The following is a 64,749-nucleotide window of genomic DNA, read 5'->3' on the forward strand; positions in this document are numbered from 1 at the left end:
TGAGGAATAATAAAAATGTCATCCCCCATCCCCTATCCCATAGTTACTGACCTGGAATGGGGCTTGTGTGTAAACGGAGACACTGCTTTGGTGTCCCAGCTGCCCAGACCCGAATAACCACACAGAAATTTTATTAATTACAACACAGTTTGGCCTATTAGCTCAGGCTTCTATTAACTACCTCTTACATCTTAAATTAATCCATTTTTATTGTTTTATATTTTACCAAAAGGCTCATAGTTTGTTACCTCTTGCTTCTTGGGTGGCTACATGGTGTCTGCCTGACTCTGCCTTCTTTCCTCCTCTAGCTCTGCTTAGCCAAGACATTTTTAATATAAGACTTAGACTCCTTAGGATAGGATTGAAAAACCCTCATTTTCAAGGGCGGTGTGAGAAATCCCCCAGTCTCAATAATTCAGGCCAACAGATGCAATCAGCAAGAGGTGTCTTTATTGATTACACAGGCACCTGAGGGTGCAACAGTAGCTTACGCCAACTGCCCACCCTGGGCAAATTCAAACAGCCATATTTATAGGGAAAAATGATTACACAAGAGGGTAGTATAGCACAATCATTTCATTGGCTCTCAAATTGGTGGGCTTAGCTCATCCTGGGAATGGCCCCATGTCTATTCTCGAATTTCCCCAAAAAACCATAAAGACAGATAAAACACCATGTAGCAAGTTGGCATTTTAGATAGGATGTCTTGAGGGGTGGAGTATCCCTCTCCTTAGCCTAGTCAGTAAGTCTGCAACCCATAGATATCCAGTTTTAGCATCGGCTGGACCCGGGGGCCCAGCTAAATTTTCAGCAGAATTTAACATAGTATGTGGGCATGGGGGTATTTCAAGTATGGGGGGGGTCTTTCAAATGTGGGGGTCTTTCAGGATAACTATTGAAACATTTAGCATATGTTTCTTACTTGATGTTTTCCATGCTGGTTGTAATTCTAATTTTTATTTATGTTTTTGCCTCTTCTTTTCCCTGTACAATACTTGCTATTTGTTCTTATTGTATATAGTTTTGTATTAGGCTTTGAACCCTCTTATTTAGACCAAAGGGGGAAGTGTTGTGGAAACTCCTTCAGCCAATAGCCTTTTATACCGGGCCACTTTAGGCGTAGCCCCAGGTACTATACATGCATGTGCAGCCTCTTTTTCTGCTGGATTTCCTGCCTTGCTATATTCTTCCCTGCCATAGCCCAAAGCAGCTTCTTTATTAGCAAATACCAATAAAACATAGTCACAGCATACAGAGGGGAAATCCCACATCACTTGTGTGTCATTGTTTCAAAAAAGAAAGTGACTCCCAGATGTAACTCCAGTGTGCATCCTGCATGGAAACCAGTAGCTTTGGGGTTTTTCTAGGTTTGGCTTTGCTTACAGCAGTTCTCATCTTGTGGGTCATGACCTTTTTGGAGTTCAAACCTTCTCTGATTTTCTTGTGGAAGATAGGACCAATTTCCCAGAGAAAATATGCCTGATTCATTTATTTCTCTATAAGTGGTCACCACTGAAAGCCTTAAATTGGCCTTATTAGGTTTATAAACCCATTATGTGGGTTTATGGTAAAATCTTAAATGGCCATCTAGTGTGTGTCTTGTGTATACTCTATATTGGCCTCCTCTTCTGGTGGGCACTGCAGGGGTAACACCTCCCCTCGTGCGTGTGCAGAAGCGGCATCACACTGGAGATTGCTTCTTAAAACTATGGCTTCATTTGGGAACTTTTATTCTCTGATCTACCGTTTTGTAGGAAATAAACTTCTTTTGAGAAATGGTGCTATATAGAGGCCTTAGCGGGGAGCTGGTGTTTGCAGCTGCAGCCATGAGGAGTGGTACTCTATTTTCCTCAGACTGTGCTGACATCAGTGGCTGCCCTGGCTGATATGAGGGCTTGCAGGCAGAGGCCTCGATAATTATAAGACAAAAGAGCTGTTGTTTACGGTTATTAAATTTTCATGTTATATGCCATAATAACTAACACATAACTGTATCCAGGCAGAGAAAAAATAATCATTGTTCATATAACAATACAGGCTTTCAGGAAGCCTGTGATTGTAGCTGGAAATAGGACCATGTCAGCCAGGAAGCAAGCGGGAAACCAAGAGATACCTTCTCATGAGAGTAATTGCCTAGCTCCTTGAGAGATGGTTCTTTAAAAAGAAATCACAAACATGGTAAGATAGTAGGATTTTGTTATTCCTCACTTCCTGTTAAGTCTCAATTCAAGAGAAAATAAATCTTTTTGATAAATTCTTCAAAATTGGAGAGCAGAAGGGAGCCTCTGGGAGTCCAATAGAATACATCGCTGTCACCGAAGATCAAAGCTTTATTGAATGTGGTAGAATGAGCAAAAACTAACCTGCCAATATCACTGAAAGAGTTATATGTGAGGCTTTAATGAGATATTTCATAGCAAGAACATTCTAAGAACCCTAATCATCTGCTTCAAGGGTATCTTAGAAATGGTCACACATGATAATCATCTGATAGTCACACGGGCCCATGTTCATTCTGATGGATTATGGTTGACACACACACACACTCACAGATGCCCCCACATGTACACACACACACACACACTCACAGATGAAGGTCTCACAGACTTCCAACACTCTAGATTCTAAATGTGTTTGACTAAAGTAGATTTTATTTTCTGGAATTTACATGCTAAGATTTTTTTTAAGTAGAGCAAAACCTGTACTTAAACATAAGTGCTGGGGCCGGCGAGAGGGATCGGCTAAGAGCACACGCTGCTCTTGCGAAGGAGCCGCGTTCAGTTCTAGCACCCGCTCTGAACTCAAAGAGGACCCGCGTTCATGTGTACGTACCAATACAGACACACACATAGGGACAGAGTTTTAAAATAACAACAATAAATCTTTTTAAAGTAAATGTTTCTGTGCAGGTTTTCTTGTACATGACATATCAGTAATAGTTTGACCACTCAGTCCTGGCTCATCTGATTTGATATTCTAATTTAATGGTAGCTATAGCCACCTTCTATGCTTACTCACGGCTTCTGTTTACGCTTTTGCGTGATCATGCTTCAGTCTGAGGTTTTACGTTTTCAATAAGAATAATCGCATCCCGCCTTTTCCTTGGAAACTGTTAGTTGAATGGATCCGTGTGTATATAAGCTGATTGTGGCCCAGCACTCAGCTAGGCACTGATGGAACAGCTATGAAGTGTGCTTCTACCCTTGGTACGCTCCTAAGACCCAGGCCCAGGAGCCTGGGCCAGGAAGCTAGACTAACAATGGCCTTGAGTCCCTGAATAGAGTTGCTAGTCCAGACTATTCCCTCAGGGCTTCTCCTATGGGGTGTGTGTGTGTGTGTGTGTGTGTGTGTGTGTGTGTGTGTGTGTGTGTGTGAAGGATGGCAACACTTCCTACCTTCTCGTAGCCTGGACACTTGGGAAACCACAAGCAAGTCAAGTAATTCTGTTGTTTTGTTGACAGGGACTTTAATCTTATAACCTTCACTCATAAGCATATTACCAAATAGTATTTTATGTAACATAAAGAAACTTCAGTAAAAAGTACTTTGAAGTTGATATCACAATAATTGATATACCAACAGTTTAAGTAACTTGGTGAGCATGCATACAGTTCCATCAGCACCTGCTGGTGGCAGAACTATGGAGTGAATCTTGTCTGTTAGGCCTGTTGTCTGTGACCTGACCTGAAGCCTCAAGGTGTCTGGGGCCTTGCACACTACCTACAGCCTCCAATGCGGTTGTTTTCTTTCCACTTTAGTGTTGGCAACGTCTGCTAAAGATTATCAGATTGCTGACTTTAAACGGACTTCTAAACCATGCTTTATTGCCACGTATCAAAATACATTCTGACTAAAATCCTTTCTTTCTTTTACTGATGTGATCCGAATTCATTGGCAAGAGTTATTGTGGCAAACTCTTTCCCACATATTTGTATCATTCGCTGTGAGCCATCTATTGTAAGCATGGCTGCAGGCTGTCATTTTTGTCTGGCATCCAACACTTGCTAGCCAAGTGCTGTGTGCTAGACTTGGTGTCAGTCACCAGGGGAGGAGAAGTCTGCAGTGCAGCCAGGCGTTCTATTGTTCCCTTGAAATTAAAAGCATATGAAACAGAAACAGCTTCTTACGGTTTTTTTTTATAAATAACATAAACTTAAATAACAAAACAATAAAATTCAAATACAACTTAAAGTAGAGTTTAATGCTGTAACCACGGGGAGGGGTGGAGGGAGCGTAATTATTTGTGGGAAGAACATAATTAAAAGTCGGGTTCCCAAATGTGAATTACACAAAAGATAGATATGTTACTGGAAAAAGACTTAAAGATTTCGGAATTTTATTTTTAGGGATTATAAAATGTTACTTTGTGGTGAGATGAAATACAGTATTATCATCATTATTGCTATTTTATATACAGATTTCTAAGCATCCTGTTAGCGATACCTTTCAATTTGAGTGGCATTAGGACTTTTCTCATGTTAATCAGTACAGGTATGTTCCAGTACTGTCATTTTGTAAATCCCCCTGTCGATTCCATTCTATAATAAGATGTCGAGAACACTCACTTTTCTGAGTAGAGCTGACATAGATTCTAGCTCTTACGGGAAAGCTCTCAAACACTGCTCGTCCTCTACAGTTTGCGTGGGCTTGATGATCCTCAAGCATTCCAGCAGGGTTAGGTCTGACGTACCTTATATAACATCATCTGCATCACCATCGTCATTATTATAGCAGCCATTTTATAAGCAGATAGTGATATTAAATACTCATTATCAGATAGTCAAATCTAACATACTCTGAAGGGTAAATTAATTTAAGAAAAACATCACTATTACTAACATGATTGTACAACCACTTTTACAACTTTTTACAACTTTTAGTTACTAAATCTGATTTTTGTGTATATTCTTCAACTCTTTCTTTAATGCAGTCTTTTAAAATAAACAAAAATGCGCAAGTCCAGCTTGATCAGTTTTCAGTAGTTTTCCAGCCTTTCTTGGTTACTTTAAAAGAGAGAGAGAAAGTAAGGAAAAAGAAGGAAGAAAAAAGTCCACTGGAAAGAAATCTCCCTGCTGAATGAAACTGGTTTCTCAAACACCACGTATAATTAGGTTATTGCCATAGGAAGAAAATGGGCCGTTTTTTGTTCTTTCTTCGTTTTCTTCCCTTTCACGGGAAGCCCCTTTTGGTTTAAGGCAACAAACATTTCCCCGCCACTGTGTGTCCATTTAGCTGATGCGTACGTGTTGTAATGGTTTTCCAGAATTAGTTCTTTGAAGTTGCAATCCTCATTGCATTCTTTCTGATAAAAACAAGCACAAGAAAAAACCAAACACAATTATTAAAGTTCTGTGGGGGGAGGGGGACTCAAGCTAACAGCAAGCAGGTTGTGGTCTTTGAGCTGAAGAGTGTGTGGTTTATTTTAACCCTCAGAGTGAGCAGAGCTGACACAGTTGAATGAGTTTATCTATGTCATGTATTGCCGTGGATCAAATTGCCTTAAGTTTAACAAACAATCGCATAATACACATTTAGTTATGTCCCTTTGGACAGCCAATTTCTACTCTTTATTGTTGGGATCCCTCAGTCACTCCATTCTTCGTCCACCGGAAATTTAGTATAAAGGGTGTAGCCTTCACCTCCTGCAGGTGAGAAACTGTTTGATAACCTTTATTTCACTTTCTACCATGTTGCCCTCAGTTGTAACAAAAGTAAAAAGGTAGCTAGTTTGTTGATCCAAGGAGCCAAATCTTCGTTTAAGCCTCTGTTCTGTAGTTTGCCTGCATGGGCACTATGCAGTGCTTCAAGAAGACAACGGAAATGAATTTTGCTTTATATTAGTGGATTGAACTGTCAAATATTTCACATCGTAATAAAGTGGAAACGATGTGAATGCTTACAGTTCAAAGCCCATGATTGGGAGGCTGATGTTGATAAATGAACTGAACACTTCAAATTTTTCCCCAAGAATTTTCGGTGTCAGCAATGTGCAAATCAGATGGAGTCTAACACAAAGAGTTTTAATACTCACAGATGGAAATTTTAGGCTTCAAGTATCTAAAGTGCACATGGGGGTTTAGATAGAAAGGATCCCTAGAGATCAGTCATTCCAAGTCATCTCACAGATGAAGAATCTATTATCCAGATAGCCTAAGCAATCTAAGATCATACAGAAAATAGTTTGCCTTAATGCTGGAGTAAAAAAAAAAAGTTTTAATGGAATATCCAACTTGTACAAATGGAAAAAATTAATTACAGAATGCAGAAAAGCACATATTTTTGACAAAAGTAATTTGGATAATAACTAAGTTATCAATTATTAATACCTTTGCGTAGAGTTTTCCTTCTTTATTCATTGCAAGATAGTATTCACTTTCCACCCCTTTGATTGCCACGATTCCGACTGCCACAGTCCTGATTTCCATGATGTCTGCAAGGAATCACAGAAGCGTATATCATTACCCACTGTTCTTGAGACCTTTTCCCTGAACACGCAGCCACCAACACCAGAGTACTCATTAAACATCAGCGTATAAACTGATGACATTTTGTCGCATAGCAAGGCTATCTGCATGCAGAGAAATAGTTACATTATTCCTCCAGACCCACACTTCTAATCTACTGTAGTGACAAAGCAGTTAATATTTGCTGGATTCACACCCTGAAAGAACAGCTCCCTCCCATGTATGAGTTTGTCTGGTCATCACCACACACTGTGGGCAGTCATCCTTGCCACACCCACTTCCCTGGGGAGGATGCTGAAACACAGAAAAGTAAGGAGTCCGCCTATTTTATAAAATCAATGTTATCCAGATATTTTTGGTTTTTGTATATGATATGATAGAGAATCAGTGCCTTGCTCAGCCATCATCAGAGAAACTTCTTATAGTAGATGGGAATTAACACAGAGACCCACAACTGGCCAGTGTGCAGAGGGAGACTGTGCAATCCTAAATGGGATGTCTTCATCTATCCCTCCCCACTACCCTCAAGGCTCAGGGACCTATGCAGAAGAGGAGGCAGAAAGATTGTAAGAGGCAGAGGGGATGAATGACTACAAGGAAACAGTGTCTTCAGACACAGCAGGACGGATGCACTCACGGACTCATGGAGACGGTGGCAGCATGCACAGGGCCTGCACAGGCAAACCACGTGGATTTCCAGCAACTGAGAGAGAGAAGTGAACGGGGGCTCCTACCCTTACCTGTCCGCAACTGATACACACTGCCAAAGAAAAGATTCTCCAGTGGAGTCTCACTAAGTAAACAAACCGCTCTCTAGGGCAGGCCCCATGCCCAGGAGTAACTAATTGGCCAACACAAAACTAACTCAGTGGTATTTTTGTAGACGTTTTGTCTTGTTTTGCTTGGTTTGGGTATTTTCTTTTTGTCTTATTGGTATTTTTCTTGTATATCTTTTTGTGGAGGATTGTGTGTGTGTGTGCTTCTTGGAGGTTTTGATTGTTTTTATTTGTCTGTTTCTAAAAGAGAGGAAGAACATGGAATTGGGGCAGTGGGGAAGAGCCAAGAGGAGTTGGGGGAGAAGTGTGTGATAATAAAACTAGCCTGGTCAGTACTTGTCTTCTTGTGAACAGAAGCCCCTTTCCAATATGCCGTACTCGGCAATAGCCAGATGCACCTAGATGCATGTCTGATAGCTGGAGTCTGACACAAGAGCAAAGGGATATATATTTTGTGGTTTTGTGAAGCACTGTGGAATGCACAAAATCCTGTAAATTTAGGAGAAAATTGAGAACGCGATTCTGCTTTATGAACTCAAACAGCAAACAGTCCTTACTTAATGGAGAAGACCACTTTCTGGAGAACACTGGACTGAAGAGGCTCTGGAAATTTTACACATCCCTGACAAGTGCATGACAGGTGATGATGCTGACACTGATGCTGATGCAGTCACACAGCATCCCCTCCCTGAGAGCTCCTGTCATGCCTGGCTCAGTTCAGAGACAAGCACCTGCCTCAGGCTCTTATGGTTTTCTCTAAAGAAAGCATCAAGGGAAGCAATGCAGCACCAGAAGAATCACTTGGGTTAAACTGTTACTCCTGCTGTGAAGAACACTGAAGACGGCAATGACTGCACCACGCTTGCAATACCTTCAGAGCAGCATTTAAGAATCTTTTAAAGCTGGGTTCTGAAGACCTTAGCACTGTGAAAAGTATGCACCATTTTCCTGTTTTCCAAACTCCATTAGTCCAATGTTGTATTGTCTGAGAGACGAGAGTACTGATCCAGAGCCTGGGGTTTGGCATTCATGATCAGTTAGGATTAGAAGATGCCTCTGTGATGTTTGTAGGGTGTTCCTTCATGGGACATTTGTCCGCAAAACCCAGCTGCTGAGTGATAGTTATTGGTCCTGTGGTATATGAACTCCTTGCCTTTTAGGGTCAGTCATATTGTCTTGTCCCCAAAAGCTCCTCTATCCCCTGACTATCCATCCCTTGTCCACTGTGGTTGTGGTTGATGCCTTTTGACACCAACTGGTGATAGACATTGTTGATCTTATTCTTCCCCGTATTAGGATTAAAGAGATGCAAAGAAGAATTATAAGGATTTTAGCTTCAAATGGGTGAGAATATACTTTAAATGACTATGCTGCTGTATTTTCAATTGTGTGACAGCAGAAAGAATTTTTCATCCCAGGAAATGAACACACTTAAAAGCCGTTTGCTGAGATAGCGCTAGGAATTATGGTCAGACATCAACCCTGATCGTTTGGTCTGTTCCACCCTGTCTGCTTTGCCCTTTTTTGAAATCAAGAAACCCAGGAATAAAAATATTAACGCTATCACTTTTTTGTTCACATGCAGAGTAGGAATGGTGTTCTTTTCAACATCTACAAAAATCTGTAGAATTGTTAACCATGTAAACTTACAGAATTTTGCCTCCATCCCAAAACAAGAGTGGGAAAGATTCTCAAAAATGTAAGAATATATAACTTACAGATCGTAATTTATCTACCAAAGTAACTAAATTGTTCTTGATCTTCTAATATACAATAAATTAAATATATATACACATATATACATATATATACATACATATATATATATATATATATATATATATATATATATACTGCTTCCATTAAGGCAAATACAAGATGGCATCTTTCTGTGGATCTGTTTTTGTTAAGAGTTTACTCATTTATCCCCAATTAGGTGGTGAAACATATTACATTACATAGATGCATCAAACCTTTAACATAGGAAAGAGCTCAAAAACTGAGAGAGAGAGAGAGAGAGAGAGAGAGAGAGAGAGAGAGAGAGAGAGAGAGGAAGAAGGGGAGGGAGAGGAAGAGAAGAAAGAAAGGGGGGAGAGAAAACATGAAAATTAAGATAATATAAATGCACAGCATGTCTAGCCAACACCTTCATCATCAGCATGGATTCTTCATTTAGGGTGTCTAGCTTATACACCAGGGGACATTCAGTAACGCCTTTTCTATTTCCAGAATTCAACTATTCATGGACTTATCGAGCCTTTTTTGCTCATTTAATCTTGTGTCACACTTGGAAACAGAGGTGGAGACCTTGAAATAAATTGCTATACCTAAACAAATTTCTCCCAATATCTATCTGCTTGCAGAATTATGAGTATTCTCTTAATCTTGCTCTCTCAATATTGATACTAGTTCACTGTTTCTGTTGTCAATAGCTTCATGATTAAGAGTACTTTAATTTCTCTTTTCAAAATTATTTTCAATAACCATATAAAAACCTGCCCCATTCCAGCATATTCATATTTATTTCCCAAGATTCTCTTAAGAATTATACTATTTTAAAAGTTTTGAGGGGAGAACATATAAATATGGAGGAATAATACACATTTTGAAGATAAAAAAGTGGTTTATTCGACTAATCAGAACATTTAATTTTGTCTTTGATCAAGTATACCTTCTTGCACACATTAAAACTAAGAACTAAAAAGAAAGAAACGAAAACAATTCTAATGTTAAATAATGAACTTTTAGGATATTCTGCCAAGATTGTGTTGAGTGAGGAATATCTTAATGACTGAATATTTATATGACATTTAAAGGTTTAGAATTAATTTGATAATAAATTCTATGACATAAATTCAGGTTTTCAAAATTATATCCATTATCTTTAAAAGAACCAAGAACTTTAAAAATATAATAATAAACATTAAAAGTAGATAAGCTATCTGAAGAAATAGTAGCAGATGAGCTGATGAATGGGAAAGTGCCAGATCCTGTCACTAGAGAATGAAAACAATGTTGAGGTCCCCCTCACAGCCATTAGCATGACAAAGCCTGACAGCTCAGGGCACATCAGCAAAGATGGAACACAGCCCAGACTCCTCCTAGGTATTAGGAACACAACGTGCAGTCAACTTGGAAGATGCTTTGGCCTTTTCTTAGGAACTGAAGACAGAGATGCCTTGTGCCAAGGCACTTACCCTATTGAGTAGAAGACATGTTCACACAGAAATCTGAGCATGAAGGTTTAAAGCAGCTTTACATGTAAGAGCTAGAAAGGAGAGACAACCAAGGTGTTCAAGAGAGAAATGAATAGCCAGACCGCTACATCCATTACCTGGAATGTTATTTAAGTGTCTTTAAAACTCAGTAGCAAGCCACAAAAAGCCATGGGAAAAACTTACATGAGCATGACATATGAAAGCAGGGGGTTTTTAATCAGTGGACTGTTGTACAGAGCTGTAATGGCAGATACATTTTATTTTGCATTTGTCAGAATTCCTGGCATTGCACAGGACAACAAACTAACAACATGTATCTAAATGTTGGTGGGAGGAAATATACACCATTCCAAGACATTAAAATAGTGGAACCGTGACACCTCTGCTCTCTGCTCAAGTTGTCTGCAAATCTATAATTGACTGAAAAATATATGTTTTTAAATTGCAATTTTAATTTTTTAAAGTTGTACTCAAAATTTCCATTAATTGTATACAATGACAGACTGTAAAGAGACTACTTATATGAGGATCTTAAGTATTTGTTCTTGTTCCAAATACACAGTGCATATGGGGTTTGTTATGAATATTGTCTTGGATGATAGATTAAGATCTGCTTATCAAATGAATTGTTTCTTTTGTAACACATAAACAGCTCTGAGTAGTTAGGAAGCAAATGCACATTGGCAAGTGTAGAAGGCACAAATCCTCTGTGTGTGAGAAGACCACTATTCCACTCATAAGTGTGCTTGTCTCTTAAGTGTTGGGGTGGAACATGAGAGTCAGTAATATTTTAGAAACTTGAACCATGACATTAATTATGCAGTCATTGAAATACTTTGGTATCAATAGAGTGACTATCAAATTTCAGTTCAGATTTTCTCTTTCTGCAGGCAAAGATAAGTGATACCCAGAAATATATGCCAACTGCTTAAATTCATGGAATGGAAAAATCAATTTCGTAGGAATTAAAAGCCAAGAAATGTTATCTATGGTAAAGAAGGGTCATAGGATCTGAATACTGATAGCATTTAAATCAAATCTTAACTGATGGATAAGGTTAATGTGTAGACAAGAAGAAAACAATGCAGTTGAACACTCAGTATATGCAAAGTCATGAAAGCAAAGATTCAAATGTCATTTTCATAAGATTGGAATTAGAGTTACCTAGACTAAGAAGTATAAATAATAGCATTGAATACTAACTGAAAGAATTTGAACTTGCATTTGAAAACGGTGAGAGTTCCTTCTCCTTTGATCTTCGGAAGTGTCAGTCTGGGGTGGGTGAGGTGGCTTAGGCAGGACAGATGCTGACATCCTTCCCAAGGTGGAAAGAGAGAACCAACTCCCAGCATGCCCTCTGGCCACCAGCCACAGCCTCTGCACACTTGCCCCCATGCCAAATACACAGATAAATAGGTAAATGTCATAAAATATGTGTTTAAAAAAGAATATTGTCAGGCTGGAGATCCACTGGAGGAAAACTAATTGTGTGTGAGAGGCAGGTAGGGGGCTGAAACGAGTGTGCCTTGCTGTAGTGTCTCTTGTGTCGTTTTGACAAACAAAAGTTACTGTGAACGTTTTTTTAAATTATTGAATTCTTTTCAGAATGCCTCAGCTTAAATTTCTATGCCTTAAATTTCTATAGTTATAGCCTACTCACACCGCAGTTCCTTGCTGGTCTAGATTTTAGAGTGTAAGGTGGTTATCAAAACTAAAATCCTGTTTGAAACCAGTCTTCCTAAACCCACATTTCTCCTGGAGGTTTTTGTTGCAATTTCACTGTCTGTTGTAAGTCTCAAGTATTTGTGCTATGAATATCTCTGGCGAGTTTATGACCCTAGTGAACATGGGTTTATAAATAGAAAGTTCATGCACATGTATACAGAAATAGTCAGTGTGCTTCTAAACACCCGGAGACTTTCTTAATGCATTTTAAACTCTTGAGTTTCAAATGGTAAATTACACGTCCAAAGAGTAAACTGTGTGATACAGTTTTTGTTTGATCAGGCTAACTACTTGATTAGTATTCGGTAGCTTTAATTAAAGAATACAGCTATTAATAAGCTATAGTTTTTTCTGTATCTGCTTGTTGCTTGTTTGTTTTAAGCATGGACACAATTACAAAGACAGCAAAGAATTTTTTGGAACAAGTGTCCTTTTTGACATTAGAATGCTGTGTCAGTGTGACATTTGTGCCATGTCTTGCATGCGCTTTATTTGCTGTTGTAAATTTGAAAAATAAGTTACCTTCAAAGAGCAGTTGACTCAACTCAGTCACCTCCTGCCTCCCGAGTCATCTGCAGCCCCTCTTCCCTTTGCTTTTTGGCTACAGAAATCCTCCTTTAAATGTATTCCCTTAATCAGGGATGCTTTAGGAGTCTCGTGGATTCCAGATACCATTTCCCAAGACTGTCTTACACAGTGAATCATATTAAATATGTATTACTCAATAGAAACACTTGAGAATTATTTCAAGCGTTTGTGCAATCTTTCTTTTGAAATTATTCTAAAATAAGTCTCTGAACTTGCCCTTTGCTATACATTTTACAGACATTATGCATTCTTGAGAACTCTTACAAAGTGAAAAATACCAAATTGTCTTTAAATGTTGTTAAAATTATATTTAGTAAATAATGAAGCTAGTGTGATATTTTATATGTGAAATATTTGCTAAGCACTATTTTTACATTTTAATGCTAATATGTGAATTTTAAAGTTCTAAATGTATTTCTAAGGACTTGTAATTTTTATAGACTCTGGGCTCAGTGTCCAGGGGCCAAATGAATAGTGTCCCTTCCCAGATGATGCAGCGTCCTCACCCTTCCAGAAACCCTTCACTAGAAAGTGGTTTAACTTTCTTTTCACCAGTTCCACGTTTAACTGGTCTGTTCTTGTCCAGACCACTGATAAACAGCGGTGTCAGGTCCAGGAATGCTGTGACAGTCGTAACTGCAGCGTGTCCTTTAGCGCTTCCACTCTTGTCTTAGTCTGACTGCTGCTGCTTCGCCAGCCTGGTGTCCTTCCTTGTATGAGTTCACTTGACAACTATTGCTTTCTTAGCTAAGAAAGATGACACTTGATCGTGATCCCAGTTGCTTGGAAGGCTGAGGCAGGAAAATCACAAATTTGAGGGTAACCTAGGCAACATGGCAAAGTCCTCACTTCGCTTTTTTAAAGATTAGCTTTATATAACAACATGTAACTATTGCTTTTGACAGCTTATATTGTTTTCGTTCTTGAAAGTCATTTTCATCCCACTACCTGAAATATATTTTATTCTGTTTTTTAGTGTTTATTTTTATGTTTTGAATTTCAAACAGGAATTCAAATTTTCTTAAAGTGAGCTGGAAATATTTTGAATTTGTAAGGTCAGACTTGACCCTAAGCTGATATTTTATTTTTACAAATAACTATCTCATTTCTTTAGCATTATTTGTTGGATATTTTCATTCCCTTCTTTATAGGTGAGGCTTTCTCAGTAGTTACTCTCTCTCTCTCGGGATTGTTTTGTCTCATTGATTCACTTACCATGTAGCTGAGTGCCCACACTCACTAGCTGTAAGCTACCGATTCTTATAAGCAGTTCTGGTTCCAGGTATTGTATATCTAGTGAGTCGACTTTTCCATAGAGCCTTTCCTAAAAGTGAAACCATTGGCCATGCTCACTGCTTTCCAGCATTTCCTTTGCTTTCCTCATCTAGAATGGCTTCAACACTGTGCACCCACTAGATTATTTGCTTCAAACCAACATTTTAGCAAAACTTAGATTGAGACAGAGAGCCTATTGTTTGTGGTTCTCCCAGTCATGGGCCTTTAGCTTATTTCATACTAGCACACAAACACTCTCTTTCTTTCTTCTTATTCATTAATTGCTTCATTATTTCAGAATTTAGGGTATAGTAAAAAGTGTGAGCTGGGTGGTGGTGGCACATGCCTTTAATCCCAGCACTTGGGAGGCAGAGGCAGGCGGATCTCTGTGAGTTTGAGGCCAGCCTGGTCTACAAGAGCTAGTTCCAGGACAGGTTCTAAAACTACAGTGAAACCCTGTCTCAAAAAAACAAAACAAAAGTGTGCCCTTGAAGAATGTTTTAATAAAAGTACTTCTTTCAAGGTTATATTATAAAATCTGTTTAAATATAGTAGGTTTCATTTTGTACATAAAGAAAAATTTAATTTCCTTTAACATTGTAAAACTTATGATCCCAACATACTTCCTATGGATTGAACACAAATAAAAGTTAATTATATGAATGCAAATTAAAATATAAATCTCATCATACCAAAGTTGACAAAACATATCTCTCTCATCTGAGTAACATGCTCGTGTTTTTTAAAAACTAGGTCAGGGGGCTGGAAAGATGGCTCAGCAGTTAAGAGCGTTGCCTGCTCTTCCCAAGGTCCTGAGTTCAATTCCCAGCAACCACATGGTGGCTCACAACCATCTGTAATGAGATCTGGTGCCCTCTTCAGGCCTGCAGGCATACACACAGACAGAATATTGTATACATAATAAATAAATAAATTAAAAAATAAAATAAATAAATACTAGGTCAGTTCTTCTTGCAGTTTAGTTTCAAAATGATAAGACGGCAATATGGTTTTACCCTGGACTTTGCAAGCAATGATCCCCAAATAAAACATTGAAGGTTAGAGAGCTGTTTTACTTCCCCCAAAACAATGCTGGCTGCCGTACGACAGTCATACAAAGTTATTTAAGAAATAATCATGTCTTAATTCATTTTTATTAACACATGGCCATTTCTTTTGATGGTTATCAAGAGAATACAATGAAAACTCATGGAAATTAGTATAATAAAATTACAGAATTACCTGGAAAAAAAGAAATAATCATATCATGATCATGGCCAGCCTTCATTCTAGGCAGAGACTTTACTGGCATGAAGAGTGAATCGTGCATTGTCAAATATATTGCAATACAAACTTTAAAGATGAGTCGTAAAGTTATTTTACGCCTATTAGTTTATATATAACTGAGAACACTGCTAGCCAGCGGTCTTACTAAGGTTGTAAATTTAACTGCACGTGACGGTAAAAGGACCTATTTATAAAGCAGTGAAAGTCATCATGTCTTGACTAAATGATGAAATAACGAGTAAGTCTGAAACAGATTTATCTCATCTCTCTGTTTGCCAGAAACCCATACTTGATGTTTGTGGAGACACTCAAACCATTACTTTCTAAACTAGAAAAATAGAAGATTAAGAACTGACTGGCAGGTTGAATTTTTCTTTCAACCTAAGATTATGTTGTTTTAGAATCAGAAATTCACTAGCTTATTTTGATGCTGCAAAATACGTAGAACTTCATTCACAAAGAATATTATGAAAGGGCTGGACAGTGGACTCAGCAATTAAGAGCGCTGGCTGTTCTTCCAGAGGACCTAGGTTCAATTCCCCACACCTACATGGCAGCTCACAACTGGCTGAAACTCCAGGTCTGGAATTTACAACAGCCTCCTTTGGCCTCTGAAGCATCATACATACATTTGGTACCCAAGCATATACATACAGGCAAACACCCATCCACACCTGCCCTGGTGGGTTCCTGGGTTCCTGGAAGCCCTTCTTCTCACTGTTCCCATGCCTCACTCATCCGCTAGACTGTGGTACATCCACAAGAGCATCCCCATGTGTCTAATCTAGCTGCTTTCAGCAAACAGGAGGGAGTGCACATATTCTACCAACACCTGACAGCAAGGACCCACATTGTATCATCTCATTAATTCATTCCTCTTGCTATGCCCATTCTCTCAACTTCCCATGCCCAATGGATAGCCAAGGATAAAAGCATAAGGCATTAAAACTATGAATTATTTAAGTCCTAATCATTTTGAAGATGAATGTAAGAAAAGTTAAGGGGGTGATATTTTCACTAGTGTATGAGTGATGCTGAGTTAGAGGAGTTTTCAAAATTTATTCTTGTACAGTTTCACACGTTCTGGTCATATCTCCTCCCACCCTCACCAGACCCCTCTTTCCATCAAGTCGCCATCTCAAGCTCATGTCTTTTTGTTTTATTTTGTTTATGACTCACTAGGTTCAACTTAGTTGAGGGCTGCCTGTGTGGGCATGGGTATAGAGCCACCCATAGGCTGACTGAAAACTCACTGCTTACTTCCCTGAAGACAGTGACTTATTTCCTTCCTTCCTTCCTTCCTTCCTTCCTTCCTTCCTTCCTTCCTTCCTTCCAACTGCCCTTATCTGCCGTTAGCTACCCTGGGCATGGCTGGTCCCCATGAGCACCTCCTCAGTCAGGAACTGGATGCTTTGGGGTTGAGCCTTGTCAGATCCTATGGAAGTCGCAGGGGCCGCAGGTTTCTGAGTGCCATGGCTTTGTCATGACAAGACCGTCTCCCTGTTTTCCTCCCCACCATCCAGCTTTTATGCTCTTTGTGCCCCCTCTTCTACATGTTCTCATGTGAAACATAACTTCAAATTTTTACATTGTTTGTTTGACTGAGTTGGAGATTTTATTGAAGATAATGACAGAGGTTTTTTGGATCCTGTTCCTAAATTCACTTTGTGGTCTAAGTCTACAATCAGATTTCAGCTACAACACAGTACTAAAGGAATTGTTTTGAGTAATAAAAAAGAAATATGCACAATCCAAAACCTTTCAGAGGACCATCCCACTTTTAAAAATACAATTGTGTTGCTATTTCTTATTTTAAAGGATTTAGTGTTTATTCATTCTTCCCAATTGTAAGAGAATTGTATGTGAATGTCACTTAGGAAATCCTCACACGTAATCTAATTCCATTTCTTTCTCTAACCTAGAATCATTTGCTGCCTTTGTATCATATTGCTAAGATTTTCAGAGGGGATGACATCAAATTTCCCCAGTTTTCCTGCTTCCTGTTTCCCTTTACTGTCTTCAGCTATATCTAACATGGAATTCCTAACTGCCACATTGCAAGTGAGGATCCCACGGTTCGGTGCAGACACACGCCTCTCTGTTCTCTCCTTACCATCACTGTTTATTTTGAATGAGCTGTTGTAACTCCTTAGTACCATTAAGGATGGCGCAGACAGCAATAAATTTCTGTCACATTCAGACACATCCCTCTCCCCTTCACACACTTTAAAGGGACAACTTAGTTATGACCAGTGTTTGGGTAGAGAAGATGACTTTTGGTTTTGGTTTTTTAAGACAGGGTTTCTCTGTGTAGCTTTCAGACTGTCCCTGGAACTCACCCTGTAGACCAGGCTGGCCTCAAACTCATAGAGATCCACCTGCCTCAGCCTCCCAAGTGCTAAGATTAAAGGTGTGTGCCACCACTGGCTGGCAAAGATGATTTCTTTCTAGGATGCCAAGGGTTATTGCAGATGAGGTCTCATATGCTTTGCCTTTTCACTTAAAAAAAAATCAAGGTATTTAAGTGATTTATGAGTTACTTGTGGAACCCAATAACCTGTAAGCCATTGCTATGACCTTGATAACTAAAGAAAGCCATTCTTTACTATAAAGGAAAGAAAAATGATTTCACCATGAGAAGTTTAGATTGTTTCTCACCCTAATTTTACAGTAGTGATAATGGCACACACATATAATGTATTAGACTTGACTATGAAATATTCTGATCATTTAACTGAGGTAATTCCTGTACCCTTCTCATATAAATGGCAATACCACTTTTGGGTATCTATCCAAAGGATGCTCAATCGTGCCGCAAGGACATGTGCTCAACTATGTTCATAGCAGCTTTGTTTGTCATAGCCAGAACCTGGAAACAACCTAAATGCCCCTTGACCAAAGAATGGATAAAGAAAATGTGGTACATTTACACAATGGAGTACTACACAGCAGAAAAATATAACAACATCTTGAAAATGGATGAAGCTAGAAAACATTATTTTGAGTGAGGTAACCCAGACACAAAAAGACAATTATCACATGTATTCACTCATAGGTGGTTTTTAAACATAAAACAAAGAAAGCCAGCCTACAAACCACAATATCAGAGAACTTAGACAACAATGAGGACACTAAGAGAGACTCACATAGATCTAATCTACATGGGAAGTAGAAAGTAGAAAAAGACAAGATCTCTTGAATAAATTTGGGAGCATGGGGACCTTGGAGGAGGATTGAAGGGGGGAAGGGAGAGGCAGGGAGGGGAGCAGAGAAAAATGTAGAGCTCAATAAATATCAATAAAAAAAAGGAAATGGGATTATCTTTAGCTTCGAATGTCCCTCGAAGAAGAAATATTTCATATTGACAGTATTTGGTGATTACTTATCTCTAGCCAAAAAGGAATTCTTCAAAGCAAGTGCATTTGAAATCACAGCCGCTCTCATATTTTCCACTGGAGAGAAGTTACTTATAAGGAAATAAATGCTGGAGTGCCATTTTAAATTCGTTTCAGTAATACATTTGTTCTTAAGATGGTTTGGGTCATTTCTTTTCTTAGGAACAATTTATATAAGGAAATTCTGTCACGAGCCGAGTTTTTCCTCAGTGTCACAATTATGTGCTACTTCCACTCAAGAGCAGGCCATTTTTAGGATCTTGTGGTGCGCCTACTATTTAAAGTTGATTTCCTCAAAAGTTACAGCGACAAACTCGCGATTATGAGTAAATAGATTAAAATAAGTCAGGACCTTCGACTGAACAGTGTCTGCATAACAGAGAACAAGCTCTCTGAGAGGTCCTATCAGGGCCTAACCATAGGAAGATGTGTAGCCTCCCCGGCTTTGCTGCCTGGAGAGACCTTGCCGGTGTCCACACTGGGGAAGAAGCCAGTCCACCTTCCTCAACCTCTGTTTAGAGGGGTTGATGACACAAAGGTCTCCATCAGACTAGAGAGGACACCTTCCCAATTCTTTCTTTTGCCATAGAGCCCACAGCTGTATGCTAACATATTGGATGCATGTGATGGATAATGTTAACCCTGGATCTGCATCGTTAGACTTTGAGGAACCTTGGAACACGCCAAGTGATCTATGGCATGGGACCAACTCCACACCGTCACCACTGGGAGTTGATGTTCAATCCTAGATTTATTTCAGTGATCTCAAAAAACTTCAGATAACTTGTCAGATTGGCTAAAAATAATCCCTTTATTCATTGAGAGACTTAATAAGAAAATGAGAGAAAGGTCTGGCTCTTCAAAAAGCGCGTCTGTGCGGTGCTGTGACGTCACTGCTTCTGTTGACAACAACTGGAGCTTGTTCTCAGCAGACTCCAGCTGTGCCTGAAGTAGGAAACAAATTATTTGGCTGTACGGTAAATAGGTGAGATTTATCCAGTAGCATATTCTGATGGATGGTCTGTATTTGCAGACCGGCGTTTTATGCCAGTTCCCTGGCCCTTGCTCCCTTGAAGCAAGGAAGGTAGGGGCACCTTGTTTACTCTGAAATCACAGGCAGTTCTCCCACTTCAGAAAGAATGGTTTGTCTGCCCGTGTAGATGTTCCACATCTGCTAAATACAAATCTTTGTTGTAAATCATTCCAAACAAACAATGTGGATACATAATCTCATAATCGCATTTCATGAGAATTAGAAACAACTTAAGTAATTGCTTCCCCCAACCTAGAAAGTCTCTCTGGCCTCCCTGAAGTCCAACTAACATCTTAATAGGACACGGGGTTTCCGTGGCAGAGAGATAGAGATAAGATAAACTCTGCGGTATCCGTGAAGACAGTTTCTTAAAGAGGAATTTGGTTGAATGTAAAGGGGTTGGGCAGGCACACAAGCAGCAAGAGTGAAACTGATGGGAGAAAGGAGTACAAAAGGAAAAAGGATGGGACGTTCTGCCGCTCACACAGTGAGATAATTCTAAGCAATGCGGTTTCAGCGCTGGGTGTCAGCACCGAGAAAAGAGAGAATGATTTAAAGCTATCTTCACCATTGGCTCTTAGGAAGGCTTAAGTGGATGTCTTTTTCTAATAATGTCACTCTAAATAACAAATTGTTATGTGGGGTAGTTAAGATGCTTTTACAGAAATGAAAATTTCAGCCTGGCTGTGGTGGCACACGCCTGTAATCCCACTCGGGAGGCAGAGGCGGGCAAATCTCTGTGAGTTCGAGGCCAACCTAGTCTATAAGAGCTAGTTCTGGTACAGGCTCCAAAGATACAGAGAAATCCTGTCTCAAAAAAGAAAAGAAAAGACACGAAGAAATGAAAAACTCAACGAAAGAGAAGAGAGTCAAAGCGTCTATTTACACTAAAACATATTTTTTAAGGACAGAAGGCATGGCATCTTCTGTGGGGAACTCTGGTGCTAACTCCTGCACACAGCTCTTCTCTGCCATTCCCATCGCCATCCCCAATATTGAGGGGATCATTACATTTCACCCATCGATCTGTCCCTAGCCTTTCTGACCTGACATTCAGCCTTAGTGCATACATAAAGGATTGGCATAATAGTTAGTCTAGTCTTCCAAATACCTTGGGTGTGCATTCTGTCAAAAGCAGAGGAAAACAAAACTTCCCGAAGCCCTCCGACATCTGGCCACAGCCTTCTTCTGTCACTTTCTCCCGTTGTTCCTTACAATTTGTTCTTTGGCCTCGGCACACGGGCTTACTCATTTTCTCATCAGACCATGAAAGTCCCAGCACATTCCCAGTTCCACCCAGCAGCTCCCACAATGTCCCAGGGTTCTCTGCTGCAGTGTTTCCCACATGCTGCCTCATACACTGGACTGCCTTGTGCTGGTGAAGACGAAAGTCCCAGTGCTGTATCTGAATCTCTACCTGATCAGCACTCAGCAAATTCTGAAGGACACGGGAAGATATATGGAGCCCCTGCCAGCCAATGGATTGAGTTATAAGTTAGCAATGGAAGCTATTAATTACTCCAGGACTGAAGAATTAATGCTTGCCTTAATTGGGGATCTGTATAAACTGTGAGAATTGAAGTTAAAAGATAACTAGAAATAGCAAGTTTCCTCCTGATTTTTATGATAGTCTCAGAGTTTACTTAATTAGATAAGTACAAAATCCCATTATTTACTCAAATAATATTTCATCTCAGATCACTTTGATGAAACTCAGAAAAGTTCTGAGAGAACTACAAACATCTTCAGTTTTCTCTCCAACTATAAAATTTCCCCTTTTGGCTTTGTTTCAGCCTACTTGTATTTTGCCTGCAATTCTGGTGTAGGTGATAACTTCCATATGTTTCTGTCGTGATATAGCGGAGCACACCTATCTACCTGTCTTCCTTCCGGTACATCCCACCTCAGTGCACACACAAACACTCATCTTTCATGAGTTAACCAACATGCCTTTGTTCTTACCTGTATTGTGATATTCTAAAAATACTAAATGTAATCTATCTTAATGGTCACATTAATAGATACTGTCTATTCTAGTGGAGAGCCCAAATGGTTTTGAGCCTGTGTCATACAATATATATTCTACATCATTCATTCATTCTCATTCTAGGATGTTTTCATTGTACTCTGTAGTTGTTATTACTGCCAAGCAAGAAGAACGACATCTGTGCTCCAGATGTAGACATACTATACTATTTATCCGGGGTATTATATATTTTGTGTACTAACATTTTCCCTCATTGTCCCCATTATTTTGTTGGTCATTTTATTTTACTATAACTTCATGTTAATATAATATCTTTAGGGCAACATTCAAGTGATTTTTTGATGCATTTTAATTAAGAGGTTATTATTGGTGCCTTTTATCACATAAGTACAATTTTTAATTTTACTGCGAAATTCATTACACGAGGCCTGGCAAGATGTCTCCACAGTCCATACAGGCACTCTTGGCCAAGTCCAGGGATCTGAGTTCAATCCCTGGGCCCCATGTAATGAAAGGAGAGACTGACCCTTGAAAGCTCTCTGACTGCCACATGGATGCTGTGGCACGTGTGCAAACACATGCACACAGTACCAGTAAGTGTAAACAAAGCCTTAAAATGCACCTGCTAGTTTTCTGTCTACCTGTTTATGAATGGCCCATGTTCCAAAGTTTATTATCATTAGCTTACTCCATTGATTCAAAGATGGTGGCATGATCTGATTTTTCACTGTATATTCTTACTTTAAGAGTAATTCTAAAAATGTCAACTAAGTTGGGTTGTTTTTGATACCTGAGGAATTTCACTGTTAAATATATTTATAGTTTTTATTCAAAGTCACTGGATTTCTAGGGCAAGAAACAAGAGTAGGAGGCAAGGCTAGCTCATGAAGAGACACATGTGGCTAGTTGCGTTTGGGTTTTTATGCTGAAGAGGAAGGAACTGAGATGGAAAGCCACCTCCAGCAGCAGCGGCAGGAGGGCTGACAGAAGGCAGACCCGCAAAGACATGATAACTCTGGTCTAGGCAAAAGTGCGCCTGCTCTAAGGAAGGGTGATCAGGATTTGATGTGAGGATACTTGTTTCCTAAAAATAGGTTTATTTGTGTAAGTGGGCAAACCCTAAGCTCTTCTGAGGGAGCTAAGATATATACTTTAGAAATCTCAAGGTGATGTTGATTTTAGATCCTTTGGAGCAATGCTGGTTATCTAGAGACAATGTTTAGAGACACTTTAAATTGATATTGATATTTGGAAAGAAAATTTCAGCATACCAAACTTTAATATATATGTGTGCCTATATATAGACCCAAATTAGAACCCAGAGAAGACAATATTATTTAAGTATAAAATTAATTTTACCATTTATCAGCCACCTTCCAGAGCTGTCATCTTCTTGACCTGCCATCTTCGCTGGTCTAAATTGCTTTCAGAGTTTGATTATTTAAATCTTTCCAAGTTGTGTTTTAAGGAAAGGTAAAGTTAAGCTAACTGAATGGAGAGAGGGAGGGCAGTACTGGCTTCACCGGGCGAAGGAAGCTACGTCCCTCCTACTGACCAGCCACCGTGGCCAGCCCTCTCCAGCTCTGTGCAGCCAAGAATGGATCGTCACAAGGCACTGTGACAGAAAGCTAAACTAGGCCGGGAGAGACTGTAAACTGTGTGCCCATGGAGAAAGGGGGCTGCGAGTGTGAAGCAAAGATGTTTCTGGAATAGACTGGATCTATTCAGTGTGTGGGAAGAAAGGAGCGGGAAGCGGCAGCAAACTCGGTGATGTCCACTGTCAAGACCTCAGTGTAGTAAAGATGGATACAGAGCCTCCCTTTTGTATGGGAATAAGATACAAAGAAAACCTAGGCCAGGAACTATGTGCAAATAGAAACCATTTAACCGTCTAATCTCAATATACAAATATACAAATAAATATACAATAATTAGGATAAGAAAAATCAACATGATTTTTAAGAATTATTTTAATAAAATATCAAAATTGTTCTTAAAATCTCAGTGCTGCTCCCACTACCTTTAGGAAAACTTTATTAGTTCTCTGAGAACTTCATAAAACACGTTTTGCTCATATTCAGCCCCTCCTCCAAGTCCTCCCAGATCCGCCTCTGTCTTTCCGTAACAACCCAGCTTTGTGTGCTCCTCCTGTTTGCACAGCCAGCAGGTTTAGTTTGTGCTGTCAACATATTCTTGGATGTGTAGCCTTTCATTGGAGTGTGGTCAGTTTACCAAAAGCCACATGTTAGAGAAAACTGACTCTCTCTTCCAGAAGCTAGAGAAAACTGACTCTCTCTTCCAGAAGCTATCCCTCGTCCTAAGGGTCAGACGTGGTGCTCAGCTCTCCTCTCCATGTCGGGATATGGCCTGGCTTGATTTTATGCCAGTCTGTGCATGCATGCTGTAGCAATTGCTGGGAGTTCGCATGAGCAGTTGCCTGCTGTGCCTGGAACAGGATTTCTGTAGTCATCTGCCACCTGTGGCTCTTATACTCCTCCCACCCCTCTTCCCCAGTGATTTCTAAGCCTTGGGAAGAGGTTGTGTGATACTAACGTCCTATTTCTGGTTGACTTGTTGTGCATCTCTGTGTTAATCACCATCTACTACAAGTAGAAGCGTTTCTGATGAAGCTTGAGAGATGCGGTAATTAACTAGTATAACTCGAAATCACTGAGTCAGTTTAACACCATATCCAGTTAGCAGAATGATAACAGTAGGTCATCCCCTTGGATGTAGCATCTGTCTAGCACAGGTCCTTGATCTGAAAGTTGCGCCAGGTATGGGTTTCTCTTGCGGAGCCGGCCTTAAATGCAGTCAGAAAGTGTTTGGTCACTCCCATGATGCTCATGACACCCTTTGCACCAGAGGTCATGTCTTGCCAGGTCATGTGGCTGGCAGGGTTTTCAGCCACATAAAACTGGTGATTGCTTTTCCTCTCCGGTAGCAGTCCCAGCACATTCAGCACTATGAAAGGTAGCCAGTGGAGTTGAGTCTTCCAGGTCAGTATTATGTTCTGTGACTCAAGTGCACAGCGTCTTCAGGGTCTTTCCATCTAGTTCTGGAGGATAACCAATGGCATTGCAGTGTCCTGAATGTTTCCGGGTCTAAGGGGTCTCACTGGCCAGAAGCTCCAGGAGTCTGGCACTGGGATTATGATTTGTTAACTTGTCGTGTCTAATAGAGGCATTGTTGTCCTGACATAGGGCAATTCCATTTTACTCCTATTATGTGCAAATATATATATATATATATATATATATATATATATATATATATATATTCACACATGTGTATATATGGAAGCCTCTGGAATAGTAGCTTGTTTTCCATATAACTTTCAAAATGTCTTCCTTGCTATCACCACCCTCTGCATTCCATCCTGTCTTAGTTACTTTTTTATTGATGTAATAAGAAACTGTGCTCAGGTCAGTTTATAGAAGAAAATGTCTAGTGTGGTTTACAGCTTCAGAGGGTGGGTGCCTGGCCACCGTGTCCAGGAGAATGGCAGCAGCACCGTGTCCAGGAGAATGGCGGCAGCAGGCATGGCTCTGGAGCTTGTATTTTGAGACACGTGATGAGGCAGAGAAAGTTTAGTGTGAATGGTGTGGCCTTTTGAAACTTCAAAGCCTGTCCTCAATGACACACCTCCTGCAACAAGGCCACACCTCCTAATCCTTCCCAAACAGTTCCACCAACTGGTGACCCAGTATCCAAACTTAGGAGCCTATGTGGCCATCCTCAGTCAAACCACCACACCTCCTCTATCCTGTTCTCTCATGCCACCCTAATCCAATCCATCATGTTCCCATAGTTCCCTTTAAACCATTACCCCACTCCATCCTGTCTTCCTTTCTTTGAAAGCCATATAGTATGTCACATTTTTCATAGCTTTGGTACCAACTACAGAAAAGATTGCCAACCTGTACCAACCAATGTCTAGCATTATACATGGGTCTGTCATGTATATGCAGAACACTGAAGTAAGTTGCAGGCTTCTTTGAAACTAGCTATCTTTTGGAATAGAAGACCCACGTTTACCTCAAGTGGCAAAGGAGCTAACTGACAAAACACCAAGGAAGAGTCTTTGACTCTAGAACTGTCAGTGAGAACCTCTGAAGGCCTGAAAGCCCTGAAGAAATCCATCAAGATGAACAACGCTTGAATCAGGAAAAGCAAACAAAAAGAAAGGTGACCAAGGAAAATAAAAGAGATAGGTGGCGGCATCAAGGAGAGTCTGTTCCACGGGCATGCCGGCTGTCTACACGGTGGCTCGACATGGAGTGTCTGGGCTGGGCATTGTTTGGAAAATGAAAAACTGAAAGCAAAACATCATACAACAAGTGACAAAGCTTCTTCTTAGATATTTGAATCCCACACAAATACCGCATAACTCTAACTTCTAATATATCTACTCAGGGCAAAGCATCATGTTGCCAAGACAGAGAAACTGTACAGGTTTTAGAAGTGCCAGAGGGGTTTCAGGTTGTTTAATCATTATATACTTGACTGGTTTCAAAAATCCTATTTTTCAGACTATAATGAATACAATGTGTGGGTTAAAATACGTGTTTTATGACTTGGCTATGGCTTGAACATTTCTGGAATTTTCTAGTACTCCCACCTCGCTTGTTTAGTAATGATTGCCTGGACTGAGGAAATGTCAGGCTAGAAGTAGGGAGCACAATAGAGTCACGGCGCCACAGATTTAGAGTCTGAGTTAATTTCAGTGCATGCATTCCAGAATTTGCATGGTCAGAGGTCATATTTAGACACTAGAGACACAGAACAAAGACTGCAGTCAATTATATTATATTCCACTAAAGCAGGCTTTACCTTTTATAGTGTTAGCCTCTGTGTCCTGACATATCTGTACCTGTGTGTGGACCAGGGCTGTATTAGGGAACTAGGTGTGAAATGGCCATCTAGAGGTACTGAGTTTGAGAGTTTATAAGACTTCAGTGGGGATCAGAGAAAAGATACCGCTTTTCTTCGCCTTGTCAGAGTCCAGGGCCAGCCTCACCAAGGACACATGATGCTCTGGCTGCATTTTCTTTGCACAGGAGGCCACAGCAAACACTAACAAAAACACAAAGTCATGGAGTCCGGTGTCGGGAAGAGGAGACAGCTGTGGAAATTGTATTGAGGGACTGAGAATGTGGCCCAGGGGTAGATGTTTGCTTAGCATTCCCCGGGCCTGAGGTTCAGTCTCCAAAAATAACACTATGCAGTGGATGAGCCAGTAAGGATTGAACAATGGAGTCTCCAGAATAAAAGAGGAGGCTCTGGTTTGTAGCTTTCTCTGTTTCGTGAGTGTCCACGTTTTAAATGCTCATGCCACGCATCGTTTTGTTCATGTTAAACTCCCGGCATGGTGTTAGGAGGACATGAATACGGGTCTCGAGAGGAAGGCAGCTCCGGCACATTCCCACACACATCTCCCCAGCACAGTTCGTGCTTTGCCTTTGCCCCCGATGCCCCACGAGGTGACTGCTTTGAAAACAAAGAAAAATAATGCCTGGTGTGGTACCAGGACCATTATAATGACCCCCCAGACCATAGGGTTACATATGAGCAAAATTCACAAAGAGATAGAAGAGGGCCCTAGGTTTGTTAAAGAGTTCTAATGCTGCTCGCTTTGCAGACAGGAAAGGAATCACACTTAACACACAGCTAAAGGAAGCTCATTTCTCACTTTCACTGTCTTATCTAAAAGAGGTAACTGCACGCAACACTACAAGAATGCACAGCACATGGAAGAGGAGCTCCGAAGAGGCCTGTTGCCCTTTGTGACTGCAGATGGTGGGTTGCTAAGACAGCCTTCAAGTTTGCAGGATGCAAACAGTGGTTGTGACATCACCTGAGTGCCCCTAGAAGGGGGAACCCATGCTCAGACGTGGTCCAGCATGGACAAATGCCCATCTCTTCCATGCTATTCGGAGTTTTCCAGGAAAGTCAATAGTCTACAATTTTTGTATTGTGTCATCAAAAATAGAAGAGAGAAGATTAGGTATTAACTATATGGCAGTAGTTCTTTAAAACTATGAAGAGGACCAGTAAAATGGCTGAGGAGGTAAAGGTGCTTGCCAAGGGTAGCAGCCTGAGTTCCCCCACTAGCCAGACACGGTGCGGGGGAAGAGCCATCTCCTGCCAGTTATTCTGTGATCTTCACACTCACTCAACACACACGCACAGCCACACATACATACACTCATACACACAGATACACATTCACACCTGCTCATACACAGGTACACATACACATTCTCAAACACAGATACTCACACACATACATGCACACATACTCACAATACACTCACACATTCACACATGCTCATACACATATACACACATATGCTCACACACATACACTCCTACATGCACACACACTTGCATACACAATAAATAAGGCAAAAACATTAAGTAGAAATTAAAGACAAAGTACTTGTGCAGAGGGAAGGCACTTGGACTTTGTGTGCGATTCGTAAGTTTTTCAGTAGAATAAATTGCAGAAAAACCAAGATTTTAGGGACATAAAGAGTATCCACAGCTGTAACTAATCTTGTTGCTTTTATGAAACATTATCAGAAAGTGGGTTTTATGTTTTATTTTCTCATGTATTACATTTTTATTTGTATGAAAGTCAGAAAATATGAGAACATAAAGTTCACTGTGATTTCTATAAAGACAAGGGCTTGGCAGTGGTCAAAAGCAAGATTTACTCATTGTTCTTAAAGAGCCTCTTCTAGTGAGCATTATCTTAAAATGCATGAAGTGTGTTGAGTCTTAAATTGGGAAAGAGGGAACAGGAAAATCTTGGATGAAAAATAATCCAAATAAAACTGAAGCCTTTAAATGATAATTAATTAGAAACACAAGTTTCCTGTGGCCGAAAGTGAACGCGTATGCGCTCCAATGACCTTTGAAGACGACTCAGAGCCAAGTAATAGCTTACTTGTGGATTATGACTGCTTAAATCTCCTCTGTTTTCTTGGTTCTCTTCCCCCTGAGAGTATGTAGTTTATCATGGTAATGTAAATATCTTGACTTATCCATCTCTTCACACTGAAGCCTCACCTTAACACCAAGTTTGCAAAGACTTCTTATGTGTTTTATCTCATTTGATCAGCCAGCAACAAGTAAGTTGGGGGAAAGGTACCAATTAAGAAAGTGCTACCCAGCCCAAGATAAATAACATCAGTAGAGGCTCAAAACCCCCGATTCCAACCCGAGCACAAAAGCTACACTACTTTGTTACATTTTACTGTGAACCTGTTATGAGCCTTTCCAAAGACACATCGTTTAGTGGACAGCTACAGAAACTCCTGTTTCCTTAACACAATTCATCATAGTTCTGCTAATTTTAAAATAACACCATAAATAAAACACTGATTTGTCAGCTGTTCTCTAAATACTGAATTAATAGACCCTGAATTGACTACTGTTGTTGGCACAGCGGGCTCACTTCAATGAATCTCCAAGAACTCCATCAGCATTTTCACAGACTTCTTTTCCAAATCAGTATTATATCATTTCTCTCTTCTTGATCCATAGACGTGTAAAAAAATCAGTTGCTTGAGGAATTTAATAATATATATACTCACAAAAATTATTGTGTGTATTTTTAAGAAAAAAATTACTCAAGTGGGTATATTTGCCAGAGTTTTGTTCTGTTGATTTTCCTTTTTTGTTTAATGGAATCATTATTTTCCAAACCATTAAGCTTTGAAACTGAAATCTTTTTTAAAGATATTCCTATTTCTCCTCTTCCACACTGAATTATCACTTACCACAGATTCCATCTCCTGGGCGGCACATGGGCCTTCTCTTTCCAGTGTCCGTAATCAGCACCATTCTTGCCATACTGAACTTAGTCTTTTTCACTCTCTCCCCGACTCTAATCCATCCAGCAAAGGGTTCCTGCTTTCTCCAAATCCAAAGTCTTGCCTTAAACTTTGGAGCCCTCCTAGTTTAGCACCATAGCGCCGTAATAACAATAACTGACTTCAAGATGTGACTTACAATCTAGATTGGCCCACTCCCTCACACCTCACATCGTGAAGGGATGAAGATGGCTTTTAAATCCCAGACCTCCACCTCCATGATGTGGGAATAACTGGGTTCTGTGAAAGAGGGAAATAGACTGGGAAGCAAGCTCTCCCACATTCTTGTCAATGATAGCACCTTGCTGCTAATCCTCACAACTCAGCACAGCGCCTTCTACCTAAGCTCACCTGTCCTCCTTTTACCTTTCAAACCCAGGCTCAAGCGCCCCCTCTCCTGTTTTGACCTCTTAGGGAATCCACAAAACTACATCCCACTCTCTTCAATGAAAACTGGCCTGGTACCTGCCTTCATTGTAGCTCTCACGCGGTTATGACATTCCGCTGTTTACGCCCTGATTCTTGAGTTTTTAATTTGTTTCCGTATGTCTAGTTCAGTACTTGCCCACTTATCGCTGCTGGATTTGTTTAAGCATTGGACTACATCCTTTAAGAAATGTTCCTTCCAGCAGTGTGCTTTACCTTAGCTTTCCTTAGCCCCGCCAAATGATTCTAACTGGCAGAAAGGACCTGTCATGGAAGACACTGTCCAGCTGCTTTCCTTCCCCTTATGTCTTTCAACTTCTAAATAAAGCTCTTTGCTTTCTGCTTCTTCCACAAAAGCATCTATTGTGTTCGTCAAGTATGGTTAGGGAATTGGAGTCATAATTTCAGGCTCAGAGGGAAATTGAGTAACATACAAAATTCTGAAGCGTTAGCTCCAAAACACATCATATCTGGAATAAGAACTTTTAAAAAGCAATAAAAGATGTTCAACAAAAATAGATTCTCTAATATGGAGTCTAGACTTGCTTGACGACTTTAGAGTGTCTCTTAAGAACAGTAACAAATAGGGCAGGAGTGGCATGACCATGTGAGCACATCAAGCCATGTCACAACTCCCCTGGCTCAGTTATTTATGTTAACGGAAATTTCTTCCAGAGTATTCCTGACACCCTCTTAAGAAACACAAGTAGCATTCTGGGACAATTTCTACCACATTCGGAACTCCGGAGGAAAAGTTGGGCAGAGTATATTTCTGAGTACCGGGGCTGCGGGGGAGGGGGCTGCGGTTCAACAATACGCAACTCTAAAATAGCATGCATGAATCGAGTGCAAATTTTCTCCTGTTAATTATACATCAAATAGAGGGTGCTTTATTTCCTTCCATTCTGAACAAGAAAAATAGCAGACAAAGGTATTTCAAACACCGAAAGCATTTATTTACGTGTTGCCATTTTTAAATGTCTGTTTAGAAGTAAAAGAGTTTTGATAAGATGTTATTAAAAGTTACTCAATATTATTAATATTAAAATTACCATATTTGATGAACACAACAGATGCTTTTGTGAAAGAAGCAGAAGCAGAGTTTTGTTTAGAAGTTGAAAGAAGCAGTGAGATGGGAAGCAGCTGGACAAGCGCTTTTTCCACGTTATTTTTATCAATAATAGTGAGCCCAGCCACAGATGCTGCAAAAGTTTTGAAATCTATTGGAGTGTCTATACTTTTATCATGCCCTTATTACAATTATTTTGAAAAACACTGGCTTTTCATGGTACTTGCGGTTAAATCAGGGCTCTCGGGCACACTCAGCAAGATATCACTGATCCAATTACCGGCAAAAGTTTCACTTTAGATGCATTCCTCACACACTCTTCAAGACAGAATAATATAGAATCAACTCGCTTTAGACCCACAGTCCATCTGTAACAAATGCAACATTACAAACGCTCCGTCAGTCTGCTGTCTATATGTCTGGCATTCAGCACAGCATCAGGCACAAAGCAGGGGCGCTACTGGGGCTGGTGAGACTGGGGGACTGAGCTGGTGCCTCCGAGGGCAGCTGTCCTCTGGAACCCTTATGCGAACAGATAACTTGTTTCTTCCATTTAAACTTGTTACAATCTTTTTAGAAGTAAAGAAAGGAAGGCCTCCAGGTATTAACCATTCTAACTTATAGATAGCTTGGGATGAAGCCATTGCAAGCAACATCTTTTCTGTGACTCCAGATGGCCTGCTCAGCCATCACGACTTCCTAGACAGCAGCTGGGATTGGGATGCAGGCCTGGGCTCTGAACACCAGTATGGCTGTAACAAGAGCATAGTAAGTTCAGGGCCAGCCGGGATACACAGCAGGTCCAACGCTGTTCCCAGACTGAACAGTCTCCCCTGTCCTAAGTTCATCAGTTCAAGAAACTTTCATGACTATACTAACTAGATGCTGTCTTTGTCATTATAACGAAGAAACTAAGATGAAAAAGAACACATACCTTTCCTGAAGCTAACACTATTTATAGCAAATCTTAGATTTGAGCAAAAACTAAAGTCTTTTTGTCACGCTTCCTACAAGGTCATATCCAGGAAACCTCTCTTTAAGACTGCACCTTACATCGTAGGAAAATAACAAAATAACTGAACAGCCATTTTGTATAGTGTGTTGTTGTAAGCAATACTTCTATTCTCTCAGCAGCTTTACCTATGATGTGTCTCATCATCATTATTTTTCACACAAAGTTCAGAGGTAAATTATTGGAGTGTTTATTTCAGTTTTCACAAATATGAATTAATAATATTTTAATTTCTAGTGAATAAATAAATTTGTGAATATATGTCAAATAATTAAGTTGGATATGACATTGAGAAAATTTTTCTGAATTTCTATTTCTTATCTACGTATTTAACCCAAACTCTTACATTCTGAATGGGTCTTACCTACTAGATGTTCAGTTCATGAATTATAACTGAAAAATCCACATGTAAAATACGTTACTACCTTAATGCAAAATGTATCTTAGTGTTTTTCCCCTAGGTAGAAGACTTCAAAGGACTTACTTAACCCCTACTAACTGCCATGCAAATGTGAATTTAAAAACTTAGTTAAAAACAATTCTAAATAAAACTTGGTGGTATCAGCCTTCAAGAAAGCCTTGAGAACTTTCTCTAAAAATTGGCTGACTCAGAATGAGGGTTCTCTTTTCCCCACATCCTCGCCAGCTTGTGTTCTCAGTTGTTTTATTCATCTTATCCGTTCTAACTAGGGTAAGATGAAATCTCAAAGCAGTTTTAATTGGCATTTCTTTAATTGCTGAGAATGTCAAACACTTGTGAAGATCTTTCTTCTATTGCTATAGCTCTGTGATATACCTTGAAATCTGGTATGGAAATTTCTCCAGCATTCTTCTTTTGTGTGGGATTGATCTGGAGCTTTCTAGGGCCTTTTGTATTTCCATATGGATCTTAGGATGGTTTCTTTGGTTTCTGTAAAGAGTTACATGGAGATTTTTATAGGGACTGCTTTGGGTCTGTAAATTTCCTTAGGTGGATGGTCATTTCCACAATGTTAATTCTGCTGTGAACTTAGGAGGTCTTCTCATCTCCTAGTGTCTTCTACAATCTCTTTCCTCGGGGTATGAAAGCTCTCATTTCATGGGTCTTCCCCTGTCTTGGTGATGTTACTCCTGGATGTTCTTTGAGGCTACTGTGAGTGGGAGTGTTGCCATGATCTCGTTCTCAGCGCATCTGCGACTGGTACGTACAAAGGCTGCAGGCTTTCCTGCACACCATCTGCACATAGGGCTCATCTGACTTCCTTTCCTAGTTATAGCCCTTTTCATTTCCTTCCCTAGGCTTGTTGCTCTAGCTAGTGGTCCAAGCGCTTTATTGAAGAGGAGTGGGATAATGAACAGCCATTTCTTACTCCAGGTCATAACTGGCCACAGAGAAATTAGTATGATGAGTTCTCAGAAAGGTAAAAGTAGATCCACCGTATAACCCGGCTCTAGCACTCCTCAGCATAACCCCAAGGGCTTGAAATTCTCCTCCACAGATGCCTGCTCAGCCGTGCTCATTGCCACACTATTTACAACAGCCAGGGAAAAGACACAACCTAAATGTTGTTCAACTGGTAAATGGGTAATAAAAAATATGGTTCATATTCAAAATGGAATTCTACTCATCTTTAAAGAAAAATGAAATCATGAAATTTATAGGTAAATGAATGGACAAAAACTATTATACTGAGTGAGATAACCCAGACCCAGAAAAACAAACACACATATTCTCTCACATCTGTGGTTCCTAACTCCAAATCTTCAGATGTGAGTGCAGAGCCTCGAATAACTGCAGAAACCAGGAAAGTAAAAGGGGACCATGATATAAGGGAGAAGGATCTCTAGAGAGGAACAGAGCTGGGCACAGGCGCTGCAGAGGGGGAGATGGAAAAGGTGAGGGGGACTTTAACTGGGGAGGGAGGAGGGAGAGCAATACAGAGTTAGAGGAAAGAAAGGGGGATACATAATAGTAAGCATGTTTGAGAAGGAGAGAGAGCACGAGCAAGAAACTCAGGACCGCGAGGGGGGCACCCACACACTGAGACAATGGGGATGTTCTATCGGGAACTCACCAAGGCCAGCTGGCCTGGGTCTAAAAAAGCATGGGATAAAACCGGACTCGCTGAACATAGCGGACAATGAGGACTACTGAGAACTCAAGAACAATGGCAATGGGTTTTTGATCCTACTGCACGTACTGGCTTTGTGGGAGCCTAGGCAGTTTGGATGCTCACCTTACTAGACCGGGATGGAGGTGGGTGGTCCTTGGACTTCCCACAGGGCAGGGAACACTGATTGCTCTTTGGGCTGACGAGGGAGGGGGACTTGATTGGGGGAGGTGGAGGGAAATGGGAGGTGGTGGTGGGGAGGAGGCAGAAATCTTAAATAAATAAATAAATAAATAAATAAATAAATAAATAGAATGTTTGAAAAAGTCATAGGGAAATATTAAAAATACGTATATACCATAAATAAGCATACACACATATGTGAATATATTATATATAATCTATAATATAATTTAAATTAAGTTATATCATTGTAGTGATAATGGTCCCGCCGAGAGCCATTGACTATCTAACCAAACCTCTAGTGCAGGCATGGGAAACCTCCCTTCCAATTGTTGGTCAGAATAGCCCGAGAGACCCCAAGAACAATAGGGGCCATTGCCATTGCCTCTAGTTTCCTCCCCAAAATTGAGAGATAAAACCCTATTGCCCAAGACATTACACACGTCAAACACAGGACCTGATGTAACCAAGCTGGACTGACCTGGAAGCCTGCACTTGAGCACTAGCTTCATAGTATCCCAAAGTGTTATCCAAACTGCCAAGAGAGAAAGGCGGTAAGTAGTGCTACCCAGCTGTAAAGCCTAGGGACCACACCAGTGACCAGTCTGCCACAATAGCGCTAATAGTGCAATAGTGGCATTTATATTTTGGACACAACCAACAGATGCTTAATGGAACTTAAGGCCCCCTCAGAAGGCAGAGTCATGAATTTGAGAGGAAGTGGGATAGCACATGGAATATTGAAATACGGAGGAAGGTGTGGGAAAATGTGAATAAAATACGCATTAGGAAAGTTTCAAATATTATTTTAGTTTAAAATTTTTTAAAAAAATATCAAATTCTAAATTGGTTAGAATTCGGTAACACTGCTATTTATTTCATATATAAACAATACTATCTTGATATTTTGAAGGTAAATATTTTGAAGGTACACTGCACAGGTTGTTTCTGATCATGTTTTTCTAGATCATGTGACTCAAGTCTGACTTAAAATTTTATTTGAATTAAACTGTTGCTTAAGAACAATTTTATAGGCGATAACCGGGTACCCATTGACACGTTGAAGAAGATATTAATCAGGGCAATACATCGCTCTGGACATGCTAATCAGATCTGTAGTTCATATGTCTTTTCAACACAGGTTTGTCCATATCTGATACAAAATAACAAGGCAGCCTCAGAGAACCTTAGCCATGTAGCTGGAACAGAGTTTATAGGACACGGGGCTGACTTGTAAATGCATCTACAGAGCAAATTCAGTTTATTGATCTATTATTGAATTAGGTTTAGTGATCAAGGAAGCAGCTGAAAGTCTATGATATGAGAATCAAACACTATAAAGGAGTTTTATTCTCCAAAGAATGTCTTACTTCAGTTCCTGAAGTTGAGCCACTGTGACTAACTGTTCCACTTAAACTTATTTCCCCAAGCTACAACTAAAACTCGACATTCCCTAAAACAGTTACATGTTAAGCATAATATGCAGTGTCATGACAGGCATGAATAGGGCTCTTGATAATGTCATTCGGGAAAGTGTAGAAAGGCAGAGTCAAAGAAAAACATAATCGGTGACATTGGACCAGGCAAGGAGCACTAGGCACCTGGGAGCACAACAGAAGCACCGCGATTGGGAGGAAAGAGATGTCCAGTTGGGCAGAAAGCTGTAGAGAGCCTGCAAGGAGGGCATGAACCCCCGCTCCACCATTTACCATGTAATAGTTCCTGTTAGCTGAGTCAACTGACGGATTCAATTTGCTCCCCTGCTACTCTCATACCATTGCGGTGAGTCGCTTTGTACTCGGCTTCTCTGTAAGACAGCATGTTTATCACACAACTCCATGTTTTAGATTTGTTTTCAGTGTTATGACTGCTAGAACTTTGGCACACGCCTTGCCATTCCACCCTCCGAGGTTGTGTAATGTGCTTGTGTGAATGGCGATGTCGCGGTCTAGTTAGAGAGAGTGTGACGGCCCCTCTGCACATGCCGCTCTGCTGTCCATTCCGCATTTCCAGTAGCCACTTTCCTAGTGCAGCCAGCCATGGGACTAGAATATCCCTGCTGTTAAGACAGCTCTCTGAACAGCCGCCTTTTTGCACCTACCGTTTTTATGGAATTGACTGAAATGTTGAACAGGTACCAAAAAAGTAAAATGCAAGATAAAAGAAAGGCAAAGTATCATGAATTCAGATTCCGGATTACAACTGCATGTATCTAAAAGCAGGGGACCCCAGACTTGGCATCAGTTCATTTGAGAAAGATCTAGAACTTTAACAGACAAGCTGAAGATAAGTCATCCTCCACTCCACACTAAGTCAATGGCAAGGATGTCCTAACAGCTATGTTACCAGGGAAGCAATCTTGCTCCTTCCAGCTCAGCCCTTTTAAGTTTGAAGCACTACATTCTGGGTACCCTATCATTGACGATATTCATAGAGGACTGGCGAGCAGTGAAAGGCTGAGAGACCATAATGGGTCGTAGTCAAGGGAGTGTACATTGCTTAGCCTAGAAAAGATTATCTTACATCAAATGTAGATGCCTCAATGTATTAAAACCACTATTGTATAAGGATGATTTGGTAAAGACAATTTATTAACTCAGTCTCATTTTAAATTAAATATAGGTCGATCTCATGATAGCTTGTTCCATGCAGAAATAAGTAACCAGAACTGGTAGGGCCTATGTGAGCCTATGTGAGCCTACATAGACTGGAATTACGTAGCAAGAGCTCTTACTTAGAGTTCTTACAGTCTGAGATTTAGAGAGGATACTTATGTAAGGTGTGGAGATATTATCCAAGACTTCCTCCAGGTTCGTACTAACCAAGCAAGCATTTTCAGTAGCTTAAAATTGTTATGGACACTCCAAAACATAAGATCCTAGCTATCAGTATGGTTGAAACTTCTCACCAAAGAAGTGAGCCTGAGAGAAATGAAATAACTTTTGTGGACTTCATAATAGTAATAATAGCTAGGCGAGAGCAGAAGTCTGGGCTCCTGATCACTGCAGGCTAAGATTTATTAGGGATGCTGGTTAAGTCATTGTCTGCATGGTGCTAGACCACAGTTTTCTGTTCCTTGTGTGAAACACTAATTCTGTAACTCATTTCCATTTCTGAACTCTCACCGGAAAGCAGCCGTGGGCACAGCAGCCCTGAACATATTAATTAAACCTGTCTCTGTACTGAAAGCCCACACCAGTCAGATTCCAGATCATGTTTATTGATCACTCGTTCTTTCTGAGACTTTTCTTCCCATTTGTAAATCAAAAAATAGCAATGCCTACAGTGTTTGACTCTTTTAAGATTTTAATTAGATGTTGTGATGAGTTGCTTTGTGTTTGTGCCTGGTACAAGGAAAGCTCCGCAGTTGTCGCCAGAACTGCCATGCAGTTAGTCCGATGTTAGACACGGCTCTATCACTCCTAGCTTCTGTTAAGAAACAGGAAAGAACTTTGCTTTCAGTGCCCCAGGACCGTGTACAGTCTCAAAGCCTTTCATAGCCAGCTATTGCTCCTTTTACATCATGGACAAGGAACGGTGGTCCTTGCTTCGGTAATCCAGAGTATGAGTCCCTTCTGGGCTCGGCGTTACTCATCTTAGCTCTCCACAGGACATGGATCACAGGAAAGGGAAGAAAAGAGCTTCCACTGAGTCTGAAGTTGATTCTGACCATTTTAAATGGTCACAGTGGGATGCCAGAGGGAGTCAGGCCTGACTCTGTCACCCATGAACCCTGGAGCCTGGAGCCACTGTCTTGTTCTCTTTCCAACCTTCACTCCTGGTCCACTGTGCTGCCTGATACAATCATCAGTGACTGTTTATGGAATTTCCACCTTACCATTGCCCAGTTTCAGTAGCGTGTGTGACAGTGAATGAAACAGACACGTCTCCTGCTCTCTCCTCTAGCCAGGGAAAGAGTTGGTATGTGAGATAAAGCTTATAGTGTTGGAGAAGGACAACTTCTAAGAGCGAAGGTGAAGGAATATGGGCTCATTCTCAGTGGAAAAAAATTCTGTAAACGCTAGGAAGGAGGAACTAATTCACACAGAGAGCACACAGGCTGGGGAAAGGCAGGATGCAAGCACTGTGCTCTAGGCAGAAGGAGGAAGAATGGAAGTGAGGCAGTGTGAGGAGCGAGATGGTCATATTGAGCGAGGGCAGGCACCGTCTCCTGGGCTTCTGAGGACCATGAGGAGGGTTTTCAGATAGAGATGTAGTGGATCCGAAGGTTTCCATTCTTGGAAAGCTTCAAGAGAAGTGTTAAAAGTTATGTCTTGGATACTTAAACTGCCGGGCATTAGGATGGGGCCTTTCTTGTCCTGTGACAGGGTGCCTAAAGTAGGGCCTGGCAGCTGCACACGCCAAACAGAAAGAGTCCGTGTGCGCATCACATGCAGATAGATCTGTGTGCATGTCCATCGCAAGCTTCACATCTGCTACAGTGTGGAAATCACTTCAGAAAGTAAAGACAACAACCAAGATATCATGATTGTAAACTAGTATTTTTTTCTATCCGTTTCCCATGTGCTTTGATAAAATTGTTATTGCTCTAAATATACAATTATTCTTTATGTTGATATTAAATTAGGAAAAAAATAAAATACACGTGACTTGACGTAGACTTTTTGATTCTGTGTTGTCTCTTTGTTCACAACACTTACTTCCTGAGAGCTTTGTACCCCTGTAAGAATGACAGGCACATCTGACATAGAGCATGATTTTATCTGGTGTCTCAGGAGGCGCTCACAAAAGCCCAGGCTGTTTGCTGGGACGAGAATGCAAGCCTGCTCGGGGTGTGCTATCCTCCTCTGTCTTGGGCCTCTCTTACTCTCCTGATGTATCTGCATTTCTTTGCTTTCTCTGCTGAGATCACCCCATCGCTGCTCCCTGCCGCCATCCCCTGAACTTGTCACTGCTTTACTCTGTTCTATTCTCCCATTTCTCTTCACAATGTGAAGTTAAAGACAACAACGCCAAGTGTTTTGTTTAGGTCGTGGCTCTGTATCACTACTTTCCCTGCACCATATTTGTTCTGCAGGTAGACAGGACACAGCCAGTCCCTGGTGGGGCTTCCCCAACTGCATCCGTGGCATTTTCACTTGTCTGTCCTCAGAAGTCTGCCATCAAGATCCTGCACCAACCGCTCACCTCCACTCCCATCCCCACCCCACACCTTTACTGCCACCCCCACTTCCACCTCTATGTGCCGATGCCCACTTCTAGAAAAGTCCTAACTCTTCCCATGTGTCCCCTTTCATCCCTTGGGGTACACTCTGAGAAACTCCACATTAACCCACCGAGCTCTGCTTTTCCAAGGAAACTAATGGGTAACAGCCACAGATTACCAAATTACTTCCTATGGAAGCACAGCGAACAGTCCTATTTTTTATTTTGCATACTTTATTACCCAACGCCACCTCTCCAAGTGTTAAATAGGAACATTCCCTAAGACACTGATCTTCAGAATTCTGCCATCGTTAAAATGAAAAATAATTTAAATAAAAATCTAATGTCTTTATTGGGAAACTGTAAGTCATATAAAATTGTCAGATGCATGGGAAAGTGTGGAGCTAACATTTCAACAAGGAAATAGTAATATCATAGGGAAAGCTATCTACTGACAGCTGTCTAATTTCAAATGACTATAATATTATAACTTAATTTGATTATAATAAAAAATTAGAATTTATTTAGTGATAACAAGTTTCCGATATATCATGTTATTTTTATTGCACCTGAAGATATGAGGATGAGTGTATTTTAAATAGTTGTGTATAATTTTCAAAAACTGGACAGCTATTATCATCTGAACTTAATAGATAATGGGCATTTCATACAAACTAAAATATTTAAAAAGTTAACAATACATAAACAGAGTTGAAATAAAAAATCCATTTGTTTTAGATTAAAATGCCGTGAAGACAAAAACAAATTTCAAGTTGGAAAAGTGTCTACATTTGGAATAATAATGCTTAATTTTTCACATTATGATATTTAACTTGAGAAACAGAGGGATCACAGAAAATGTTCCTGGACCAATCTATGATCTGCAAGGACTTTATCCAGGAGAAGCGTGAGTCCATCTGTCAGTCAGAGCGCTGGACCGAGAGCACTTTTTACACATCTAATAAAACATATTAGAACCATTAGCAATGAAAGACACCCCCCCAGCTTTCTGAATTAAGCTGTCAACTTTGTCTCTTCATTAATTGAAAGATGGCTTAGAGTTTATTGTTTTTCTTCTTTTTCTCTCCTTTGATTTTTCAAGGCAGTCTCACCCTGCAACCCTTGTTGACTTCAAACTCATGGCAATCCTCCTGCCTCAGCCAAGCCTTCAAAGTGCTGGAATTACGAGTATGAGCCACTATGTTTGTATTTAATTAGCTCTTGAATCACAAATACGTGAGGAGTGTTTAAAAAGCTGGGAACATTTGGAATTTTTCTAGCCCATGAGAGCAGACATAGCAGGCAAGCACAAGATGTCCCTGGTGTTCGGTTAACACACTACAGGACTCTCTGTCCAGCTCAGACCTTCATGGATGGGCTGCATTGGAGCTTGGCCTAAACCTTACGCTCTCTAAAATGGATGATGCCAACGTGAATGACATTAGACACCTCAGAACAGCTTTTTGATGTTTCAAGTGGATACTTCCAAATTATTGTCCCTCTGGTTTGTCTCTGCCATCCCAGCCTTTCTTCCTAGCCAGGCTTTTGATTGGAATGAGCAGCACACACTTCATATCAATAAGTAAGGATGTATGTAATAAGTAGAAGTCCAAATAGTGGCATGCTAAGACACAGAGAAGAAAGCAGTTGAACATGTTAAATGAGTGTCTGATCCAAATAGCAAAAACTGAGTTTGTTCTCTGGGAAACTAAGGTAGATAAGTATAAAAAATGTTGAATAAAATAATTGGTATATACTACTACATGAAAGAATGTTGAATAAAATAATTTGTATATACTACTACATGAAAGAATGTTGAATAAAATAATTGGTATATACTACTACATGAAAGAGTGTTGAATAAAATAATTGGTATATATTACTACATGCAAAGCTCTGGCCTGGTAGCTGAGGTGGGAGGTGAAGGCTAAGGAAGGATAGGTGAGAAGGGAGCTGGGGAAGACTTAGTATACAGATAGACCTTGGAACTCTGACCCTAAATTCAAGAGGAATGCAATAATCTGTCAGGAGAAGAACAGTATGCCTCCTGAGTGCATGGTATTCTATTGTCTGCACATTGGCCTTCACTACTAAGCAATGTGGAAGGCTTGGACTGAAGGGCCAGAAGGATTCCATAGAACAGTTGGCAATCTGGAAACCAACAGATGAGAAGTGCACTGAGATGGAAAAGATACAACTAACGTCATTATATACATACTGCAAAGTGTGAGTTTCCATAACTTTAAGGAAGAGACAATAAATTAGCTGGACACAATAGAATCTTTATGTTGCCAAGTAGAAATAAGTAGAAAAAAAAATGAGACCAAAAAAAAACTTTCTTAAGTGCTGAGTTGAAGGAAACTGTTGAGTGTTTTCCTGACTCCTGTCTTTGCATCTTTTCGCTTAATTCAAGTATCCCTACTATCCTGGGTACTAAACTGAGTCTGTGGAACAATAATGAAACAGGAAACATCCCTGACCTCAAGGAGAGCTACCCAGAATATTAATCATGCCTAAGAGTTACTAAAAGATAAAAGTTCTTAGGTATAATGAAAGTGTATTGCTTGTGGAGACTCACTGTATGAAATTAGGTAGTAATGAATTCAGTAAAATAGGTTTCTTTAAAAATTTACACAGCTCCATGGTCAATATAGATTGTTAATAATGAAAATTATAAATTATTCCATGTTCTGTTTTTCAATTGAATTAATTTTTTACTTTTTATTTGTTTTCTTATTTCTTTGTGTATCCTAGACATGAATCCTCTGTCAGATGTATAGCTGGTAAAGATTATTATCTTCATTCTGTAAGCTGCCTCTTCACTGCTTTGATAGTGTCCCTTGCTGTACAGGAACTGTTTTAGGTTCCATTTATTAATTGTTGGTCTTAATGCCCATGCTACCAGTGTCTGTTCAGAAAGCCTTCCTGGAGCCAGGCAGTGGTGGTGCATGCCTTTAGTTCCAGCACTTGGGAGGCAGAGGCAGGCAGATCGCTGTGAGTTCGAGGCCAGCTTGGTCTACAGAGCTAGTTCCAGGACAGGCCCCAAAGCTACAGAAAAACCCTGTCTCGAGAAAAAAACAACAACAACAAAAAAAACCCAAAAAACAGAAAGCCTTCCCAGTGCCTCTGAGTTGAAACATATTTCCCACTTTCTCCTCTAGCAGAGTCAGGGTCTATCGGGACTTTATGCCGAGGTCTTTGACCCATTTAGAGTTCAGTTTTGTGCAGGGTGAAAGATATAAATCTACTTTTGTTCTTCAGCAGCTTGCCTAGCTCAGACATAAGATAACTTTGAGATTCCATCTTACCCTAGTCAAAATGGCTAAGATCCAAAACACAAATTATAGCAAATTCTTGTGTGGGTATAGAGAAAGGGGACCACTTACCCATGACTGTTAGAAGTGAACACTGGCCCAGACATTTGGGAAACATTCTATAAGTTCCTTTAAGACCTAGAAATAGATCTACCATATGGACCAGTTATACAATTCAGCATCCTAAAGCAGAGACACTTGCTCATCCATATACATTGTCGCTCTATTCATAATATCCATGGAACAGAAACAGCCTAGATGCCTATCAGTTGATGAATGGGTAATGAAATTGTGATATCATGGAATTTTATTCAGATATAAAGAAAAAATGAAATTAGCAGGTAAATGGATGGTGCTGGAAATGAGCATCCTGAGTGAGGTAACCTAGACCCAGAAAGGCAAATGCCACATGATCTCATTCCTATGTGAATGCTAGCTTTGAGTTTTTAGATGTGTGTGCTTAAATTTGAGAATCCTTAAAAGTCAAAAAGCTAGAAAGAGGGCATGGGGAGGGATACCAAAGGGCAGAGAGAACACAGGTGAATATGAATGGGAATAATGGAACAGGAAGAATTAAGTGAATTGGAGGATGGGAGCCAAAGAAAACGACAGAGTATGGCAAGAGATAACTAACACTGAAGACCTTCAAAAGCCCAGTGGAAACCTGCTGCTCCAGAAGCTTCCTAGGCTGTACAAGTGCACAAGTATATAAATGGTGTTCCCCTATAACACAGAGACGATGCCTCTCCCAGACAGCACAGGGAATCTAACAAAAGGCCAGGCGCAGTCTATCTCTTTTCAAGGTGCTGGTCAGCGGGATACCATGACTGCCAAACTTTATAAGCTATTGCCGTTGCCCTTAGTCATCTTCCAGAACTCAAAAAAGACTCTGTTGCTGGAAACACCACATCCTTGAGCCATGGAGCATGGAGAAAGCAAGCTTCATCCCTACTGGCTAGATTTCAGAGTGATGAAAGGCACCATAATCGAGGAGAAAGGTAATGAACAATCCTACCCAGCTGTGAATGAGCTACAGTAGCAACGATACACCCACTGGCGCAATATGGCATGTTCGTTATAGTGGTAAAAAGGAATTTTTCTGCTTGAATATGGAATTACTGCTAACAGGACCAAGAACACATGGCCAGGTAGTTCATAGGATGTATTCCACTGTGAACACCCTGAGCATCCCTTTATATAGTACCCCAGGTGGGCTGAAAATTTTCCAGTAGTACATTTTTATGTATCAATGAAGCTGCAGTATACTGTGCAACATATTCTCTAAATCTATCTCAACAAATACCACTCTAATTACTAGAAAAGCCATTGCAACTTCGAGAACATAGAACTCCTAAGCTACTTTATATGATGCTAGAATCACTTAAGGTAGTCATGTCACAGTGTGTATGTAGTGTTCCAAAACTGCATTTAACACTCGCAAACTAAGAACCCAAATACACTGTCAGCGCCTTAACTCATCATCTTTGCTTCCTTTCTGTTGTTTCATTATTTTTCATCAGTCAGAGTTTAAAAAAAAATAAAGCTTAGAAATTAATTGAGAGCATAATAATCACCAGCAATGGAAAGAAACAATTTACCCTTAAACTATTAAACCACGCCCAGAAGTGCTGCTTCGAACAAACTCGCCACTGTTTATTGTATGTGCTTTTGTGTTTGTTCCATTTGGACTTAGTGGTGTCTAGGGAGGGGGAAAGCGAATTATCTGTATCTGTCCCTAAAATGGACTGATTTCTGAAATTAACTTGCATGTGTGCCTGTGTTCTGTAATAAGTATGCAGACACTGGCTAATGAACAGAGTGCAAGCATCTCAGTAAATCTCAGAAATGTATTTAGAGTGTATTGTTCAGCGTCTTTAGCAATCTGTAAGCAGAAGAAACTGAAATTACTACACCAACTCAAGAGACAGAGCAACAGATGAAGATGTTTCAAAGTGGGGGAAGTTTACTCAGTAGAAAATAATGCTGAGTACTCATTAAGCCATATTGCAAGGAAGAAAGTTTTATGTTTATGTATGTTTAATGTAAATTGTCCCATGGCATAACACAGATTAATATGTAGTATGTTAAAGACAACAATCAAAGCGTAGTGACGCGTGATGGGAGCTGGAAGTCTGTTTCTGAGTTAGACCTACTTGCGTGCACATCCACACTCTGGACACTGCTTCCCTTGGAACCTCCACCAGCCCACGCAGGTGATGGATGGAAATGGATGAGGTCCCGTGAGCAAAGCCCTGGAAAACAGGCTGGTAATGACAAGTTGTATTACTATGTCAAAATAATGTCAGTGCCCTGTGTTTTCACCAGGGGAAAGAGAGTACCTGCGATGCCTTCTTTCCCGCCTGTAAAGTGTCAGTTATTGTCCCTGGGAAGCGGGGTTGGAAGCGGGGTTGGAAGCGGGGTTGGTGAAGCAGGCAGCAGTGGCGGTAAGGCGGACAGGAGGCCACAATGTATATGCTGTCACAATGCTCGTCTGGGAATCCCTACACTCCCTCGCGCAGTGCCAGTAAACACACAGCCAGGCCACCAGACCTACTCCCCGTAAGTGTGCTAAGCACCCGAGGATTCCCAGGAAAGCACCCGTCAGCTCACAGAAAGGGTATTGCTCTCAGTGCTATCAGCTGAGTCATCAGCAAGTTCCGAACACACCAGCATTTCTTAAAGTGGATGACACCCAAACATGATGCAAATAGGGCCACATAGAATTTTAAAATGAAAACTGATGTAGCAATGAATAAAATGGCCTGGCCGGTTTCCTCAGGCCTTTTTCCATCCCGTGAGATGAAGAGCGTTATCACAAGCTTATATTAGGAGAGAATTTAAGAAATCCTTAAAGTAAAGAAAAAAATTCACCAATTCCAATATTGGCATACATATTTTAAAAGAATGAACTTCAATTTTAGCCATATTCTTTAGTCACTCCAAAAGATGATTTCAGTTATATGTTTTATATATGTGTGTGTATGTGTGTGAGAGACTAAATTCAAAGTTTTATAAGAACAGCAAACAAATTTATTTCTCTGTAATGTAATGATTTTAATGTAAATACCTAATAAAACCATTACAATACTTTAAAAGGTCATAAACTTTAAAGTAAATCTTTAAAACCGAGATGCAGATTTATGCCCACATCTTCTCTGGGATCTACATGGTTCAATGTCTGACCAACTTCAAGAAAGTAAGAGAAATATGAAGAGCAAAGTTGGCAGAGTCTTTCTGTGGCCAGAGTCCATCCATGAGTCTATGAAGTAGCCATACTGTTTCATAGACTAGCTGAGATTTCTCATACACAGACACCTCAATAGCCTTATAGAAAGAATGCAGGAGGTCATCACCATAATTCTCCTCTAAAATTGTAACCACGTGTCTGAAAACCATTACAGCTCTGCCTTCTTGGGAACTATTACAGGAAAACGAATTCCTTTCATAATGATAATGTAGCCTTTATGGCCATCATTTGTATGCAGCTGACTTAAGCAGGTTACAGTTATGATAAAAGATTGGAAAAAAAGAAAAGAAATATGTGCTGCTATCCAGAAAAAAAATGTTTGTTTTCCAGCTAGCATAACTTGAATTATGACTTTCAAAAACAAAAAAAAAAAAAAAAAAAAAACCTTCCCTTCAAAGGAAGTCATCAACTGAAATAGAGTAGTCTCCTTTTTCATTCATTTTATTAAACAGCTTTTGATACCTCCCTGTGGCACAGTAATGAAGACCTCCCCACAGTGTGATTAAATTTTAGTTGGAGATACTTATTTTTTAAATAAATATTTCAATCAGATAAAACCTGATGATATATTACGAGAAACTGTTCTCATGGAGATTTTTTAAAATTTTTGCTTTCAATTATGTGCCTAGGTGGGATTTTTAAATACACGCATGGGTAGGAATACAGTGCTCGGAGGCCAAAGGAAGGGGTCAGATTCCCCATGGAGCAGGATTGGTTGTGAGCTGCGTGGTATGGGTTCTGGAAACAAAACTCTGTGTGTGTGTGTGTGTGTGTGTGTGTGTGTGTGTATTCTCGCGCTTTTTGAAATAAAGAAAAAAATTAGGATAACCATTGTTGAGTTCCACACTGATCCTAGAGAGATGCTGAATTGCTCTCGTGTCCAAACCTCACCATCTTAACAGTGCCTTAAAAGGCATTTCCCTCAGGACACCTGAGCTCTCTCTCTTGCTGGGTTAGCCAATCCCTGTTCTCTAAACTTGTCCCTCTGCCTTGTGGCCCTCCTCTAAGCCCAACTAAACTGTTAGCTCTCCAAAAACACAAGCTGTAAAGCTGTTTACCACTGTATCTTTAGTTTCCCAGACTCTTGAATTTAACAAAAGAATGAAAACAGGAAGGTGTCATCAGTCTTTCAAAATTTTGTACGATCCCTTTCTTCTTAGTGCAAAGAAAGGGAGAGACTGTGCCTCTCTACAGATGATGTCCATGGCCCCGTGCCTCCCCTCCATGAATGAGACAAGCCAGGGATGTGATCAGAAACATCTAAAAACTCTGTTAAGACCCAGAGATGCTCTTACTTACCAGGCTGCTGCCACTAACACAAATTGAGAGCAGCCCCCCAGGCTTCCTGCTGCTCCTCATTTCTCTCTCCCAGCGTATCTCTCCTTTCCTCCTCTCTGCGCTGGTCCCTGGGTTGCCTTCTATTGCTGTGCTTAAACACTGTGACCAAAAGCAACTTGTGGAGGGAGGGTTGTTTCCTCTAACAACTCCCAGGCCATCTGTTACTGAGGGAAGTCGGGGCAGGAACTCAAGGCAGGAGCTTGGAAGCAGGAGCTGAAGAGGACACACAGAGGAATACCGCCTACTGGATCTCTCCACTTAAGTTTTCTTATGTAGCCCAGGACCTCCTGCCATGGGTGGCATCGCCCATGAACTGGGCCCTTCTACTTCAATTATTAGTCAAGAAAATGCCCCCATGGACATGCCCAAACTGACACAAACAAACCATCACAAGAGACATTCCCACTAGTGGGTAGATTCCCACCCTAAAATAACCAGTCTACTGATTGTTTTCTGGTAGGACAACTCATCTTAGTTCCTAAGGGTTTTTTTTTTTCTGCCTCCTTTAAATACAGATATTCCTAAAGCCAATATCAAGTATAAATTATTTCTTCTGGGTATACTTCTTGATAAATAAACAGATAAAAATGAGAATGGATGTTGAGGAGGCCCACAGCTCGCCCACAGCTCTTCCAAGCTGGTCTTCTTGTTGCCCCAATACCTAATCTTCCAGTGTCTCCAACACTACTGTACCTCTTATGCAGTTGGCCTTGATAACAAGACACCTTTCCAGTGAACTCTTGGCATTCCCTAGAAAATCTTAGCCAAATGGCTTCTGGGAGATAATTTTATTTTTGAAGGATAGATAATAAGAAAAAAAATGAGGCGTATTTTTCTTTTATTTCAAAAAAGCATTTAGTTCTTATCCGCATCAACTTTTTGATGATTTAACAGTATATTTTTACTGACAACTGATTTTAAATATATAATCAGTTAAATGACAAATATATTTAATAATTATAACGATTTCTGCCTTCTTCCACTGGGCTAAATGCAGCACCCTGGGCCAGAGGGCGATAAAAGGAAGAGCAAGAGCCTTCTGGGTTGAGTGCTAAGTCCATGCAAGGAGAGCCAGCGGTAAGCGGTGTCTAGTGTGCAGCTAGTAGAACACCTGGGCATGGAGGGGACTGAGTGCCACTGGCCCTGTCACCATCTAAAATCTCAGATGAGAGGCTCTCTGGTAGTTTTCCTGTCAGATTCTGTAAACTTTCAAATTTCTAAATGTCTTGGTCAATTAATGAAACTTGTTACTTATTGATAAAAATTGAAATAGCTGCATCTTTTGCCAGAACTACTTTTTGATAAGTAAAATAAAGTTTATTGTATGGAGCACACATGATAAGAATTCTTCAGTCACCCTGGAGCCACAAAAGCATTTTAGGTTTCAGTAGAATAATTAAGTCTATAATTTGTAGGTTGCCCAGACATAGCTACAAGCTTCATCATTTCCTGTTAGGAAAATAGTCCCACATGGCTGCCTATAGCTCAGATAGAACTCTCATTCAGACTTCGGTCTCACTGGAAATACCTGGATTTAACCCTTCACCACTGTAAAAAGTACGGTCTTGAAGCAGACTGACAGGCACGCTTCTGTCTCAGTATAACCGAGCTCCGCTGGCTCTGAAATCATGGGGCGGTTTTGTTGTGTGACCTTTCATTTCAGACAAACAACTGAATGATAGGTTGGTTTAGTTCTTGACTACTCCAAAGATGGACCTCAATTTGCTCTCAGGTTTCAAATTAATGAAATTTAAATGTTCTACCAAAAGCCAGAATAGGGAGAAGAATGGGAACAAAGGATCTTTCTGTTGTCAAGTCAGTTTGGAAACCCACATGGATTGTTTCCTTGAAGCTGAAGCTAACCATAGAGTAACATAAACTCAGAGAATTCTGCAAGAGACGAATTCCGCATTATTAAGTGAGTATTTTCCAGTCAACCATCCAGAGAAACAGCTTGAGGAAACACCACTAATATCTCGGGGACGTCAGTATTCTAAGAAACACACTTTGGAAAAACTGCCTTAAGGAAAACATGCAAACTGGGTTGATTCTGAATTTTGCCTCAAATATTTATGTCAATATTATCTAGAAGTGCATCTAAAATTCAAATACAAACATAAAATGGGAAATACTGTGGAAAATGAAAAATATGCCACTTAAGGAAGTTGAAGCACGGTATTTAAAACTCTTGAAATATCCTCTGCTTAGGGTGGGTCTACAGGTAAGTTCAAATACAGAGTTAAAACTTGGCCAAGAATTTCTTAAATGTCCAGTGACTTTTTTTTTCATTTTTAAGTAGGTATATGGTGGGAGGAGACTGTGCATCTGTGAGTACAGATGCCTACGAAGTCCAGAAGAGGGTGTGGGCGCTCCTGGAACTGGAGATGCCTGACACGGTACTGGGAACTGAATTCATGGCCTCTGCAAAAGGCAGTGCCTGCTCTTAACTTCTGAGCTATCTCTCCGTTCCCTGTCCAGTGACTTTTAACACAGCTTTGTAAGCCATGTGAATGAAAGAGACTTCATTTCCAGCCTGTTTGGAATGTAGGAAGATTAGCGATTACCCTTTTCTCCTATGTGTTATATGTCATATGTGAAATTTAAATGTAGAGATACTGTGTTTCCACGGCCATCCTACAGAAGTTACCGTTCTACCAAAATTATTTGCTATTAAAAAAAAAAAAAGTAAAGAAAGTGCTGCCTTCCTGTTATGCATATTTTCAGCCTTGCAAAGAGACTAAACTGGGAACATCCCTTGGGGACCTATGGTTCTGTCCCCACTGGATTTTCTAAGTTGACCAACTGTCATTTTCAGTCTCTTGCCTTTGAGTTTACTCGTGTGGCTATGCGAGAGAAAAGCCCAATTTAGAAGTGTCTGGGTTCACAGAAGACTGGTGTCTGTGCCGCCCTGTCCCAGCAGCTGTCACAGTGCAGCTGTGTCACCTTCTTCTGTCATGCTACAGGGCTGTCCTCACGTTCGAGTCCAGGCTGGCTGAACACGTGTTGATGTCCAGTGGGCCTAAAAGAACTCCTTGATTCACACCTCAGAGATATGTTCCTCCAGTCTGGTGGTGGGGGCAGTTTAACTCCCTAAATGCCAGGGCTCCAAAATTTTCATAAGCATCCCTGAGGCGGCTCAGGCTGCACCCCAGCTCCCAGCCCTCACCTCCCACCTTCCACCCCCCAAGTAGCAGTTTGCAGTTCTAGCTGTGCATGGAGTCCCTGGACAACTGTAAAGAACACTGATTTCCCGTCTCCTCCCCTCCTGGTAGGATTCTGATTCAGTCGAGCTACGGTTTCCCAAGCGCACTAATGTGATTCCCACAGTGCAGTAGTAGTTCTCAGCCTTGGACGCATCTCAGAATCATCTAGAGAGCTTTTAAAATTCCTGATGCCCAGACTGCACCCTAGATCAAGTTAATGAGAGTCCTGGTGGATAGGATCTGGCATCAGTATTTTTTACAGGTCCCAGATGAATACAATATTCAGCCAAGATTGAGAAATAGAAGGGGAAAAAAGGTCTAGAGAAAGCAGCTCCTTCCACGTGTCTAAAATCTGCCTTTTTTCTACTGCCTTAGGTCACTCCGGCCTTTGGTTCTCCTACCCTACAGGCTGTGGAGAGCTTCTGCGCCTCAGCCATAGGAAAAGGGCCGTCTGATCTGGACTAATGCAGAAATGACAGTAACATTGAAATGGTCAGTTTAGGGCCGGAGAGATGGCTCCATGGTTAAGAACCTGTCCTGCTCTTGCAGAGGACCTGGGTTTGATTCCTAGCACCCTCATCAGGCGGCTTACAGCCCTCCTGTAACACTGGGTTCATGGGACCTCACATGTCTCCACTAGGCATCTCTGCAGCAGCACGCACATACCCACACGGACACACACACTAAATAATCAAAGCTAAAATAACTAAGCATTAAAAACTGGTCGTTTTAAGTGAGGTAATATTAAGAGAGCATATTTGTGGTAATGAAGTTTCTAGCGTTTAGTAAGTTTCAGTTACTTGCCACAACTAAATAGATTATAATATGGAAAAAAACAATTTAAAACTGAGTTTTCATAGAGTGGCTAACATTTCTAAATCTGCCCCTCAGCAATTTATACATCCCTCATATTTTAATGACTTGAGATTCCTTTAGTAAGGAATCCCAGTTGCCAGTTCTAGAAGATTCCAGCCTGTCAGTCATTCTAGGATTTTGTTTTCCATATGTGTTCCACAGAACTCCATAGCTTTTTGTTGATAAGGTCTTTATCTTTTTTAAAAGGTGGGTGTTGCATTTATAATTTTGATTCTTTATTCTGATGGTATGGGTTGCTCTTCTAGAGAAGTTACGGGACCCGAGCATGTTTGCACTCTCGGTGTTCGGAGATGTTGTGTACTGGGAGGCCCTATAGAGACTAACACGGACAGGAACCCATCCAAGGAATTGTTGACAATTGAGTTGCTGAAGGTTCTGTGGCCAAAGTCAAATCCAACAATGCTGTGTTTATTTGTGTTCCGCCAATTGTGAGGCCACATCCCATCACAGCCTACCAGTCCAAAAGCGAATGTTGCCAAGCCATTGGCCAACTTTCAGAACAAATAACCCTTTCTTACTTTGTGACTAGCAATGCTCAAAAAGGCAGACGGGCTTCCTCCTGGATCAGAGGCTTCTGGTCATCAAGGAGTTCTCCAGAGGAACGGATGGTATTAACTATTGTTGCGAACACAATATTTTAGTGACTAAAGACAAACAAAGCAGGAAACTGATCGTCAGGGGCTGGGTCCTCTGTCCCACATCTGTCTCTCGGAGCAGTTGTCGGGCACCCAGCTCACTGCTGCCATCGCTCACTCAGCACCTCAGCTCCCAGCTGTGTTATTTTTGTCAGGTGTGGAGTGATTGCCTCTGTCTGCTGAGGAGCTGTCTGCTCCAATCATTATCTAGACCCAGCCGCTGGCCTTGCCTCCAAGAGCACGGTTCTGACAACAGAAGCGCTGGAAGCACTGACCATTCATTCCCTGTCCCTCCACGAGGCTACTTACCAACGTTCCCCTGCTGCGAGGACTTCTGCGTCTATTCTTCTTGTTAAGGTCCAGTTCCGTCATTTCGAAACCTACTGTAGAGCTGAATGAGGGGCCACCAGAGAGAACAGAGAGATCTGTGTCCCCTCCCCACCCCCACCCCCCTCGCACTGCCCTAAGGGGTTCAAACAGTGGTCTCCTCCTGAATTCCAAAGTCCATAAATTCATCCTTGGTGAACTGTTTGGAGGGTTTGGGATTTTTTTTGTTTTCTTTCTTTGTTTTTTACTATACAGTTTACCTATTCTGATCTAAACTTGATATTTTCTGCAAAATAATCTAACATGGGGGAAGACTGAAGCAAAGGCTCCAAACACCACTGAAGTGATGTTTCAACTCCCCTGAAGATCTGAGGTATGGCACCACCAGCCCCACCTGCCTGCTCTCGGTACACCTACCCCAGTCCCACACCTAAGGAAGCAGGGTGCCATACTCAGGTCTTTCGCCTCTTCCCGAAGTGCCGGTTCATATCTATCAGTGTCTTATAAAGCATATTCCCTGGAGAAAAATGTGTGGTTCAGTGGGTAATCGGCATGCTCAGCATGTGTAGGACCCCAGGGTGCCATGCTTCGCCGGGGAAGCAAGCGGCCTGCCAAGTCTTATTCATATCCTCAGGTCATGTTTCCTTTTACTCCAGCAAAAGCCATGAGAGTGGCTAACGGAAAGAAAACGAAAACCAGTGCCATTATAAAGGGCTCCAAAACGCTCAAGGACCTGCGTAGAAATGGAAGGCATCAGAGCAGGGAAGGAAATCTGGGCTTTACTTCTGAGCTTTATTCCTTTCTGAATTCTGCTGACTTGAATCCAGTTACTTTGAACTGTCGTTCTGATGACAGCAGGAGGGAACCTCCTGGTTGGATCTTTGAGCTGATTCTGAGGACTGTGAACCCATCCCCAGCTTTTGTGATTGCATTTCGCCTGCCTCCTCTTTGGCTGATGTAAACAAGCCCAGCTGCCCACACTCCCTGTACCTGGATTCCTTATCTTCAACCTCGCAGGTGCCCTGCTTGTATTCATGCTTAAAATGAGCAAGGCTGCCTCAACCAGCAGGCGATGCTTATCAAAATTTTCTCTGAATAAATTATTTTCCTTTATTCTTCTGTCTCTTGGGATTTCCTACACACAAAAATGCCTTGACATCTGTCTAACTTTGGAGAAACCTTACCTGTCCATTTCAGTAGGATGGCAGGGCCATGGCAACCACCTTATAGTTTAGTTAAAAGGTTCTGGTGAGGTTTTCTCTTTCTAGGAGATTTTACTATCTTGACAAAGTATGTAAGTTTAGACTATTAAAAGCTTGTAAGGGAAAATCATTTGCATAAACTCCATCAGTCTCTTTGAGTACAAAGGTACTGTGATGTGGGGCGAGACTTTTGTCTGTCTTATTACTCTAGAATCAGTGTTGAGGGAAAGGGGAGAACCAAATGGGCTTTAGGGCTACTCAAGGGTAGCACTAAACCAGGCATCAAAACATAAAATAATTTTACCACTTTTCAAGTATGTACAAATATTTGAAATTCATGAATTCAAGGAATTTAACAAAACAAAATAAAAATCACATATATGTATGCATTCCAATTATAACTGCTTTAATCTCAGATAATTGTACATACTCATTTTTTTCACTGAATTTTATCTTCCATTATTTTTTACCTTTTGCATGAGTTAGTAAAAAGCACCCAAAGGAATTAGTCCTTAAGTAGAAAAAGCCTACAGTCCAGCTATGATAACCTTATTATGAAGTTTGAAATTAGCCCTAGCTGCATGACTTATCGTGGAGAGACAGCAGACACCTTTAGCTCCGTCTTTGAGTGACAGTTGTGGAAGGGGTGGTTAGGCTTCTTTGCACTGTGTAGTACAGTCCCTGGCTTAGGACACAGTAGACTGTGAAAGTGAGAAAGGGTTCTGAAAACTGCATCCATGCTTCCAGGTTGAAGGATGGGAAACTAAGAACTTGCCCCCAGGGTCATTCACAGACAGGAGCGGAACTCGTGCTATGACTGCCACTTAGATTCGGACCTTCCCCCAGATTCTGTCATCTATGGCCAATCTCACTGGTTTTCAAACGAAATGAAAAAGCCAAATTCAATGGCTCACGTAGAAGCAGCTATCAATTTGTTTAGCTGAATTCCATAGCACTAGTCTTCCAGACCTGGCAGGGTTTTTCCACACAGTTTCCATCAGCCATAGCTTAAATGGAGGTCCGTCATTTTCATATTGGAAACAGAGTCACCAAACTCTTGCCTATCGGTCAATGAGGTTAGATCTCAAAGACTATTTGGAGAAGAGATAAGGAAAGGTTGGAGTGACCCTGTCACAGACACTCAGCTACACAGTTAACCTCCATGCATCCTTTTTCATCTACGCCACCACACATATTACCAAACACACAGAGTCAACGCTGTCCACTTATTAGTAATGCTGGCAAACCTATTTCCACTTGTGAGTTTTAAATGCTTAAAGCGAACGTTGAGTGTGCGCTCTGCTGAATTTAAGCCACTGAAATTAGTTACTAGCTGTAATCACTAGATGAAAATGCAAGCCCTCACATTCTAAGGAGAAAGGGCAGCTGGGGCTTGAGGGGAAAGTGGGGTGCTCCAGCTGAAAGTCTTGGACATAATTTCTCTCTAACTCACTTCTGCTTCCTCACAGTTATGTTCCTCATAAAGCAACATAGAAGTTCCCCGGCAGAGGCCCTTGGAAAGATTTGTCGTCTGTTGGGTAGGGGACCAAAGACTTTAATACAAGCTCATTAGACTAAGGATGGTTGAAGGCACTGCAGACTCCCTTCGGTGTTAGAGACACACAGCTGTAGGTGCTCAGAAAGTAGATTCTGAACCGGTTTGCCCCATGACAAAGTCCTTTCAAAGGCAACACAACATATAAAGGCAGATCCCGTCTCTGTTCCTCAGACTTGGGGCTGGTAGTTTGGTGAACCCCTACTGAGAGCTGTATGCAAACCTCTACGGACTTTGCTAGGCGAACAACACATGTCAGCCTGAGGACTGTCTGCGAAACATTTTCTTACTAAAGAGTGTTTTGGATTTAGGCCACAGTGTAAGGATTTTCCACTGCCTTGTGCTGTCAGTTCCAGCCATAAGATGAGTACACTTGCCCTGTTCTCACAGATACTTTAGAGACTTGTTGCAGAAACCCCAATGGAGAGAAATTAGGAGTTGGTACTGCATTGCCCCCCGCCCCAGAGGAAAGGAGAACATGCCACCAAAAGGTGAGCCTTAAACAAAACAGAAAGCTCTCACCAGGGCTGTAATAAAGACGTCACTTACTGTAACTGTTCTTCATCTCCTGGGTCCCCTTCACTTTGCCTCGCTTGTCAATCCGCAGATACCACTGTGTGCGACAGAACAGTCTCCTCACCCTTATATCCCCTCCTTCCATGTAATCATAACTCCGTGTGTGTCGTTCGGGGCTCGAACAGTTCCCATTCGTAGCCGTTTGCTCTGGAGTCATGTCATTGCATGCTAAAGACATAGTGCCCACTAGACAGACAAGGTGGAGGCAGGACCTGTAGAGCAGAGGTGGCAGGATCCATGTCAGTATCCATTTGCGCATTATAGTGTAGTGCTCCGGGTGTTCATGAATAACATAATGAGAACCGAATCCTGGGTTCACTGCTACTCCTAGGTCATGGGCCTCCTCCTGTGTGTGCTCTGGAGATTGCTTTGAGAAAAGGTGGTCGCTCTTTCCAGACTCTTAAGTTTATCTCTTAGCTTTGGATACCAATAGCAGGATTCCTCCTTCAGTAACACAGTTGAGAGATGAATCCTTCTACACACAGGTTCTGCAGCAAGGCCAGTTGCTGTACTGCCGTGTGCTACTTGACTTCTGTTCACAATGAGAGATAAAGAATGGGGAGGGGTGGGGAGGAGAGAGGAAGAGAAAAGTTGGTTGTATAAATTTCAGTGGGTAAGTAGTGTAACACACAGTGTAGTTAAGCATCGAAGGCACGTTTAAAAACACCTTCCACAGAGGGTATTAGCATCTTTGCCACTCTGCATGCAAATTGAGAAGAGCCAGGCATTAAGGGAGAGACATCACAATAAAACCGCACCATTCATTCCGGTTGCTGTCTTGCTAAGAGCTCCCTGTACTTAGAGCTATTGACTCAAATTGAGTTTTATAGCCACTATCAGTGGAGGAGAAATGCTGTCCCTGGATTTCATTAGCATATGCTTTTACATTTGTGCTTAATAATTATTTCCCCTAAACTGCCCATATTTTTCAAGTTAAGTGTCGGGATTGCTCTGGAGAGCTTCCAGCTTCTCTTTCCATACATACTCCAGACATTTCTGTAGATATTTACGGTTCAAACGCCTCCCCACACACACACAGTACCGTAACCACAGAAAGAGAAAACCTTTCAGAAAAGAGTCAGCATTTCTATAAAGACAAATAACAGTAACTTACTTGTTCTGTTTAGAACAGCTGGGTACACAAGAGGTCCGTGTCTGCTGCCTGCCTCGTGCAACTTGAGCCTCTCTGCTGGAGCTACAAACTATTTCTCAGCTGAGAAATCCTCCAGCAGAATCATAATTGTTTCCATAAATCAACAGGCAAAAGGGTTTTCTCCGTGTGTGAGCGCGTGCGCTTGTGTGTGTGCGTGGAGCCTTTTATTCAGAGATTTTCAATAAATACCTTTGCTGACCTCATTGGAAGCAATTAAAACTTAACCAGTGAGCTGTTTGGTGGATGAAACAGCAGGGCTAGAAGGAGGCTTGTGTAATGTTGAGTGGTCATAAGGGGGAGCTATGAACACAGCTTATGTTTAAATCTACAAGTGGGCATTGGCTCTGTGGAACCAGCCCTCTGATTCTCAAGCAGTTACAAGGAGAAAGGGAAATAACGTTAGACCTTTAAAACACAGCCGCTGCTCAGACCATGGAAACTCTTCCGAGGACATGTATATAGGCTTTGAAATAGTTAGACAATCTTAATGTTATTTTTTTAGTATTATTCTCTCATATATTACATCCAGACTGCAATTGCCTCTCCCTCCCCTCCCCCCCCATTCTCTCCACCCATCTCCCTGTCCCTCAGATCTGTGCCCCCTCCATCTCCCCTCCGAAAAGAACAGGCCTCCCAGGGACATCAGCCAAACACGACATAACATACTACAATAAGACCAGGTACATCCTATCACATCAAGGCTGAACAAGGCGACCCAGTAGGAGGAAAAGGGTCCCATAAGTAGACAAAGGAGCCAGAGCCCTCGCTCCCTCCCCCTGTTAGGAGTCCCACAAGAACACCAGCCTACTTAGCCATAGCACATATGCGGGGAACCCATGTAGGCATACAGGGACCCACGCAGGCTCCCTGACTTTGCATGGCTTTTTGTTGTTGTTTTTTTTTAATTTTGGGGGGTTTTGTTTGTTTGGTTGGTTGGTTTGGTTTTTTGCAAGTAGAATACAGGGAATAGTCCACCACTCAGGGTCTGAAAGCAGATATTCCTAAGCAAGCGAGGACATCTCTTTTCCCAGGTATCACACCATTGTGTGTGAGTCTTCAGGCTGAGGAGATCTAGCTTGCTATTGGATGGCGATTCTAACAGACGGTGTGGTCTTGGAACAATCACTGGACTTCCCCATGGCTCAGCTGCTGCTTTGGCTATCAAATCAATGACTACGTCTCATGGGGCCAGCACTGCTCTGTCACTTTAACATCCTGTGTCTTGTGATTTATTTATACTGATGGCTCACGGAAGCAAAGGGACACAAGATTGGTAAAACTATTATTCTTTTAGGAAAATGGTTTTGCCTTGGTGTTTGACTTATGCCCCCTTGAGAGCAATCGCATAATGAATACCTGATAAATCCAGAACAGAGTTATAAGGTCATTAACTAATGACATAAGAGGGCCCTTTTGCTCTCCAAAATGAGCTCTGGCCTATCCTTTACTGAGCAAGCCTGTATTTTATATTTAGTATGAAACCATTGTATCATCAGTCCAAATGAGTATTTAAGTACTAAAATTCTCTTTTCCACGTACCCCCCAACCACACACACACACACACACACACACACACACACACACAAAACTTCGCACTTAACATACACTACCACCAGGTGGTGCAGGTAGACCAAACAGAGACCGAGAACTAAATTGAATCAATGAAATGAGTCTGTGCGCCCCTTTATGATGGTGCTTGTCGGTGAGGGAGTCAACAGTGCAGCATATTTTAAGCATACCCAGTTGTCCTTGATTTGCAAAATATTGAAGCACTGGGTCTTTAAAGCGGAAGAGGGCGCACTGTTCTATAACTGCGTCTATTGACAACTAGAGGGCTCAGCGCATCTCAACATGTCTTACCCAAGGGAAGGGAAGGACATGTGATGCTGTTCTTGTCTTTTTAGCAATGTCCCATAGTCTGGGGGCGGGGGCCTAACAATGAGCAGCTTCCAAATTCCTAAGAGCTGGCATTCCCTCCAGAGCAATGAAGGCTACGCCCTCAGTTCTCAGTGCACACCGCAGAATGTGCAGCCTCACCGTAGAACCTGCTGCAGAGGAGTACCTGCAGTCGTGTTGAAGATAAGTTATAAAATGATCTGAGTCATGTCACTGAGCAGGTTAGTGCCAGGCAGGGAAGTGTATCCGTGGTTTTAATTCCTTTGGAAGTTATTGATTCATTTCCTTATTGGAGAATAATCGATTCAAGATGGGCCCACGATTGGCAAGGAATTTCCCTCTCATCCTCTCTAGTCTTACTTGTTGGAAACGGTTTTCAATGAGCGGGCAGTCTGGTTATCTCTAGGCGGGCTGCTCTCATTGTCTCTGAGTTACCCGATGGTAGTCATCTTCTGTTTCTTCTGTCCTGCTCACACAGCCACGGAGAAGCACTGAGCGCCCTGGAGACCCTGTCCTTCACTGTTTCCAGACAGAGACAGCTTCATTGTTAGTTGGAAATTTCTCCATCTTGTGCATTTTAAATCTGTAGGGGAAAGATCTGCATCTGAAAGCAGGTGGTGGTGGTGTACACCTTTAATCCCAGCACACAGGAGGCAGAGGCAGGCAGACCTCTGTGAGTTCAAGGTCAGCTAGGGCTATTACACAGAGAAATCCTGTCTCAAAAAAAGAAAGGAAGAAAAAAAAAGATCTGCATCTTTTCTTCAAATACTGACTTTTAAGATGTCCTTAGAGGTGAACGTCAGCACCTGGAAAGCCTCACACAGAAGTGGTATCTCATACTTGCCCCATGTGCTTTGGGAATAAAATACATTCAGAAATACAGAGGGCTTCTTTCATGGGATCAATGGCCGCATCGACTACCTTCCTCTACCTGAGCAGTCTTTGTTGCGGTCCTCATTCTGGGGACGGGTAAACGGTAGAAACTGGCTTGTGGAATCTTATGTTTCAGTTTTCAGTTTCTTCACGTTTAGACACACAAGCTATACTCATGTATACAGGTGGTCTTCACTTTATACCCCACCCCTTCAACATACAAAGTGTCGTGACACACAGACATTGTTTTACATGATGCTTTTATTTTCACTTAGTAAAAATACAAAATTTCCCATCTCGGAATTTAGAAAGCTCACTTGTTTTCTAGAGTCGCATGCTTGTCCGTTGGATGAGTATATCGCAATGTATCCAACCAACCTCCGTGAACATTTATTTAACTTTCATCCATTTATTTTACTGTAGAAATATTATATAACGAATGCAGTTATAAATATGCTATCTTATGGCACACAAATATAGCTGTAGGGTCGGTTTCCAAAAGCAATCGAGACATCTGTCTTCCGGTCCCAGGTAGGATAGGGACTCTTGAAGTTGGGACTCTTTTGATTAATTCTTATAAAATGACTGTGTATGTTATGCCGTACATCTGACACTGGTTCCAAACTCTGTCCCCTCCGTGTTCCTACAGCTGACCCCACACTAGGGATTTGTCGTCACCATTTCCTGTGTGGTTTCAATACATAAATCCAGCCTTGACTCTGGATCGTACTGTGCAACCAGCCTTACTTATCATCTTGATTCATCCATTGGAACAAATATTTATTCACTAGTTCTGTGCTGCCAGATGCTGGGTCTTCCCTCTGAAGGCACAATGGTGACTCTTTTGGAAATGATCCCTACCCTTCCAGAGTGTGCATTCCAGCGAGAGGACAGCATAAACAAGCGGATCTGGGGATGGTACGGGGCAGGGAAACCAAGATCTTATATTCCGTGAATCAACGGAAGGGCCATGCTACTGCTCACAAGCGAGAGCCTGAGCAGAAAGAGCAGTGTGAAGCTGCACCGGCAACCATGGACTTGACATTGGAAGCCGTGTACACTGCAGAAAGAACTTGGGCTCATTTTGAAAAGAATGGAACACAAGAAGACAGACCTATCTTTCATCCATCAGACAAACATGATGGACCTGGTCAAAGACAGTAATTTAAACTCAGAAGAAAAGCCATGATGGAGCAATCCTGAGGTCCTTGACCATATAAACAGCTCGCATGCCTTTGGCATGATGCCGTAACATTTAAACACTAATTGCACATAAGATGCAAATCGTGAGTCATGCGTTCAGTGTTGCGGTGTGCCTGTGACTCAACTTATAAATATCTCGGTTTATAAATGCCATTTGAGTCTTTGTATCCCCGAGTCTATAACAAAATTGCTTCGTTTAACTTTGTATTTATAAAAACTCTCTGAAATGCTAGTCCAAATTTAAAATTCTTCAAATTATATGTCTGACTTTAGTTCTAATGCAAGAGCTATTTGGAACTAGTGGGCCACTGTTTGACTGGTTGTAATTTCAGTACAACTAAGGCACACTGATGCCTTGTTCTTGGTGGCCTTGATTCTCCAGTCCTTAAGTTACTTCGAAACTTGAGAAATGTCCTCCTTGACTATCCAGTGCTGCCTGACTTTGACAGAGCAGTATGCTAAAGGAGGGCTTTGCAACTGGGCTTATTACATTGTTTCTATAAGTTATCATTCTTAGATTCCGCATTAATCATCCTCATAGCAACACAACAAAATTTGGAGTAGGGCTAGTTAAAAGCATTTTTACATGTTTTGTAGATGTCAATGTGTCAGAAAAAAATGCTTTAATTTTTTATTTCAAGCCGGGCGGTGGTGGTGCATGCCTTTAATCCCAGCACTTGGGAGGCAGAGGCAGGCGGATCTCTGTGAGTTCGAGACCAATCTGGTCTACAAGAGCTAGTTCCAGGACAGGCTCCAAAACCACAGAGAAACCCTATCTCAAAAAACCAAAAAAAAAAAAAAAATTTTATTTCATTAGTTTTATAACTATGACTGGTAAGTACTGGGTGAGCTTTTAAAAGTGAAAGATACAGGTAATTTTCCAAAGAAAGACAGGCAGAGTACTGTGGGGAAACCCTGTCTTCTGTTGAGGTGCTCGGTGACCAGGGCACCCTAGCGGGCTGGTCCCTTTGAAAAGGGGACACTGTTCACAGAACCACAGACAGAGACTCTTTCTGGGAAATAATCCTTCAAAGGGAGCTCTCTGGTCAGGAATTCCCTCCAAAGAACTGTTACCAGTCAGAGAGAAGCGTTTGTTAAGACCACAGCTAGCACCTGTTCTGACATTCACTTGGAGACAGATTTGCCTTTCCTGAAGAGCTTTCTGTCTGTGTACAAGACAAGCTACACTTATCACATGGGTCTCCACCTCACTCTCCCTAAGACTGGTAAAGCCTCATGCCTCTATTCCTGTCTGTACTTCAGGGGGCCACACAAGCTTCAGTTAGCTGGGGTTTTTTTTGAGAATCATTTTGTGTGCAACTCCTGAGCATACACATGTAATTCAAATGTTTGGTTTCTTCTGCTGATCTTTCTTATGTCCATATAGTGTATGCCCCAGCTAAGGAACCTTGAAGGATAGAAAGAAGCTGGTTTTGACTTCTCTGTAATAGTCAGTCTCTGAAGGATAGATACCTGAAAAACAGGGTAGCAGTGTAAAACTTAGGATTGTCACAATGTCTGGTAGATAAGAGAAGGGCCAGCAGTGTAAAACTTAGGGTTGTCACACTGTCTGGTAGATAAGAGAAGGGCCAGCAGTGTAAAACTTAGGACTGCCACAATGTCTGGTAGATAAGAGAAGGCCAGCAGTGTAAAACTTATGATTGTCACAATGTCTAGTGGATAAGAGAAGGGCAACTCTTACTCACCTATAAGCCTGGCATCCAGTTGAATACCCATGTTAGCTTTAAAGATTATTCAATGTTTTTTATCAGTGGTATTTCATTCAAATGGACTGAATCCTTCTTATCCGTCTAATTGATTATAAAATTATTAGTTCTTCTGCTACAACTTTTTTCATGCCTGTTTCTTCTTGTCAATCATTACTTCCATGTCCTAGGTGAGTTCTTTGTTACTGCTTACCTTAACAGTTCAGGAATGGTGCTAACCACAGTGGGCATGTCTTCCCACTCAATTTATCTACTCAAGACAGTTCCCACAGGCATACCTGGGAGTCTCTCTGGAGCTCATCAAATTGATGATTTAGACTAACCATCACAACCATCCCCATCAACTTGACCCAAATGCATCACTTTGAGCACGGCCACCCACCACATGGATAAGCCGCCAAGTTCTGCTGTCATCTAAATGTAGCCTGACCCCCTTAACCGCAGCTGGGTCATCTGTGTGCTGGCCCTGTGGGGAACACTTCTAGGCAGTGCCTTTTGAGGATCAGAGAACCCCCTACATCTTAGGCTTTCTGCCTTTTGGTGAACTTGGATCTTCACAAGATGGAACCTCTGATGGGTAAAGGTTTAATCTCGGGAAATCTTCCCTGTTGTCCGAGGGCAGCATGGGAAGTTTCTCCTTGGTGGCACTGACCTCTTCATTACTTGAAGATGTTTCATCAGCCCAGCCTGAATTATTTCCGGCTTTGAAATTTCCTCCCCTGAAAATTTAATTCATTGTCTTTAAAATTCAATTTCACTCAAGTTCTCAGGACACCGTCAGAATGAAGTCACAATGCTGACCCAAATACCCCATGGATGGCCCCTCGTCCAGTCCGTGGTAGAGTTCTTTTTCCCCTCTGACATCTTATGAGCCAGCTGTCCATGGGTTGCATTTCTCTCAGAATTCTTGTTCCCAAGCCCCCACCAGCAAAGCCCCTCAGTCTCTCCTTCCAAAACGCTATGGTATTTTCAGGACAAAGTACCAAACTTTTCCATGTTATAGCCACAAGCATCCCAAAGGTCAAGTTTATCCACATGGTCATGTTTATCAAGGAAATAACCCTACTCCTGGTAACAAATTTCCATTTGGAAACTTGTTCTGTTGTTGATACAGAATGCACTAACAAAAACAGCCTAAGGAAAAATGAGCTTATTTTGGTCGACAGCTCCGCAGTTAAGCCCATCACAGTGGGGAATTCCTGGCACCAGGGGCCTATGGCAGATGGTCATATCAACTGCACTCAGGAGGCAGGAAATGATGAGTGTGGTGTCCGCATCTCTTTGTCCGTTTTATGTAGCCCAGAATCATCCTAAGTGAAAGGGTCCTTCTTCCTGGATTACACTAACCAAGATTGTATCCACAGTGTCCAGAGGCTTGTCTCTTGGGTGAGTCTAGATCTCATCAAGTTAACAGTTGAGACCAACATCACACCCATGGTTATCAGAAAAAAAGTCAGTAGGCTACTATTGTAGCAAATGACAGAAAGGAGAGGAGTGACTGGAATCATGGGGTCACAGAAAGGAGAGGAGTGGCTGGAATCATGGGGTCACAGAAAGGAGAGGAGTGACTGGAATCATGGGGTCACAGAAAACCTTCCTAAAGAGATGACACAAGCCAAGAGCTGGGTAGTAAGAAGAAATCAGAGGGCAGAAAGGTTCCAAAGAAAACCAAAGCTCGGAGGTGAAAATGAGCCTGCCATTTCCTAGAAATGGAAATAGAATGATCACAGGGAATAAAGGGGAAATCCTGTGGTGAAACCAATGTGGCTTTGAGATTTGCCCCACCTGTGTCAGCCTCTCCTTGTGTATGAATGTGAGACACCACTCTGCAAACCTCACGAGACGTGCCTTTTGTTCATCTAGATGACTAAAATGTAAGCAAGGAGACTGATGGGTGACTGTGCTTAAAATCCAGGTCAGAGGTCATGCCGTGGACTGGGATTACAGCAGCGAGGATGGGAACAAATGGACAGACATGTTAGAAGCAAAGTTTAGCAGTGGATGACGGAAGAGTGAGAGTGGATCTGAGTTAAAGTGAAGAAGCTTGCTG

General features: G+C 41.3%; 1 protein-coding gene across 1 annotated transcript; it reads right to left on the reverse strand.

Moving 5' to 3' along the window:
* Nucleotides 1-4,174: 4,174 nt before the first annotated feature.
* Nucleotides 4,175-56,379, reverse strand: Fgf7 (fibroblast growth factor 7). The gene is made up of 3 exons (XM_057780531.1): nt 55,821-56,379; nt 6,327-6,430; nt 4,175-5,302 (listed from the first exon to the last, which is right to left on the reverse strand). The coding sequence occupies exons 1-3, from the start codon at nt 56,104-56,106 to the stop codon at nt 5,108-5,110; spliced, it is 585 nt and encodes a 194-aa protein (XP_057636514.1). The 5' UTR covers nt 56,107-56,379; the 3' UTR covers nt 4,175-5,107.
* Between the last annotated feature and the right edge of the window lie 8,370 nt (nt 56,380-64,749).

This window comes from Chionomys nivalis, chromosome 9 (genome assembly GCF_950005125.1).
Source record: "Chionomys nivalis chromosome 9, mChiNiv1.1, whole genome shotgun sequence".
In the NCBI taxonomy this organism is placed as follows: Eukaryota; Metazoa; Chordata; class Mammalia; order Rodentia; family Cricetidae; genus Chionomys; species Chionomys nivalis.

Coding starts and splice junctions, on each gene's coding strand:
- Fgf7 (XM_057780531.1), bottom strand. CDS start 56,106: ATGCGCAAATGGATACTGACATGGATCCTGCCACCTCTGCTCTACAGG. Junction 6,431..55,820: donor GGAGATGAAGAACAGTTACA/GTAAGTGACGTC, acceptor GATTCCTTGCAG/ACATCATGGAAATCAGGACT. Junction 5,303..6,326: donor AAGGAAAACTCTACGCAAAG/GTATTAATAATT, acceptor TGTTTTTATCAG/AAAGAATGCAATGAGGATTG.